Source organism: Solanum stenotomum, chromosome 6 (assembly GCF_019186545.1).
Source record: "Solanum stenotomum isolate F172 chromosome 6, ASM1918654v1, whole genome shotgun sequence".
Classification (NCBI taxonomy): domain Eukaryota; kingdom Viridiplantae; phylum Streptophyta; class Magnoliopsida; order Solanales; family Solanaceae; genus Solanum; species Solanum stenotomum.
The window spans coordinates 46,307,455-46,379,543 of NC_064287.1; the positions used below are offsets into that span (position 1 = coordinate 46,307,455).

The 72,089-nt window shown below is 32.1% G+C and overlaps 7 protein-coding genes across 7 annotated transcripts; 3 read left to right on the forward strand and 4 right to left on the reverse strand.

The window, feature by feature from the left end:
* The first annotated feature begins 5,508 nt into the window (after positions 1-5,508).
* On the forward strand, positions 5,509-7,649 carry LOC125869352 (UDP-glycosyltransferase 74B1-like). Its single transcript, XM_049549931.1, has 2 exons — positions 5,509-6,197; positions 6,856-7,649. Exons 1-2 carry the CDS (start codon positions 5,550-5,552, stop codon positions 7,582-7,584), a joined length of 1,377 nt encoding a protein of 458 aa, XP_049405888.1. The 5' UTR covers positions 5,509-5,549; the 3' UTR covers positions 7,585-7,649.
* Positions 7,650-9,208: 1,559 nt separating this feature from the next.
* LOC125867663 (snakin-2-like) lies at positions 9,209-10,703 on the reverse strand. Its single transcript, XM_049548221.1, has 4 exons — positions 10,546-10,703; positions 10,397-10,435; positions 9,986-10,025; positions 9,209-9,398 (listed from the first exon to the last, which is right to left on the reverse strand). Exons 1-4 carry the CDS (start codon positions 10,600-10,602, stop codon positions 9,214-9,216), a joined length of 321 nt encoding a protein of 106 aa, XP_049404178.1. The 5' UTR covers positions 10,603-10,703; the 3' UTR covers positions 9,209-9,213.
* A 3,742-nt stretch (positions 10,704-14,445) lies between these two features.
* On the reverse strand, positions 14,446-24,440 carry LOC125867753 (uncharacterized). Its single transcript, XM_049548324.1, has 18 exons — positions 24,297-24,440; positions 23,926-24,220; positions 20,128-20,337; positions 19,613-19,671; positions 19,249-19,386; positions 18,961-19,035; positions 18,758-18,841; positions 18,601-18,662; positions 18,325-18,394; positions 17,694-17,769; positions 17,467-17,597; positions 15,746-15,805; positions 15,538-15,612; positions 15,352-15,456; positions 15,183-15,278; positions 15,021-15,101; positions 14,832-14,933; positions 14,446-14,740 (listed from the first exon to the last, which is right to left on the reverse strand). Exons 1-18 carry the CDS (start codon positions 24,336-24,338, stop codon positions 14,672-14,674), a joined length of 1,830 nt encoding a protein of 609 aa, XP_049404281.1. The 5' UTR covers positions 24,339-24,440; the 3' UTR covers positions 14,446-14,671.
* A 7,499-nt stretch (positions 24,441-31,939) lies between these two features.
* Positions 31,940-34,417, reverse strand: LOC125868814 (probable histone acetyltransferase HAC-like 1). Its single transcript, XM_049549366.1, is given in 1 exon segment — positions 31,940-34,417. A coding segment is annotated over 1 exon segment (2,478 nt).
* Positions 34,418-37,098: 2,681 nt separating this feature from the next.
* Positions 37,099-39,426, reverse strand: LOC125867869 (premnaspirodiene oxygenase-like). The gene is made up of 2 exons (XM_049548458.1): positions 38,501-39,426; positions 37,099-37,859 (listed from the first exon to the last, which is right to left on the reverse strand). The coding sequence occupies exons 1-2, from the start codon at positions 39,407-39,409 to the stop codon at positions 37,236-37,238; spliced, it is 1,533 nt and encodes a 510-aa protein (XP_049404415.1). The 5' UTR covers positions 39,410-39,426; the 3' UTR covers positions 37,099-37,235.
* A 15,258-nt stretch (positions 39,427-54,684) lies between these two features.
* Positions 54,685-63,591, forward strand: LOC125868291 (tRNA (guanine(37)-N1)-methyltransferase 2). The gene is made up of 11 exons (XM_049548929.1): positions 54,685-54,866; positions 57,221-57,318; positions 58,656-58,760; positions 59,782-59,842; positions 60,032-60,107; positions 60,607-61,111; positions 61,190-61,309; positions 61,490-61,654; positions 62,443-62,549; positions 63,210-63,284; positions 63,403-63,591. The coding sequence occupies exons 1-11, from the start codon at positions 54,766-54,768 to the stop codon at positions 63,454-63,456; spliced, it is 1,467 nt and encodes a 488-aa protein (XP_049404886.1). The 5' UTR covers positions 54,685-54,765; the 3' UTR covers positions 63,457-63,591.
* Positions 63,592-64,522: 931 nt separating this feature from the next.
* On the forward strand, positions 64,523-67,045 carry LOC125867664 (glucan endo-1,3-beta-glucosidase 5-like). The gene is made up of 2 exons (XM_049548222.1): positions 64,523-65,123; positions 65,849-67,045. Exons 1-2 carry the CDS (start codon positions 64,759-64,761, stop codon positions 66,963-66,965), a joined length of 1,482 nt encoding a protein of 493 aa, XP_049404179.1. The 5' UTR covers positions 64,523-64,758; the 3' UTR covers positions 66,966-67,045.
* Positions 67,046-72,089: the final 5,044 nt, after the last annotated feature.

Below are 72,089 nucleotides of genomic sequence, written 5' to 3' on the forward strand. Positions count from 1 at the left end.
TAAAAAAATAAAAAGTCAAACTGAAATGACTTTTAAGTCAAAAAATAAAAAGTAGGTAGGTCTAATTTTGGTTTTCAACTTTTTAAAGTCATTTTAAACTTATTTTATATTATTTTTAACTTTGCCAAACACTCACCAACTTATTTTAAGTCTTTTTTTTTTTACTTATTTTAAGTTATTTTTATATTTGTCAAACACCTCAGAAAAATAAAAATTGACTTAAAAGTAGATTAAACCAACTTTTAAGCCAATCTAAACACCATCGAAATGAGTCTCAAGTCTCAATTATGTACACAAATATCTAAGAATTATTTTAAATCACAAATTTCAAAAAAAAAAATTCTTAAACTTCGTGTTAAATCAGAGGATACCATATAAAATGAGAGGAGGGAAGTGCTAATTATACTATCAACCACCATCACCAATATAGCCGGCTAACACCACAATCCATCTTAGCTATCGCGGCCACCAAATCACCAAATAATTTTATAAAAAATATATTTTAATATGTTGATAAATTAAATTTACTATTGTATTTGAACTTTGTACTCTACTTAAATAGCAATAAAGATAATTAATTTTTATACATTTAGATGTTGACAAAATAAATTATCTTAAATAATTAATACTCAAATCTCAATATAAATCTTAATATTTAGTTGTATTTTAGTCAAAATATTTTTATTTTAATGTACATTTTAACATTTAAATTGGTATTCAAATCTAAGTGTATTAATCTTAAAGAGGAATAAACACATTACTCCTCTATTTTAAATTGATTGTCCAATTTTGACTAAACAGAAAATTTAACAAAAAAAAAAACTTTAAGTAAATAGAGATTTTTTTTTTCGTATAAAAGGTGTTGATATTTTCTCTCAAATGAAGTACTTCTCTATCCTATATACATTCTAAAAGCTGGTTATAGGGTCCCTCAAATCCTCAATGATTCAATATCATGAGCTATTCAATCATCATTTTTGTTAAAATTTCAGATGCAATTTGCTTCCTCTCTCACATGTCGATAGCCTTACAAATGAATTAGGTAATACTTTCTTCATTTTAATTTATGTGACCTAATTTAATTAGGCACTATGTTTAAAAAATATGAGAAGACTTTATAGTCTTATAATAAATAACTTTTTAAATAAATATTCTAGTCTTTTAAAACTCATTATCAACAATTCATCACTAGCTATACTACCGACAACAATCACCATTATCGCCAGTCAGCACCAAAAGTTATTCTTAGTGCGTCATCGCGACACCTAAATCATCCAATAATTTTCTTAAAAAACATATACTTTAATGTGTTGATATATTAAATTTACTAATATATTTTAATTTATATGAAGTTTATACTCTATTTAATTTTCAATAAAAATAAATATTTTTTATACATTTAGATATTGTAAACTTTTTTATCTTAAATATTTAATATTCATATTTGTATTTTAATTCAAACGTCTTGATCATATGTATTTAGATCTAATATATTAATCTAAAAAGGGAATAAAGCTTAACACGGGATGCCTAGTTGATTACTTTTCAATTGATGCCTAATTGCCTACTTTTAACGCATGAGTTTTGATAATATTTTAAACTTAGTATTTATTTTTTCGCACGTCTATATCAATTTTTAACTCATGCTTATTTTTAATGCTAAGCTATTTTAAATAAATATAAATTTACGTAATTATATGACTTAAGATAACATAATTTCTAAAATATCTTTTCTTTATAATTAATAAGAAAAATCTTTTTTTTTCCTTCTCTCTCTTAATATCTAAATACATCACTTCACATCTATATATAAGATACATTATAACTTTGTTTTTATACAATGTAGTTGGTACAAATGTCATTGTTGATACATTACCCCAATTATTACAATCTAAAATCAATATGAATCTGATAAATAACTTATATACCGTTTGCTATGTATCAGACGAAGGAGCAAGGTATCCGTGAGTTTTGAAAAAATCAAAATTTATTACAATTTAAAAAACTTTCGGAATATGATATAATTAATTAGCGCTCAAATTATTGAGATTTATGTACTTTGTACTGGGTTTAATCTATACTTATTTCAATTCGTACAATTTTTTAGGCCGTACTTATTTTTAATTATGACCAGTACAAGCAATACATGATTGAATGCCGCACGAATGAAATTGAAAAACAATTTTACACGCCATTAAAAAATAAAACAAAAAAATCAAGTGTTCAAATTCAAATTGAATATTATCTGTTTTTTAGAATAATTATACAATTTGTAAGCTGCATATATGCTGTTGTGATTAATTTGAATTTGAATACTTGTATATAAACCAATAGAGACTCAACAGTAATAAAACGACACACACACACACATAAATATATATATCAATTTTTTATTATTATTTTTGCTTAGGATATATATCAACTTATTATTGAGATGAATAGAGACAAAAAAGACGGCAAAATGAGACAAGAATGTGAAATTCTTTCCATAATCTTTATTTTCTTGTTTAACCATTTGGTGATCGGTATTTATTTGGACTCGACTAATTGAAGATCATACTAAATAGTCCTATACTCCTATTTTAGAATATAAAGTGTTTTCTATCAAAGATAAGACCTTTAAGTAAGTTCGTACTTTCATAAATAAGATAAATTTTTACGTAACTAATCAATTGAGCTACTAAAATTTTTCGATCAGTCATATACTCATATTTCCCCATTTAATAAATGTTTTTTCTAGAAAAATAACTTGCGATAGTGAAACCTCGTACTATTAATGAATTGTGTATGTGAACATAATCAAGGAGGAAGAATTTGAGATAGTCAATTTCAATTTTGAGAGTATTTAATTCCCTATTATGCTAGAAATGAAAGTGACGTGAAAATCCCGGTCGGGTTTCTGAATCTTTTTAATGAAACGAAAGTATTTAATTTTCATTTAAATAATGATAAAAAATAAAATTAAAAAAAGATTCTTAATTTTAATCGGATTGAAGTAGGATAAGTACTTGCTGATATATATATATTTGAAAAAAAACATATTTTGATTTATTAAATAATAATAAAAGTATTTTTAGATTAAATTATTAATAATAATAAATATTTGCTACCCTCAATATATTGTAACTTGTAAGGCTATCGACATGGGGACCTCTCGACATGGCCACTGGGGCCCGGAGTAAAGTATACTTTAAGACAGGTGGGCGTCGATAAGGTTCTGGCGAATAAGACGTGAAGTTTTTGAAGATGAGGCGTATACAACACGTTAACTAAATTACAACTTCAAAGAAGAAACAAAATAATTTTATAAAATGCAGGTGGAATGATATGAAAGATCCGTATACTTTGTTTCATTTGTCATTGGATTCTTATACTTATTACTTTGCTAACTAAATTTTTAAACGCATCAGAATATAATATTTTAAACCTCTCAGATCATTGACCCTAATTTATGTGATATTAATGTTGTTGAGTTGGACAAATACATAATTACACATGTTTTAAAGCGAGTTAATACAATATTTTACGTTAAAAAATAATAATAATCAATTTTTAAAAATTATATTAAAAAAAAAGAACTTTCGCAAATAACCACTAAAAAATAGTCTAATTACGCTCCATAGCTATAGTTTGCTAATTACCATTCGTAGTTACATGTTATAGGGAGGAGAGTGACGAGCGAGACTGGGAGAGGGAGGAGAGAGGCAAGTGAGAGAGGGTAGAGAGTGGGAGAGAGGTGAATTGTATATGTATATCGGTTAGATAATTGTATATTACACATACATATGTATTTGTTTATTCTGACGAGCGATAGAGAACAGTAATTTGTATAATTCGCATCTCGTTTGTATGCTTCGCAGGTACGTTTGTGTAATTCGCGTGTTTTTGTATAATTGAGTAATATAAAGTTTGAAATTATACAAATATGATAAACTTCGAAATAACGAATTAATACAAACATAAACATATGAACTTTAAACAATTATACAAAATATATTATACAAATTACATTATATAAATTATATTATACAAAATCCGAAAACTACACGTTTATACAAACTTTAAAAAGTTATACACAAAAAGATTAATTTTTAAATTTTGAATCCGCCTCGATAAAAATCCGCGTCTCGAAATGAACAATTAAGATGTGACATGGATTGGGTTGTGACATGTGCCATGCTCAGTGATTCTATATATAGACAACAACATTAAGCGTGGTACCAGAAATGGAAATATCAACCGAATTTAAGGCACAATTATTAAGTATGCTTTGCTGACGTCACTTCCCCATGTAAGCAATGACGTCACTCTACTAGTACCATATTTTATTAATTTGCTTCAATTGTTTTTATAGTATAGTATGCAGAGATGTCAAAAAGGGCTGGCCTAGCCCCACCCAGCTCAAGCCTCGCAGACCAAGGAATTTGAAAGGCTATGGCAGGCTGGTCCTTCATTCGGAAGGGCATGAAAATGCTCAACCCAACCCAACCCTAGAAGGACCGAGGGCTTGGGCGGACTAGCTCTTTTTTTTTCTCTTTCTTTTCAAACTTATAATTCTATAACATCAAGAAAATGAGAAGATTTTCAAATCAAATATGGCTAACAATGGTGTTGATTTAATAACACTAGCAAGAAGTCTAATGTAATTAACATGTATCTCGCATACCAGATACGCGAGCGAGATAAGAGAGTGCAAACAAGATTAGAGGAAGGCGAGGGCGCGAGATTTGTATATGCATCTTAGATACATGTGAATCTACTTGAATAGAGTGTATCTAGAACAAATTAACCTAATTTTGAGTCCATATATTCCAAGATACATGTATCTGGACGTACCAAAATCTGGTAAGATTCATAATATTATAAAATAATGTGTATTTAAGTAATTAGATTATATACTAGTGAAATTATTGTAAGTTACCCTTAAATAAAAAATTTTGGCCGATGGGCCGACCCCGGCCCGACTTCGATCAAGCCTCAAAGTCCAAGGGTTTATATGAACCGGGCTTATAAGCCCTAGTTTTACATGGACTTAAAAAATTCTATCTCAACCCTACCCAATAACAGGTTGGGTTGGGCCGGCTCCATGGGCTAAGCCCATCTTGACGGCTCTTGTAGCATGATTAGATTTACTTACCTGATTTTAAGTCAAAATACCTTTTAAGTTATACTAAAAATTAGTCAAAGTAAAAAAATCAATACAAATATTATATTTCATTAGTCACCTTTAATTTTTTCAGGATAATCAAGTTAAAAGTCAATACAGACATTAAATCGAGGTAATCTACTAGTACAACATACTATTGTAGTCAATTTACCTTTTAAATAAACTAAAAATTAGTCAAAGTGAAGAATCAATATAAATAGTATATTTCATTAGTCTCCTTTAATTTTTTCAGGATAAAAACAAGTCAAAAGTCAATACAAACATTAAGTCGAGGTAATCTACTGTACAACATACTATTGTAGCCTATAAATAATGCATATCATTCCATTTTCTTTCAAACAAATTATAAAGTGTTTGGTTTTCTTTATTTTATACCAAAAAAATGGCCAAAGTCACAACAATTGAGCCTCATGTTATATTAGTACCATACCCCAGCCAAGGTCACATTAATCCACTTCTCCAATTTGCTAAACGTTTAGCTTCAAAAGGTGTTAAATCAACAATAGCCACAACTAAATACACTGTAAACTCTATAAATTCACCTAACATCTCTGTTGAACCAATTTCTGATGGATTTGACGAAGGTGGTTATACTCAAGCCCAAAATACAGACGTATTCCTCAAATCGTTCAAAGAAAATGGTTCGAGAACTCTATCACAAATACTCACAAATTACGAAAATTCAACACATCCTATAAGTTGCATTGTTTATGATTCCTTCTTTCCATGGGCTCTTGATGTCGCGAAAAAACATGGGATATATGGAGCATCTTTTTTTACGAATTCAGCTATGGTTTGTGCTGTGTTTGCTCATATCCACCATGGAACGTTTTCGTTGCCCGTGAAAATCGAAGAAAATGAGCCATTGTTATTGCCTGGTTTGCCTTGTTTGTACCCAAATGATGTTCCTGGATTTATTAAAGAGCCTGAAAGTTATCCTGCTTATTTAGCTATGAAAATGAGCCAATTTTCTAATGTTGAAAATGCTGATTGGATTTTTGATAATTCTTTTCAAGAGCTTGAAGGAGAGGTATGTTTTTCAATAATTGGTTGGGGCCTCATACATTTGGTTGCATGTTAATAATTGTTCCAGCATCTTTTGTTTATTTATGATTTTTGTGGGACAGGGAGATGATTTTCTAGCCTTTTACAAACAAAAAAAATACTTTACCTCATTTTTTATAATAGATTTTTGTTTTTACGCTACTGTCAGGAGTGGACCTAGAGGTAGTCGAGGGGTTCACCCGAACCTTCTCGATAAAAAATTACATTGTATTAATTATATGGTATTTTTAAGCTTGAATGTAAGATTAGAAGTTGACTTAGTGGTTGGGGATATCAAAACTCACATTGAGGTTTCAAGTTTAAATCTTAGACACTACTTTCTTCAAACTCTCTTAATCGATATCTTGGATCCGCCACTAAGTACGATTTGAACATTTTAAGAACAAAAAAACTTTAGCCCATTATGTTTACCACTTATATTATTCGGATACGCTATGCTAAACTTCGAATATTGAATAGTTGAAGGAAAAAAGATGCCGGATATTGGATTATTCGGATACGCTGTGTTACGCTAAATACTTATATTTATTTTTCTCTTTAGTCAGTTTTAAAAAGAATAATTTTTTTCTTTTTTGGCTATTCTTTATCTAAGACTACAAAATTAAACGACATTTTAATTTCAGATAGCAAAAGGAGTTTCAGAGTTTTGGCCAGCAAAGTTGATAGGACCAATGGTGCCATCATCATATTTGGATGGAAGAATAGAAAATGACAAAGGATATGGAGCAAGTCTATGGAAACCCCTTAGTGAAGAATGTCTCAATTGGCTAAAAACAAAGCCAAAACAATCAGTAATTTACATTTCATTTGGAAGTATGGTATCACTTACACAAAAACAAATGGAAGAAATAGCATATGCTTTAATAGGAAGCAACATGAATTTCCTTTGGGTTGTAAGAGATACTGAAAAATGCAAATTGCCTAAAGGATTTATAGAATCCACAAATGGGAAAGGACTCATTGTGTCATGGTGCAATCAGCTCGAGACGCTAGCAAATCAAGCTATTGGTTGTTTTGTGACTCACTGTGGATGGAATTCGACTCTTGAAGGACTAAGCCTTGGCGTACCAATGGTGGCTATGCCTCAATTTTCTGATCAAATGACGGATGCTAAGTTTATAGATGAGATATGGGAGATTGGTTTGAGGCCTAAGTTGGATGAGATGTTAGGAATTGTTAAAAGAGAAGAGTTGTTATTTTGTTTAAATGAGGTAATGAAAGGGGAAAAGAGTGTTGAGATTAGGAAAAATGCAACAAAATTGAGAGATTTGGCTAAGAAAACAGTTAGTGAAGGAGGTAGCTCTGATAAGGCTATTAATGAATTTGTGGAAAGTCTAAATTTAGTTTGCTAGATGAAGTAGTAGACATTCTTGATTGCTTAGCAATCAAATATGGTTTTATTGTTAGTGTTATTTTCATGGCTTAGCTCATTAGAGAGCAATGAAGATTAGGTTATATGATTTTAAAATTTTCTCATCTTATATGACCTTTTGAAATGGGAAGTTACTTTTAATGTTTTGTGTTAATTGTACATTTATAATTTGGATTAGGATTACTCATGTTCTGTATTAGTTGTTATGTTTTACTTTTCAAAAGTTAATTTGACTATTTTTCAAAGTTACATAAGTTTCTAAAAGTAAAAGACTATCGTTCCTTTTAGGAATGACTTAAAAAATGTCATGTTTGTTTTATTTATTCTAATATTTGGTTCAAATCTTGCAAATTACAAAGAAACATGGTTTGGTGATAAACTTGGTCACTGCCTTTATTGGTCAAGCATGATTTTATGATGGGCTTAATTAGATTATTGGTTATTGGGCCTGTTCCAAACTGGTAGTCCGGCCCACCATCCCTGAGGTCTGCCTATTTTATTGAATATTATATTCATTTTGTTTTGTTTAATGTGTTTTACTTTCCTTTTTATTTTATTGAATATTATATTCATTTTGTTTTGTTTCATGTGTTTTACTTTCCTTTTAGAATGTTTTAAAAAAGTAAAAGTTACTCTTTTCGTTTCATTTTTCTCAGGGCCCTACCCCAAACTAAATGTTTCATTTTACTTATCTGTTTTAGTAAATCAAGAAAGTTTTGTTACTTTTTCCTTCTACAATCTTTTGTATTAAATAACTACATTAAAAACAATATTTAGAGTTATAAAGTATTATTAATAAAATTAATTTACAAAATAAACTACTAATTAAAGGTTTCTTAAAAAGTGTGGCACATCAATAAAAGTCAAGTAATATAAAACCAAGAAACTGTTATTTTGCAATATTTGACCTAAATGGAGTTAATTTGTTAGTAGAATGTTTTGGCGGTATAAAAATATTTACATTGTTCGCATGAACAAACTTAACAAGATAAGTTTAAATTTTAGGTACTCATGATGTAAGAAATATTTATACAGGTACGCCACTTAATAAAAAATAATCATACATAATATTTATGAAAAACATTAATCGACTTCGATAAAATAGCATGTTAACATTCACTTGTTATACCATAACTTGGCTCGTGAATTATAAGCTTTAATTCAACCAGCATAGACTAGTCATCAAAGAATATTAAAACATCTAAATATTATTTGGTAGCTGGATAAGATTCAAATTATTTATGTATTATCTTTGATATAATTTATACGACATTTGATAGGTAGATATAAAATATATTATTCATAATTTCATATATAAAATTACTACGATATTTGATGATAATTTAGAAATCGCATAACTAATACATGTATAAGTTATGAGAGAATTTATACATTATTTTATGCATGATAGAAGGTGAAATAACTAATACATGAATAACTAATCCCTGCATAAGCAATACATACATAAAATAATACATTGATTCATTAATTCTAACCAGCTACCAAACGACACAACTACACTAAATAAGAAAACCACCATCACAACATTACATCAAAATCTCAAAACACATATTCTCATATATTTTTTTCTTATAGTAGCCTTTATAAATTAAGGGCACTTGGTCTTGTTTCCATGAGTAGTCATGTCTGTGTAGCATTTGCCACAAATTTCTCTGTTACCAAAAGTGCCTGGAGGAACACATTTGCACCTCATACAACAAGTCCCACAAGCTCTGCTGCATAAATTTGGTCTTGAGTGCCTGCTACATCTCACTTTGCATAGTCCTCCACAATCTGTTCATTTTTTTTTTCAAAACAATAATAAATCGAACAGACTCATTAAAACTTTAATTTTTGAGTTTTCTTCGGGTGTGTAACTAAGTTTGTAAGCTGGTCAAATTGCGTGTTTTGATTTTATTTTATTACGAAAAAAAAAGAGAAAGTAAACACCAAAAATAGTCAAGTGCTTATTGTCATAAGTTGGTCATTCTTAACTTATGGTTTTCAAAATATCTTACAAAACTACAAACTTTCTCCATTTATGTCTTTCTTCTTTTTATTTAAAAGGAACATATAAATTTACAAAATTTGAAAAAGTTCCAAGGGTACTTTAGTCATTTTAGAAAAAAGAAGAATTTATCTACGTTTTATATACCAAATAAATGATAACTTATTATCAGTTTTGATAATTTATTATTAAAACTGATAATAAGTCATTATTTATTTGATATAAAACATAGATAAATTGTTCGTTTTCTATACAAATAAGTAACGATTTATTTATAAAATCAATTTCAACCCTTAAAATTTATTAACGTCTAATAAAAATAGGCTCTTATTATTTTCTTTTCAATTGAAATAGATTGAGAATTGAAACTTACCCACATAGGGCAAGAGTCTCCTGTTACCTCCTCTCACCACCTAACAAAGATTTGCACAACCAATATGAACAATAAGAAGGTAAGAGAGAAATTATTCTTTGTCCTTACAAATATATCACGTGAAAAATTGATTTTTTTTTTAATCAAAATTAAGGAAAAGACAATTTCTTTTAGAATAAACTAAAAGGAAATTATGACAAACAAATTGAAACAACAGGAGTAGCTCATAAGGCAACGATTGTCCAAACTAGGAGACATCAACTCATTCTCTTGACTAGTGTGAGACACTCTTAACATAATTTGTTTATACTCTTATTTTATTATATATGTTAATTAGGACAAATAATTTCTGTAATGTTTAGTTTAAGTGTCATTTTTTTGTTAAATGATGGAAAAAGAGTAAAGAAATACCTGATTTTGGTGGTCTTCAATGTCAATATCAGAAGAGACCTACAAGCAAAGAACATTAAAATAATTAGACTAGTAATAGCACAAAAAAATAGTTTAACAACAAAATCATATGGTAGTTAGGTGATTAATTAATGGTTCAAAATTTTTACTTGAACAAGTAGGCAGAAGAGGAAGAAAGTGAAAAGAATAAGCAATCTTGAAGACATTTTTTTTTTTTTGAGTTTTTGAATGAAATGTTTTATTTTTGGTATTTTGCCTTTTTTCTTGTAGTTTGTGATGACCACTTTGGTACTCTTTTTTGGGTGCAACAAAGTCAGTGCCCAACAATTTATAGGAATCTTGTGATCTAATTGCCCCTAGTTTTACTTTATATAACAGATCATCAAAGTAGACCAGTCAATCCTGGTATTCCTTTTTTTTTTTTTTTTCATCTTGTGGTTCTATTAATTTTAAGTTAGGTTTAAAGTTTATTTATTTACATAGTATCAGAGCAAGATTCATTTCATTATATATTAGGATTTAGGCTCCCAAATAAAATTGTCCACACTGTAGATGTCCATCCATGAGCATGAGCGGGTTGTTAAATAATGAAAAAGTCTCACATTAATGATTAATGAGATGAAACCTTGTCATAAACTAATTTTTGAAATTGAAGTAGATCTAAAATTTATTTCTTTATATTGAGTTATTTAGATATTTCAAAATATTTTCTAGCCAAAAATGTAATAACAAAAGTTTTTTTTTAAAATCCAAAGTCATCATGAAAGTAAATTTTTAAACCAAAATCATAAGTTTTGAGCCTATTTCAAAGGGAAAATACATAATTACCCCATCAAACTTGTACCATTTTTTGAAGTAGACATCTAAAGTTTGCGGGGGTCCTATTACCCCACCAACCATTTCCAACAATTTTAAGTACACTACTTTTACAATATTTGTAATCTCATGACCAGTGCGTGTGTTTCACCCCATATAAAATAATGTTTTTTTATTTTTCTTACTTCTTTAATAGTGGGTCGGGTAACCCCGACCCACTCACATTTTAACCCTTAAATCTTTTTAGAAAATTCATCGTTCATCTTTCCCAATTCCTTTTCCCAGTTCTTTCGATTTACTTCACTTCAAAAGAAATTTTTTTTCTGAATTTCTTTGTAGATATATATTTATGTAAGTTTTGTTTGTTATTGTTCAATGTTTTTGGTGTTTGATTTCAAATATTTTTCTTCAAAAATTAGTTTAATCTTTTTTAGCTTTGTGGGTATTCCGAAATCAAGACCAACTTTGAGTTCTATAAGTGAATTTCACATTTTTTTGAATTTGTTCAAGTAGATTCTTTGATACTTTTGATCTGGGGAAGCTATATGAACAGAAATGGGTTCAAATTTCTTTGTTGAAAGGTAAATTAGGTGCTAAATTGATCAAGTATTATGTCGTTGTTAAGTAGATTTTTTTCTAATAAAAGGCCTTAAGATGAATTGCTAGAACTTGATGATAGAGTATACAATAAAAAATTCGCTTCACGTAGTAAAGAACCAACTTTTGCTGTTGAGAAAAGCTCTCAACAGCCATTAATGGTGGTTTGGGGAAGAAGAAACGTGGGCCTCTTTTCACTTTGGTTTAACAATGCCATGTGTCAGTTTTCCATTGGATTGGGGCCGCAATTTTACTCTTTCACGTGCTTTTCTAGTGTGAAATTACAATTGCTGTAAAAATGGGTCAAAATGGCGTATTTATTGTAGATTTAAATGGTTTCGTGGGGTGATAGGACCTCCGCAAATTTAAGGTGTCTTCTTCAAAAAAGGGTCTAAGTTTGATGGGGTAATTATGTATTTTCTCTATTTCAAATAATAACTCGAGATATTTTTAACTATTTTCGCCATTTGAAATGGAAGGAACATGTGGTACTGATAATGGGAGATGGACAGGAAAAGAGTAAAGATTCTTAAGCAAACACTAATGAATGAAGTGGAAGAATTAATTAATCTGTCTCTTCTTTAATCTTTAATTATTACTACTACTTTCTCCGTCTTAAAAAATAATAATTTTGTTATATTATCTTTAAAATATATTTAAATTTAATGTATTGAAACTAAAAGTGATAAAATTAGCTCATCTATTATTGAAATATAATATAGTATAGATAAATAAAAATGAACGGAACCGGAGGAAGTATTACTCCTTCCGTTCACTTTTACTTGTCACGTTTGGCTTGATGTACCTATTAAGAAAATAATTAATGATATATGTATTTTATCAAACTATCCACTATTAAATGATGTCTTGAAAAAATTGGAAAATAACTTTTTGTTAATGAGGGTAAAACATGAAAAAAATTATTGTTTTTTCTTGATGTGTCAAAGTGACAAATAAAAATGAAAATTTATTTTAAGAATAAGTAACAAGTAAAAATGAACGGAGGAAGTATATTATAAGAATATTTCTCTATTTTTTGGCAAATTTAGAAGTTTCACTGGGCTCTAAACTCAATGCAATGGTCCTGGAAACAGGCTTGAGGCAGAGAGTAGACAAATAATTGTGGCATGCCAAAACAAAGATTCAATGTAAAGCTGCTCAATTTAAGAAACTTTACCAAGTGGCCATCACATCTTCTCTGTGGGTTGCAATTGGGAATATTTGCTCCACCCCCAAAATAATAATAATAATAATAATTTGAACACAAGGGAATATGAGAGTGTAACATTATTTGACAAGTTTGTTTGATGAATTAGTTATGCAAGAATTTTATGCTATAAAAAATAACATATATAGGGAAAAAATAATGTGTACGTTGTACAATAAAAATGTTATTTTTGATACACTCGATCTGATTAAGAATTTGATAAATAAGAGAAGAAAGAAGAGCAGAACATGGAAATAAAAAGACGACATTTAAAACCGCTTAGTGATGTAATGTTTGAGCTGGAGCTTCCTCAAAATCTGCACTACTTACTACAAAAAAAAAAGAAAAGAAAAAAGGAACAGTACGTACAAGGAGACAAAAATACAAAAATATTACTCATTTTACTTGTATTAATTAGGTATTACTTTTACATTTCAATTTATATGGTGGCAAAATCAATTTTCGTGATAAATTTTTAATTTAAAATCTTGAATTCGATCTCTACGCATATTCATTTGACATGTCATTTAGAGAGGTTAGCCACATTTTATGTTCATCAGCTCTGTCCTGAAAACACTGTGTTCGAAGTAATTTTGAAGAGTTATCCACTGAATTCTTAAAAGATTCTGATAACCCCAGCTGGCCAACTTATCCAGCTAAACTCCATTTTTTTAAAAAAAAAAATTACAAGTTCAATGTATAAGATGGTCTATTAAATAAACAATCAGTTTGTGAATTGTACGTTCAAAGTGAATACTCTTTTCCTCTTCTCTTTTAGATTAGGCAGCTGACAGTGGCAAAAGAGGGCACGGAAGGTGATAAATATAAATTTCCATTCAAAGAATCATGGTCTTGGAACAATGGTATAGGTCACGAATTTAAGCGATGAAAACAATTTAAGTTATTTATGTCACATCTCTTAAGGTGCGACCCTGCATCTAATGCAAGGTATTTTTTGCACCGAACTTCCCTTTTGAACAATCCAAATTGTCTCTCAGTAAAGCAATGCAAGGCAATTATCCCAACAAGAATCTGGATAAATCTTCCCAGCAAAAAGTAATCACAATAAAAATGTTTACGTCAAATCAATAAATGCTATTACACTTAATCAAGGTTATATATCCTCATGTTAATTTTTAACTACTAAAGTGACCTACTGATTTTGATATAAACTTTCTTTATCCTTCTGTTATTTTTTCAAGGGGATGGATAAGCATTAGAGCACAGTACAATTATCAGAATACTTTAGAACAGTTGAATGACAAACTAAAAGTTAGCTAATTCTGTCCTGCAACACCAAAATAAGCTTAAAAGGCCATAGGGAAAGAACAACAACTCAGAAGAGTTTCAAACCAGAGAATGAATCTGAAATGGTGAATAGAAGTAATCTCTATGTACTTGCCACTAACGTTATCAGGCAAAAAAAAAGTTTCAGAAAAGGAACATTTTTTATAATATCAGCGTGCATCTCGATATCAAAATTTCCACTGTTCCCCGCTCAAAATGATTTCAGTCACAAAAGGGAACTAAGGTGGGACTCTTAAGAATATCATGGTAGGCTGCGATTCTATTCCCCCAGAACAGAAAAAAAAAATACTTATCTACCTTGCCCCAAGTAGGGAGGAAAATATATCTGATCTAAGGAATGTAGTATTTTAGAACATAACAGCAAGCTCCTTCTCAGTCATCTCAAACACATGGTCTCTTGCATCTGTGAGAGCTGTCTGAAATTTGGAATCCATCCGGATATTGTAAGGAACTAAAAATCGAGTAAAACAGCTAAAATAAGAGAATAATATTATCATTTGATGTTACCTGTCCTAATTTGGTGAGGAAGTTACTGGCAAGATTTAAAGATGTGAGTCTAACATCTTCATTTGCCTTAAGTGCTTGAGCGATAGCAAAAGCTCCTTCATCCTGTGTGCAACAGAAACTTAAGTTAATACAAGATGATACCTTTATCAAGACAGGTGGTTGTACTTGTACTGGAAAAGAGTTGCATACTCTAATTTCATTGAACCCTAAATTGAGTGTCGTCAAAGATTCATTGACCACTTTTAAACTCCGAGCAAGGCAGATTGCACCCTGAAAAAGGAAATGGTTATGTACTTTGAGGGAAATTAAAGATTGTGGCAGAATAGAAGAACTATAAACTTTGAATGAAACCTCGTCTCTAAGTCCATTGGCTCGCAAGTCTAGAGTTGATATGGTACTATTGTACTTCAACATATCGGCAAAATATTCTGCACCTTTGGCTCCGATCTGGAACAAAATTAAGTGAGCATGCTAAAAGAGATAGTTAAAGAGGGCATATATGAAACAATCCATGCATTACCTGACACCACCCAAGCATGAGATCTTTTACATTTCCATGAAACTTGAGTACCTCTGCTAATGCCATTGCCCCCTCTGGTCCAATGGGGTTGTAACCAAGTTCTAACTGTTCGTGAGAAATTTGAAGTATAATGTATTTAATTTTGTCCAATAAATCAGTAAAAGTTAACATTTTGATGAAACTTACAGAGGTAATGACAGAATTATCTTTCAGAACTTCTGCTATGGCACTAATACCCTTAGCATGTATGTCATTGCCCCCCTGTAAAATTCGCAGAATTCCAGCCATCAGAGCAAATAGAAAATTATGCTCTGATAAGATTAAGAAACTCAACCTCCTCCATGAACAAAACAAGAAATGTTGAATAAAATAGAAAAGAGGAAACAACTCTTACAAGATCAACGTTAGTTATCGAGCGATTCTCCTTCAAAGCTTCTGCAATCTTTTCAGCTCCCTGATGGATATTGATGTAAATGGGGGGGGGAAAAAAAAGAAGTAAACGTCAATGCATATCAAGAGATCGAGTCTGGATCTGCAATGTAAAAACTCAAATGATCCCTTATTTATGGGGACAGGTTACACTTTGTCCTTCAAATATACAACAACAACAACAACAACAACATACCCAGTGAAATCCCACAAAGTGGGGTCTGGGGAGGGTAAAGTGTACGCAAACCTTACCACTACCTCGTGGAGGTAGAGAGGCTGTTTCCGGTGGACCCTCGGCTCAAGTCCTTCAAATATAACTGTGGATAAAATAAATCCTTCGTCTTTGCAAAAAATGGACACCTTTGGTCCTTCCCAAATTTGGCGTCAAATATAACGGTAGTTTCTCAAGTGAAAAGCATGTGATTTGTGTTCTCTTTTAAAACAAAAAGCCTTCGCCTTTAATCTTCAACACCAAGGAAATCGCATACCAACAAAAAGAAACTGGGTTGAATTGAAGAAGTGGGAAACTTGAGGCTACTGATTACATGTGAAGTTTATTGACACAAATGAAGGCAGTAAATTTTTTTGCGAGCTAACTTAGAGAGTTCTTTCCAAGTTCTTGTGCAGGACTTGTTGCTTGTAGACACTGTACTCTGTCAATGTAAACCATAGCCTTAAGTTTCCGGAATGGGTAATCAACATTAGCTAGTTTGGTATAATCTACCAAGGATATGGTTAAATTCAGTTTGACTTTATGTTTCAATCTGATGTTGCCAGCACATGAGCTCTTCTCCAGCAGAAATTTAATTGTGCTTCTGAGCAACTACCCTGTCGAATGCAAACCCACCCCCATAAATTTCTGAAAAAAATCCTTCTTTGCAGCCCAAATCCCTTGAACTCTTCACAACAGATTTAACCTTCTGTTACTGAATCCGTACCAATTTCCTCCAATCATCAATTTTTTATCTTTCTCCTTCGACCACAAAGCTTTCCTTTTGACTCCAATGAACGCAGTTTAATTATGGTGGATGCAGACAGTTCTACTATAATCCAAGAGGAGCACAGTTAGGTTTCTCACTGTTGAAATATTAACGTTAAAGTTGTGCAGGACTGTAAAAGTATTCATTTTTACATAGTTAATATGTCTGTCCATATGCATATGTATTTGAAGGGAAAAAATAAAGCTACCCCTACAGATTTGGGATTATTTTAGTTTTATCTTTCTGAACTGCTGACAAAATTTAAAAAGACCTCAGTTCATCCAACACCATGCAACCCTTCTAATTTTCTTCTGGCAAGAATCCCCAAAGTGATTAAACCTAGTCTCAAAATTATATTCTTTAATGGTAAGTACCATTATAAAATTTCCTAACCATGTGATCTGAACTTATGGTTGGTTTCAAGAACAACTCAGCCATCACCTTCAGCTCTAACCAATCAAATTCTTTTTGTTTTTTCTCGACAATCAATCCTCACCCTCTTACCCAAAAATCTTTTCTATCTTATTTTAGGGGTTTCAACTTGACAAAAACTCAAGCTTTCTTATTCTTTGCTTCTGTTACATAAAATAAAACCATAAAATAGATCAAGAGAGTCTACTGATTGCAGTGAGAAGGACAAGGCTGAGAAGAGTCTTCTACATTACAAAGGAAAAAAACTGTGAAAAGTTCTAAGTGGTTCAATTACCTCATCTTTGATGTCATTCATATAGAGATTCAACCACAGTAAGCTTTTGCTTTTTTTGACGTATTCGGCAACATGAAATGCTCCTCTAGCAGTAATTGAATTGTTGGCAAGGTCAAGTAAGACAAGTTTCCCTGCAGACATATGAGGTGACCTTTCAAAAAAGATGCACAGGAAACAACGCCAAAATATGTTTAAAGAGAATGGTTAATTATATCCAATAAGCAAACCTTTACGCAAAGATAGGCCAGAGATTAATGCCCGTACTCCTTCATCGCCAACAGAGTTCCCCTGCAAATAAAGTTCCTGCACATAAAGAATCTTTTCAAACACATTTGAATATACAGGTGTATGTTGATGATATACAGTAATATGTAAACAGTAGCCCATTTCCATTTTGGGCGGAACAGATCTAGCTTCAACCTCGGATTGTTGGTGAGGAACATTAAGAAACCCCCCGAAGAAGTTTATCTAATAACATTAGTGCATTTAACACTTAATCCCAGTGTCAGCAGTCACAGAGGAAATTGAAGATTTTGAAAAGAAGAGCTCTTCTATACAATCAAATGGAAACATGAGTAACAACAACATACCCAGTGTAATCCCACAAGTGGGGTTGGGGTGGGAGAGTGTACCCAGACCTTACTCATACCTTGTGGAGGTAGAGAGGCTGTTTCCCAAAAAAAAAAAAGGGAAACATGACTGCAGAAGTTAAATACTAAGAAACAGTCCAATGACGCAGAAGCAAGATATCAAGGCTGACAAAAAGCTCAATTATTTGCCAAGTCAAATTACAAGAACAAAAAAAAGAGCAAAAGGCGAAGGGTCTCAGTGGGAGGAAGGAATTGATTAGAAATGTACCCTCAAGGACTTATTGCTCTCCAAGCCTTTAGCCAGTGCTGCAGCCCCTAAAGCACCACCATAATTGCCGCTGAACAGTTAATTAAAGCACATAAATTAAAAGATATAAGGGAAAATAAGAATTGATATGTTTTCCCTCACAAATTAAAATCCACTTCTTTTCCCCCCACCCCCACCCTCCAAACCAATAAAGAAAAATAAAATAATTAACTGCTACATTTGACATACGACAAATGAGGATGGGCGCAGAAAGACAGCAGAATAAATTTTGCTTACTTGATATGCAAGGATTGCAAAGTTTTATTCTCAAGAAGTGATCCAGCAAGACCTGAAAATCCCTATTTCCATATCCAAATCAAACATGTTTTCCTTCAGAAATTGAGATAATTAATAACTAAGAAATACAAATTACAAGTTCTGCTTAATAGCATACAGAATAGTCAATCAGATTATTGTTTAGTTCAAGAACACGCAAGGTTGAATTTTTTTTCAGCATTTCACCGATGGCTTTGGCTCCCTGCAAAATTCAGACAAACCATTGCAGAGAAATTTAGGCAATAATTTACCAGAAAGCAGAAAATACCATTGCAAGTTAGCAACAGCATTTCAATTAAATGCTCAAGGCATGTTCAAGACCTCATCTCCTAAGCCAGTGCTGTTCAGCTGGAGCTTTTGAATACCAGAGTTATTTGCCAGGATATCACATAGACACTGCAAACATAAATTAGCACCAAATAGACGTGATTGATCCTGAAGTGCCAAGGCGGAGATGAGAAATACAATACAAAGCATGACCATAAATACATGTGTTAAATTGGTATAACAGTTAAGTAAGTGCAAAGGGAAAGTTAGGATCTGCTTATTAGTCATCTGTATTCCAAGAACTCACTGCTTTGGATTTCACCTATATCATCTGTGCATTACCTTGGCTCCTTCATCCCCAATAGCATTTCCAGATAGGTTAAGAGTCTTTAGAGCAATATTTGATTGCAATATGCCATCAAAGGCCTTCAATCCATCTGCAGTTAGTCCATTAGCAGCAAAGTTTACTTCCTCGGCTGTCTGGAAATCACATGAAAGGAAATGCAGTGTACATTGGTAAAGGAACCAAACTTGCCCAAAAACATTATTCCAGAAAAAAAGAAGCCAGGATTGTATTGTTACTTGTCTACATTACAGGATTATGGCTTTATCCTCTTGGGTTAACAAGATGGACCATGATAAATAATGACATACTCTACACAGATAAAGGAAGAGGGAGGAGGGTAGAGAGAGCAAAAGACATTACCTGATTATATGCTAAACTCTCTGCTAGGAAAAAGAGCCCCTCATCTCCAAAGTTACGACCTGCCAAAGCCTAAAACATTCAATCCAATACCTCTTGTGACTTGCAATTTTAATCCTTAATCAGTATGCAAAGAATGTAGAATCACAATACAAGGAAGATGCAGCAAAACTTTGGTTTTGGTGTGTCGCGCACTTGGTGGGGGAAGCTTATAAATGAAACAAGATTGGAAAATTTCCTTCAGGCACTATCAGTATGCAGAACATGTTTTTTAATCATAAATCACGGTAAAGCTTTGGTCTTTATATGTTGAACTTTCTAAAGAGGTGGGACTTAAGAATTTACTAAGTCAAGGCAAATATTTTAACATCATGATCACATTTCTGAAAACTACAAATGATAGAAGGTTTTTTATCAAAGGTATAAAAAAGGAAGATATTCACTATGACAGCATTTAGCATAGACGACCACCAGCTTTAATACTGAAGCAGCTGAGCCAGAACTGACTGCAATTTTACCTGACATGTCAACAATGCTGAAAGATCTAAGCTCTTTAGCAAAGTCATTAAGCCTCAGCTTGGATTCTCTTTCAATCTTTGCACCAAAACCAGGCAACAAGTTTGTCCCAGCGGCAATGGACCACTTCAATCCCTGAGCAGACTTGCTTTCTTCTGATGTAGTCTTGGCTGGTTTGGGTAGAAGAACTTTCTCCACTAGCTTCCACAAAACTGTCAACTGAACACATAGATTAGTACGATATAGAGAATCTTCCTTCTACTTAAGATTTCTATTTCGAGTCACAATTCATAAGAGGAAGATCTTCAGTCTAGCAGCCACATTCTCACAAGATTCAACCTCCGTGAGAAAGGATGCCAGGCGAAAGTTGGAAGGATATAACTTGCAACGAGTTCATTGGGAAGGGTGCAGCAATAGAAATGGCCAGGGCCCATAGTCAATGACTGAACCAGAGCAACACTGGTAAAACTAAGACATTTATTCTTTCTGCAGATGCAAGTTAAGTAGCTCCTCAATTTTTTGGGCAGAAAGAGCTCAGAAGTTATTAGTAGAGGTAATTGGCAATGAAAGACGAATTCAATCACATCATATTGAATAGAAGTATGGAGCAACATCTTTGGAGATGGAAATGTAAGAACTTTGAATGTTAAGATAAATTAGATGCAATGATACCAGTGGTTGATTAACTGTTTATTAGAATTTGACATTGTAAAAAAAGAAGAGAGAAATGAGCTCTTGTAATGAAAGGTTTAACCGCATTCAAGGAGCTACTCATATAGAAATTCTGAACCAAATTAAGAAGGAAAGTTTACTAATTCCCGCTCTTCTAACTAATAAAACATAATTATTATGAATAATTTACACAATATTTTTAACGATTCACTTAACGTCAAGCATGCTCCTTCATATTCAAGATGGTCAAATAACTAGAAAAGTAATTAGAACAAGAACAGTCACCTGAATCGTCTAATTAGTAGTGAATGATCATGGGAAAGAAAAGCAGCGTTGAAATTTTTTTCTTCTAAAAGGTTACTGGTAATTGAATAATGAAAGAAAGTGTTTTTCGACACATGTAAAGGAATCTATAATTCAACCACCGGAAGGTATATGCTAAGTTAAATCTCTTGGACATCATCCACATAGCTCGGATTGGTGGTAAAGTGTAACTTAAGAAGTAAAATAGAATTGCAGTGCCACCAGAAGGAAAAAAGAAGTGTGATCAGTAAAACGTAAAAAGGAAAGAGAAGTCCACCCAAAAGTAGTAGCATAATGCCGTGCACTGATAGGCAGAAGTTACTTAAGTCATTAGCAAGATCTATAACATCTGAAAAGGGAATAACAACTTCTTTTTAATTGATACTTACAACCATACAAGAAGACTCCTAAATAGGAGTTTTAGCCTACAATAATAAGGATTATTTCCTAATCTTTTGGATTCTTAGAGCCTGTTTGAATCGACTTAGAAGTTGATCAAACTTTCTTTTAAGTCAGTTTTTGACTTCTAGGAGTGTTTGGCAAATATAAAAATAACTTAAAATAAGTTTAAAATGACTTAAAATAATTAAGAAGTTAAAAGTAGGACCCCCCTGCCTACTTCTATTTCTTAACTTAAAAGTCATTTAAGTTTGACCAAGGATATTACATTTGTACCCTCAATTCATGTAAATAATTCCAAATTTGCCCTTGTGAAATAAAACTCTAAGATCTCCTCTTTCCCTCAACTTTCTTTTGTTGTTGTGGCCCTAGTTTTCTCCAACGTTCTCACCAACATTTTTCTTGTTCCTCTTCAACATTTCAATTTTCTCTTTTTTTCCATGAAAATTTCACGGGATGATCGACACTGAAGTAAGTTAATGAAGGGAGGCTCATGACCTCATCCATATAAGTGCTATTCTATTTCTATCCCCAGCACAAACTATTCTTTCTAGGATATTCCGTTGTTGATTAGGATGCCATTGAAGTGTCCTCAAGCATTTATTACCAATAAACCCTCCTTCTTCGCTTTCAATCACTAATCTTCACACAGAGAAAATCCAACATATATTTAGAATGTTGATGAGCACGGTCTTCAACTCCATTGAAGACCTTCATCTCAAAACCTTTTTTTTATATAATGTTATCAATTTTAAGGGTATTTCAGGACATTTTGGTAAAAAAGTGTTTAACAACACTTATTTGCCAGACACATCAATAAAATTTTTTCAACTGCAGCACTTTTATCCAAACACATAACTACTTATTTCTAAAATAAGTTTCAACACTTTAAAAGGTTACTTTTTTGAAGCCAATCCAAACGAGCTCTTAATCAATATAACATAATCATTAAGAATATTTCTACACAATATTAATAACATTCCATTAACTTTCACCAGTAAAACAACTAAAAAGAACAAGAGCATTCCTCCTAGTAATCCTCTTGATTTTCAAAAGATAGTTAAATGAGGATGCCATAAGTTGCGGAACAAGTCATCATCTTCTCACTAATTTTTTTTTTTTTAAAAAAAAACTACCACACACTACATGTCCGGTGTCCCTTAAGCATAGAACTATATTTGGCAACTAAAAGATGAAAACCAGATTTATGGTTGTGTTGAGCAAGCCGCTTTACAACCAAAGTTGGTTCAAGAGAAGGAATTTGTTAAGTTGCAGAACCTATTTCTCAAAAGCTGTTAGAAAATGGCTCTTAAAGAGGAAATATAATTTTCAATGGCTAATTTATATTAGATAATTGAAGCATATTAAATTAATTACAATGATTGCAACAATTGGGAACCTAAAAAACAGGTCAGTGTCACTCAGTCAAAATGTCAAACAAAATACATTCATACGAGTGCAGGCAGCAGAACATCTAAAATGATATCAAAAGGCTGCAAAATGAAAATGGCAATCCTGTTTGGCTGTAAGGTGCCTTGCACTTCTATGTTTTAAATCTAAGCCTCTAAAATGCTGAAACATTACTGTGTTAACTCATTTTCTTAGTCACGAATAACTCAACAAAAAGAGGGTAATCCGTTGCAGGATGTACAGCTTAAAAGTTCCATATAAAGAGCCTTAAGTTCTTCATTCATGGTTGACTATCAGGTCTCTGTCATACTGCCAAGCACTCCAATAACTTCAAACTTTTCTATTAAGTTGAGAATTTTCACACAAGACCTCATGATTCCTGACCTCTTCCAGTATCCGCCAAAACTGGAAACCCACTTAAGTTAGACCCTTGCCCCAAATACTAAAGCCTTGCCTGCCACTAACTTGGCATTGTGAAAAACACAAGAGCAAGAATGTCAAATTTACCATTTGCAATTTCATATTTTTTGCCACAGTTATAAGGTGCATTGCAATTGAACTTACTAGACGCAAAAGGATGCAAAAACAATTTCAATACAAGGAAAACAGAAAATTAAAACCATTACAGATACATAATGGAAAGCAAACATTGCACACTTCCCTTTTTAATCCGTTCTAATTTATGTGGCACACTTCCTTTTTTAATTTGTCCAAAAGATGTCACTTTTTTATAATTGGAAACAATTTAACTTTATAGGTGCACCAATAATCAAGTACTCTAGTACTTTAGACCATAAATTCAAAAGTCTTCTTTTTCTGTGTCAAGTTAAAAGGTGTAACATATATTGAAAGAAGTCATTTTTAACTCCTTATTTTATTTATTGCTCCAACACTAGTAGTGATAACCGAATGTACTCGAACGCAAAATCCTCCTCAAAAGCTCAATTCAGCATAAGAAATTAAAGCTATCAGCTTATCAGTAGAAAAAGAGATGAAAATAGGCAAAATGTCAATACCAAAAGAGATAACCACAAAGGCACCAGCGGGCACAACAAACGAAACAATTCTGTCAACAGGCAATGCTGGCGTTTGAGCTTGTGATTCCTTGTAAACTCTCCGAGTATTCGTCGATCGTCTCGGACCAGTACTAGACGACGAAGCAGCTCTAACAATTACACGTCTCAATTGCAAGCATTTTCTTCTTCTACTTATACAAATCGGCGAAATATGAATCAAACAATAACTGGATGAACTGCTCAACGATTTCTGCAATCCGTATCCGACTTTTCTACCATTAAATTCAAAATTCACCTAAAAATTACGAAAAAAAGTGAGAATTTAGTCATAAATGTAAGTTCGAGTGAGCTAATAGAGTAGAGGAAAGTACCGTTGGATGAGAGCACAGAGAGAATGTAGAAGATGAGCCCATGGAGAGACTCAATGAGTGAGTTAGACAGTGAGAGGAACGAAGGGAGAGTTCCAGAAGAGGAGATAAAGCGCGGCGTTGCAGTGATGATGATCTGACGGAATGTTTGGGCCTTAGCCGGTTATAAGTCTAGCCCAAAAATTTATTGGACTTTATGGGATGGACCAAATTGGGTAGCTCTGGGTTGAAAACATTTAAAAATGACTATAGTTTGGGCTTAATTAGAGATGTAAGGTAAAATTACAGAAATTCCACATTTTAGTTTACTTATTATCATTATCTCCTATAAATTTTACAAATCTCCAAAATCCCTCATTTTCGCGCATCAGATTAGTGTATCAGCGCTTATATTATTGTATCTCGTGCATCAGATTAATGTATCAGCGCTTATATTATTGTATCTCGCACATCAGATTAATGTATCAGCACTAATATTATCGTATCTCGTGCATGTATCAGCGCTTATATTATTGTATCTCGCGCATCATATTAATGTATCAGCGCTTATATTATTGTATCCGTTTGAGGGATTTTTGCAATTATAAACTTTTAAGGGATAGATTGTAATTATAAACAGAAATCACATACTTTTGAGGCAAAATTACAATTTATCCCTTAAAAGTTTATAATTACAGAAATCCCTCAAACGGATACAATAATATAAGCGTTGATACATTAATCTGATGCGCAAAATACATTAATCGTTAAGTAAGATACATTACATTTTATACATGATACACTAATCTGATGTACATTTTTTACATGATACACTAATCTAATGCGCGAGATACACTAATATGATGTGCGAAAAATAAGGGATTTTGGAGATTTGTAAAACTTATAGGGGATGATGGCAATAAGTAAATTAAAAGGCGGGATTTTTGTAATTTTTCCTAACTTTAATTTGCTTAATTACGAACAATAGTTATATGCTAGGGAAAGGAGAGACGCGAACGAGATCAAGGAGATAGAAGAGGGAGGTTGAATACTTGTTGTATTTGTTGTTTTCAGGTTGTATCATGAATACAATTGATAGAACTGATTTGTATCAAAACGAATACAATTGTATTCATTTTAAGAGGAGAGAGGCAAGCGAGGTCGAGAGAGGGGGAGAGAGGATGAATACATGTTGTATTTTTTGTATCACGAATACAATTGATAGAACTGATTTGTATCAAAATGAATACAATTGTATTCATTTTAAGAGGAGAGAGGCAAGCGAGGTTGAGAGAGGGGGAGAGAGGATGAATACATGTTGTATTTGTTGTATCACGAATACAATTGATACAAAATACAAATACAGTTGATACAAATATAATTGTCTGAATATAATTAATACAATTGATTTGTATCATATATCAAATATAATTGGATCAATTGTATTAACGAACACAATTTGTGTCGACGAATATAATTGGCACATTGACAAAATACAAACTATCATAATACAATTGATACAAAATATGTAAACAATCGATACATAATATAAAATACAATTTATATGGAATACAATTACATTTGATACATAATACAAAATACAATTGTCATATTTATGTGCAATATTTTTTGGGCTGCAACTAGGCAGATGAGAGGGAGGGGGGGGGGGGGGGGGGGGGGGGNGGGGGGGGACAGTGGGAGGAGAGAGACAAGGAAGAGAGAGAGGATGATAGAGAAATTTGCTATGAAACCCTACATATAGCTACAAGTTGTAATAGTTTAAACTATAGTGATTTATCGTAAATACATATTACATGTTTGCCTTGTTGTATAATTTTTCCATTAGTTATTCTCTTTCATCTTGCACCTACTTGGTTTTTCTCCTAAATTCACTCAAACATATCAGTTTTTGAAATTTGAAAGATATCATTTCTCCCTCCTAAATCCTAATCATCCTTCCCCAATTTCAGGTATCTTACATTGGTGGTTTTTAATTGTTTTTTAATTTTATTTTCGTTTATATATTTTTGTTTATTCACTCAAACAATCTTCATCTACCATTTTTAGTTTTTCCATTAAATTAATAGGTACATACAAATCATGGTTGAACAAACTCTATCAAACAGGATTACTCATTGGGTAACAAATGCATGCCCAAATCTCCAAATACACGAGGAAATGGAGAGGAATCAAATTTGTATGTAGCAAGAATTTCTAACTAATATTAGTTGGGATTACAAAAATAGCTGATTGAGTTTACTATTTACTTTTTCTAACTAATATACATGAAAGATATTATATACTATTTATAATTATACATCTGAGGCTACTTTTAATTAATGTGGTTGAGTGGACAGCTATCATGTTAATTCTTCCTATTAATTATAAGTTGCAACAATAATCTTGGTTATTACGTAACTAATATTAGTAGGTTGCACCGACAAAAGTTGTGGTAGAGTGTAAGTTCTTCTTTATCATTAATCAGAGGTCTCGAGTTTAAGTTTTCATGGGTATAGAGTCATCTTTGTTAGGGAAGTTTTACCCTTACGGCGCGAGTAAATTCGAATTTAGTCAAACTTTAATATAAATACTAAACTCCGAATAAAATAATAATAATAATAATAATAATAATAATAAAATAAATAAAATTACAATCCTTTGATATTTAAGACCTTTAATTGAACAAAAATCACCTACTTCTCTCAAATAATACACATTTATACTTTTTTGTATTGACTTATTTATATCCACGTTCTTAGGCATATTAGTTGTGCAGGCATATTATATACCACGACCAAACCACGTTAGGTTTTAGAAACACAGAGAATAAGCAATCAAAACTAGTTCAAGCACTATCATTATCAAGGTTGTTACAAATTTACAATGTATAAAATTAACATCTTGTCGAAAATAATGGTTCAACCTAACTTTTCTTCTATAACTACGGTGTTGAACTGTTCGAAATAGTTTATGCACATCTCAATTAATTTTACAAAAAATTATTACCTCCTATCAGTACGAATATCGGGTGACTTTATCCATCAAAACTTTAACATATAGAAAATATACTGTCTACATTTTTGCCTCCTTGAATACTTTTCTAATTATATATGCATTTACTGATGTAGTTTAAATGTATTAATATAGTTGTTGTGTTTGTAAGACTATTTGATCAAGAATCTAATTAATAGGATAGGATTTCTCTCGTCGTAAAAGCAGATTAGGCTTTATGTCCCACTCCTAATCCTAACTTCGCCTCTTCCCATCAGGGAAAGACTGGGTGAATGAATTTTGGCAAAAAATAAATTTAAAAAATAGACCAACTTATTATATAATAATGTCACCTACTAAGGGAAAGCTAGCTAGTAATGGATTATTATATTAACTTCTCAATATGACTTCTCTATATAAGCAAGCAAGGAGCTTTGTTGGAATCTCAATAGAGTTTCAAAAGGAAATCATCATCACCATTTGTGTGAGTTAAATTAAGCATGGGTTTTAGGGCTTCAGCTACAATTGTTTTATTTTTGGGCATGTTGGTTGCTATTGCAACAGCACAATATGGAGGCTCCTATGATGACTCTAATATTGGCTCCACCAATTCATCTCCAGCACTTATGTTAGCACTTGTTGCATTCATCATTTCTTTCTTTGTTATAATCAAATAAAGGATTTGATGAGTCTATCAAATTCAACTTATTATAAAATGGTTTGATTAATTTCCTCTCATTTTAATCTTTTGTGTTGTAATACTTAAGGTGTGTAATATAATATATCCTTGTATATGTTTTTTTTCTCCCCTCAGATTTCTCTCTATGATTGCTTTGGTTTTAAGGAGTGTGTTTTCACCAGCCAACTTTATTTTATTTATAACTTTACTCATGATTAGTTTAATAATTACCTTGTTTTTAATTAACAAACTTTAATGAAAAATAAATTGTAATAACAAATAAAATATGATGAAATAGAGATTTTATCAATGAATATTTGTGAGTATGATTGTGTTCCTCTATAAGTCGTTAGTAGTGTGTTTCTCGACCTTCTTGCGATGTACTTGATCAGTAGAAACGTCGAATGATGACTTTGACAAAGGTTGTATTTGATGTCTTTATCTCTTTATGAATATCCAATGAGTGATGGGATTTCGAAATGTCTTTCAAAAAAATATATATTACCTTTTATATATATAGATGTGAACTAGAATTTAGAGTAGATCGTACTAGCCTGCAAAAACTAAGCTCGTCTTATAAAGTTCCACAAAATTTTAATGTCTAGCTACCTCATTTTTTGTACTGGGCAGTGAATTGATGTTGTTATTTCCATCAAACAATAAATCGCATTCGTTGAATGCGATTTATGTGTGAGTTTCAGTCTTTTTTTATTTATTGTTGAAATTACGTTATTACTCCTTCCATTTAATTTTATTTGTCCAATATTGTAAAAATGCATTTATTTATATTATTTATTACTTTTATCATATCTAGAATAGATAATTATTTTTTCCATTTTATACTCAATATTAATTGAGCTGAGAAAGAAAGGCATAAAACGCATTCGACGAATGCGATTTATGTGTAAGTTTCAGTATCTTCTCATTTGTTGTTGAACTTACGTTACTACCCCTTTCGTTTAATTTTATTTGTCCAATATTTTTAAAATATATTTATTTATTTTATTTATTACTTTTATCAAATCAGAAAAGATAATTATTATTTTCAATTTATACTCAATATTAATTGAGCTGAGAAAGAAAGACATAGAACGCATTCGGCGAATGCGATTTATGTGTAAGTTTCAATCTCTTATCATTTATTGTTGAAATTATGTTATTACCCCTTCCGTTTAATTTCATTTTTTCACTATTTTTAAAATATATTTATTACTTTTATTTATTACTTTTATCATATCTAGAATAGATAATTATTTTTTCCATTTTATACTCAACATTAATTGTGCTGAGTAAGAATGACATAAAACACATTCAACGAATGCGATTTATGTGTAAGTTTCAGTCTCTTCTCATTTATTGTTGAAATTACGTTACTAACCATTCCGTTTAATTTTATTTTTCTAATATTTTAAAAATATATTTATTTCTTTTATTTGTTACTTATCATATCGAGAAAAGTTAATTATTTTTTTCATTTTATATTCAACATTAATTGAGTTGAGAAAGAAAGACATAAAACGCATTCAATGAATGCGATTTATGTGCAAGTTTTAGTCTCTTCTCATTTATTGTTGAAATTATGTTATTACCCCTTCTATTTAATTTTATTTGTCCAATATTTTAAAATATACTTATTTATTTTATTTATTACTTTTATCATTTCAAGAAAAGATAATTATTTTTTTCATTTTATACCAAGCATTAATTGAGCTGAGAGAAAAAGGCATAAAATGCATTCAACGAATGCGATTTATGTGTAATATTGTCCAATATTACACATTTGTCCATTATTTTTAAAACTTATTTATTTATTTTATCATATTGAGAAAATATAATATTTTTTCCATTTTATACGCAACATTAATTTAGCTGAGAAAGAAAGGCATAAAACGGATTCAATGAATGCGATTTATATGTAAGTTTCAGTCTCTTCTCATTTATTGTTGAAATTACGTTATTACCCCTTTCGTTTAATTTTATTTGTCCAATATTTTTAAAAATCTATGGACTATAGCACACGTAAATCGGTAAATTTGATCTTTCCCGCATTGGGGTTGTTTGGAACTTTAAAATAAGTCTGTTTGAACCTCGAGACCAACTCACGCCATTAATAAGGTCGTAACGGACTCCAAAAAAAAAATTAAGCCAAAAATGAGTCGGGATCACGTATCACCAAAAGTCTATGGACTATAAATCGATAAATTCGGTCTTTCCCGCATTGGGGCTATTTTGAACTATAAAATGCATTTGTTTGCGCCTCGAGATCAACTCACGCCATTAATAAGGTCGTAACGGAATTCCCAAAAAAAATTCGGCCAAAAACAATCGAGATCACGTATCACCAAAAATACTTGGACTATAGCACACGTAAATCGGTAAATTCGATCTTTCCCGCTTTGGGGCTATTTTGAACTTGAAAATGCATTTGTTTGCGCCTCGAGACCACCTCACGTCATTAATAAGGTCGTGACGAACTCCCAAACAAACATTCGGTCAAAAACAAGTCGGAATCACGTATCACCAAAAACCCATGGACTATAGCACACGTAAATCGGTAAATTCAGTCTTTCCCGCATTGGGGCTATTTTGAACTTGAAAATGTATTTGTTTGCGCCTCAAGACCACCTCACGCCATTAATAAGGTCGTGAGTCGTGACGAACTCCCAAAAATTTTGGAGCTTTGTTGGAATCTCAATAGAGTTTCTAAGGGAAATCATCATAATTTGTGTGAGTTAAATTAAGCATGGGTTTTAGGTTTCAGCTACAATTGTTTTATTTTTGGGCATGTTGGTGGCTATTGCAACAGCACAATATGGAGGCTCCTATGATGACTCTAATATTGGCTCCACCAGTTCATCTCCAGCACTTATGTTAGCACCTGTTGCATTCATCATTTCTTTCTTTGTTATAATCAAATAAAGGATTTGATGAGTCTATCAAATTCAACTTATTATAAAGTGGTTTGATTAATTTCCTCTCATTTTAATCTTTTGTGTTGTAAATACTTAAGGTGTGTAATATAATATATCCTTGTATCTGTTTTCTTTTTCTCCCATCAGATTTCTCTCTATGATTGCTTTGGTTTTTAAGGAGTGTGTTTTCATCAGCCAACTTTATTTTATTTATAACTTTACTCGTGATTAGTTTAATTATCTTGTTTGCAACAAATTTTAAAGTGATTTATAATTAAAATACGATTTAATAGAGATTTTATCGATGAATATTTGCGAGTACAGTTGTGTTCCTCTATAAGTTGTTAATTAGTAGCGTGTTTTTCGACCTTCTTGGGATGTATTTGATCACTAGAAACGTCAAACAGTGACTTTGACAAAGATTGTATTTGATGCCTTAATCTTTTTATGAATATTCAATGAGTTTATGGGATTTCGAGATGTCTTTTCAAAAGAATATATATCAACTTTTATATAGGTGTGAATTAGAATTTAGGATAGAGTACTCGCCTGCAAAAACTATAACAAAAACTAAGTTCGTCTTATAAAGTTCCACAAAATTTTAATGTCTACTTACCTCGTTTTTTGTACTAGGCAGTGAATAGATGGTGTTATTTCCGTCAGACAATCAAAAAGAAGTGTAATCTAAAGAAAACACAGTCTAAACATGTATGGTCATTTGGTAGCTGATTATAGTTATATAAGTATTAGTAATATATAAATTAGTTATGAAGAAATTAGTAATACATAAATTAGTTAAAAAAAATACTATAGTAATACATAAATTAGTTACGTATTAGGAAAACAGAAAATAAAAACCATTACAGATACATAATGGAAAGCAAACATTGCACACTTTCCTTTTTAATCTCAATTCAGCATAAGAAATTACAACTATCAGAGATGAAAATAGGCACAACAAATAATGCTGGCGTTTGAGCTTGTGATTCCTTATAAACTCTCCGAGAATTCATCGAACGTCTCGGACCAGTACAAATCGGCGACTTTTGTTTATCATTTTACGTATATGTAGTATAATTTTCCAACTAAGGGTGTCCAATTGGAAACCCTAACCTAAGTGTAGCTACACCATTGCTTCCCACATGCTCTTTTTTTTTTTGTTGTTGGAGCACTTTCTCTCCAATTCTCGTCGCTAACCCCTTTTCACCTCTCTAAAGCAATGAATTCCTTTATGCTACATGCTTTTTAATGTCCTTGCAACGGGGAACTAGGCAACTGATATCTTGACATGTCTGTGAATGCCAATGCAGTAAGGACCAAATTTTGCGACAAAGTGCGCACCCCCCTGCAACTCTAACTCTGCACCGGCTTACATGTTGAAAAAGTTCCCTAATTTTGAGGCATCCTGAGAACGAGCAGGGATTGCTTAGGGTTGCACGGCATTGTGATGCATGCACCAGAACACCCATTAATTTGACCTTCAATGGTCCCTGACCCTCGAATTGCTCCCTTTCGAAGCCAGAGTCAGTTTTGGACAGGTGAATGTGAATGTTATTGTAGAGATGATACAATATCATCATTGAGGAATGCTTGGCGCGACGAAGTGAATCAAATTGATAGTGATTTTTCTCACAGAAGCTTAAAAAAGAATGCCTATTCTCGAAAATATCATTTTCAATAATAGCATTCTGGTCCTCAGTGCTAGCAGGTATATCGCCCTCGTCCATCACAACCTCAGAAAGTAAATGCTCTTCTCCATTACTAGAAGTGTGTGTTTTCTGCAACGTGACACACTTCGCACAAATATGAAAGTTTTTGCATTGCTTACAAGACCATCGACCTTCTGATAGTATTGCTTGTTGGCAGTTTGTGCACACAACATGTAAATTTACAATGATGAATTCTTCTTTCACAGGTAAGATTGTTTGCCCCAACTTTTGCATCACTAGAATATCTTTAGTTGAATCTGCATAAACATTGTCATGTCCAATTGCTTTTAACGTACTCTTTGTCATTAGCTTTTTAACTTTATCACCTCTATTCTCTGTCTCAATGTTCCTAATTATTTCTTCTGCAGCGCCTGACCAATAGTCTCCGTCGAAATATGGCAAATGAGCAGCACTATTCCTTATACTCGGCGCAAAAAAGTGATCATATAAATTAGTATAGTTCACTACAATATCCTCTTCAGATGCTTTCCTTAACATTGACTTGTACCACAACCGGAGCTTCTCTGGTTTCGGTGTTTTCTGAGATTTAGGATGGCAATACAAGATGTAGTCTTCGCCTTTTATAGAGGGGCAAGCCCATAAATAGCAGGTTGTAAAACCTCGTTTCTTGCAGTAATCCATGTATCCAATCAGTATTTCATGGTAAACAAAAGTTCGTAGAGCTTCCCCTTTCACAGTTTGAATATCAGGTTTAAAGTAGTTGATAGAATCGAGATATGATATATAGACGCAACGTCTATTTGGAGGGGCACATTCTGATCCAAACTCTTGGACATACATTCCGAAGAGGCAAATATCTACTCCTCCAATTTTCTGGAATAATAGAATCACCTTTGATTTGTACTGAAACTCCGGAGGATAATCTTCATTGTGAAAAATATCCAAAAATTGTTGATTTACTCTCAAATTTCTGTTAACAGACAATACCACTCTGACAATTAGATCTGATGCACCAGGTACCTCGTTAGCATCATGTCCTGACAATTTTGCTCTCTCGTTTCTTTCTAGCTCGAGGCACGTGAACAGTCTCTGCTCAATGTGATCACTAAGCATAGTTCTCGGAAGATCTTGAGCTCCGATAGAAACTGGTAAAGACACATGCTCTCCTTCTTCGATTTCCTTTAAACGACAAAACGGACATATATACTTTGCTTGTCCTTCTAAATCTTTTTTAGCATTATAGAGAGCACATATTTGATGTTGCCAGCATTCACACTTATCACACTGTACCCACGGTTCTTCATTTCGATCATTATTTTTAGCCTTTTGAAACTTATTTTTGCTAATTGATAGTCCTTGGGATGAGACATTATCATCGACACAACACTTCCTGAAACATTTCGTACAAAAGCAGCGCCGTCCATCCGCTTCATCCACAGCCCAATAATAAATCAAGTTGCGTTTGATACACTTACAACATGATGAACAATATATAGGTGTTGGGACAAAAACAAGCTTATCAATGCCACATAATTGACAGACATTTACATTCTCAGAGACAGAACGTACTGCCGTATTTCCAGTTGATCCCTGATTATATTGACTGAGATTATGTATATGATCCTTCAATTGCTCGATAGAGAAATAGTCCGTCAATGAAATACCCAGCCTCTTTCGATCAGTTAAATCGTTTCTTGCAGATGAAGTGATCTCGTTACTTATCTCTGTTTTATTCTTCTTGCTGCAAACAGGGAGATTTTCCAACCTCTTCCGCTTTGATGGAGGCAAATCAGCTTCATTGATATAAGATCTAAAGCCATTACGTTCCTTATCATTGAGAATCGGTGCCAAATTCCTTTTACACATAAAACTCTTGATTATATTTCCAATCATTCCGTTTCACAGGAACTAATACTAATTTGATGGAAAGTATTTTATTTACAGTTGACGTTTAATTCAACTTTTCTCTATTTCTAGATGGAACTTTCTTTTTCTTATAATTTCGTATGTTGAAAATAACTAGTAACCTTACTATTTATAAAAGAAAGTAAGAAACCAAATTAAACTAGGATTAGAAAACTTATTCCTATAAGAACTAGGACAAATAAATTCTAACTAAACATTAATTAAATATTGGAAGGAAAATATTTTATTTATAATCTCATAAGTTTCATGAATCTTAATTCAACTTCTCTCTATTTCTATATAGATCTTTCTTTTCTGTATATTCGATCTATTTCTATATATTTTTGTATGTTGAAAATAACCAGCAACGTCTTTATTTATAAAATTAGGAAATCAAATTAAACTAGAACTAGATAACATATTCCTATATGAACTAGGACAAACAAATTCTAATTAGACATTAATGAAATAAATATAAAAAATAACAAAACTTAAACAATTTAGGATTTCTACTCCTTGAATTATTATTACAACAAACTCTATCCATAAATAAACTTCCTAGTATTTTTGCCTCCCGAGTACTTTACTTTATATGCATTTACTAATGTAAATTAAATGCATTAGTAGAGTTGTTTTGTTTGTAAAGATCATTTGATCAAGAATCTTAATATAGGATCTCTTTGATGATCAAAGAAAGGATTTGATGAGTCTATCAAATTCCACTTATTATAAAGTGGTTTGATTAATTTGCTTTCATTTTTATCTTTTGTCTTGTACTTTTTGGTTTGTAATATATCCTTGTATATATTTTTTTTTCTCCCCTTAGATTTCTCTCTCTGATTGTTTTGGGTTTTAAGGAATGTATTTTCATTAGACAACTTTATCTTATTTATAACTTTACTCATGATAAGTTCAATTACTTTGTTTTCAACAAATTTTAAAGTGATGAATTATAAATTGTAATAACAAATAAAATGTGATAAAATAGAGATTTTATCGATGAATATTTAAGAGTACAATTTTGTCCCTCTCTAAGGCGTTAGTAGCGTGTTTCTCGACCTCCTTGCGATGTATTTGATAACTAAAAACGTCGTATGGTAACTTTGACAAAGGTTGTATTTGATGTCTTAATCTCTTTATGAATATCCAATGAGTTTATGGGATTTCGAGATTCCTTTTCAAAAGAATATATATTACTACCTTTTATATAGGTGTGAACTGAAATTTACGGTTAGATTACTAGCCTTCAAAAACTATTTCAGAAATTGAGCTCGTCTTATAAAGTTCAACAAAAAAATCAATGTCTATGTACCTCATTTTATACTAGGTTGTGAATTGATGGTGTTATTTCCATCAAACAATTAAAAAGAAGTGTCATCTAAAACTTTTTTTAAAAAAACAATCCAGTCTAAATATGTATTAAGGGGTCGTTTGGTAGTTGGCTATAGTTATGCAAGTATTAGTAATACATATATTAATTATGAGAAAATTTACATATTATTGATCTTATGTGGTGACTATTAATGCACAATTTAGTTATTCATGTATAATTTATTCATTTTTTGGTTAAAAGACCAGACCGGCCTGATTTATTAAATAAATGAGGCTATATACAATGTACTTCACCCAAAGTGCTAAGCCCATAAAAATCAGAAAAAAACTAGAACAAACAAAAGAAACCAAAAGGCAAACAAAGATCAAAAAAGAAATAGGAAAGTGATAAGGATGAAGGTTGTTTTAGCTTATGGTATCATCTTCGCCTTGACCCCTCTTTCTTCAGTGAGCTAATGGAGCTCCAAATCGAGTTTGAGCTCTCAGTTGGGCGTGAAGCTACTTCTCCCACGATTGACACCCCTAACTCAGCATTAGCGGGTGAGAAGGGATCTTTGCAAGCTCGATTCGATGTGTACCTCTAAGTCGATCTATTCTTTTTGATAAGGTTGATGCTGATCTTCCTCCCTTTGCAGGTCTCTAGCTGAACGAAAACTCAAATGAAGGATTCTTCTGTCAACAAGTGTAAGTTATATCTTTTTTCTTAGATCTATTCCCAGTGGGTTGAATCCATAAAGAGATTGGTATCACCACTTGAGCTTAGATCTTTAAAATAAGGTATTGACTTATTAAAGTTGTTTCATATTTGACACAAGAGACATTCATGTAATCAACCTGGCATCTACCTCGAACATGAAACTAATTGATCCAATTCACACCAGTTACACAAACTTTATGATATTTATTTACCTTAAATTGTTTAGTATATAACTCAGTAAAACATAGCCTAGACATATACAAACTAACCTAAATTGTCCTGATCTTATATTATATGTGACACCTCAAGCTCTCACCAGATGCATGATATGTAATCAAAATGAATCTAATTCGGACAAAAATGATAGAAAACCTTAATATGTTAGGAATATTTTAGAAGTTATAGAGAAAATCACACATTGTTAGAACAAAGCATATTAGGCTACCTTATTTCAACTTTTGTCCTACATAAAATAATATATAGATTCTCTCATAAATTATACATGTATTAGTTATATTAATCTCTAAATTGTAAATCAAACATCGTATTAATTTATACATAAATAACTTATCTCCTTATTATCAACTATCAAACATGATATTGATTATACAAGATTTAATACCTACATAACTCATTACAACTCAAAAGATAATAATGACAATCTAAAATAAGAATAACAACTCAAAGATAAGGTTTACAAGTTTGTTGAATCATCACTAAGTACTAAAGTCATGCGTCACGATGTTTAAACTAAATTTCGCTATTTCACGCATAACATCAATATTCTTCATTGATACGATAATTTGTGGCAATTAAATATAAATCTTTCTTTTTTGATGCAGTTAATCCATGTGTTTCAGTTATGTCCAAATCTTTTGAATTAACTCCATTTGGTAGTTCCCATTCAAAGTGGTAGAGTAACTGAGCCAAAGAAAATCCAACACTAGCTAAAGCAAATTGTATTCCTGGACACATCCTTCTTCCTGAACCAAACGGAATAAACTCAAAGTCATTCCCCATAAAGTCAATCGAAGAATTTTCAAATCTCTCTGGTATAAAACTTGTAGGATTTTGCCAATATTTCGGATCTCTCGCAAGTGCCCATACATTGACAAGTACTCTAGTCTTTTGAGGAATGATGTATCCATCTATATTTGTGTTCTCCCTACATTCTCTAGGTCCCATAAGAGGACCTGGAGTATGGAGCCTTAATGTTTCCTTAATCACTAACTTTAGATATGTCAACTTTTCTATGTCATTTTCATCATACTTTTTCTTTCCTTTAAAGACTTGTCTCACTTCACTTTGGGCTTTGGCCATGACACTTGGGTTCCTCATCATTTCTGACAATGCCCAAATAATAGTTGAAGATGAAGTTTCAGTTCCACCAATAAATATATCCTATATCAACAAACAAATAAATCAAATCGATGAATTCGATTGTTCAAGGAGAAACCTTAAAAGGAGTCTAGAACTATATTAACATGGAAAAAATACATTATTAGGCATACTTCACTATCATATATTTTATTTTTACATATACTTTCAAAATATTACGTATCTTACTAACAATTAAGAGTTTCCTATATATCTTACACTTAGATACATGTAATTTTGCTACCAGATATACAAAAATAGGGAGAGAGGCGAGCGAGATTCGTATATATCCTATATATATATATATATATATCTGGAGTGATCCGCAAGTATCTGGGATACCAAATACATGGAAGAGTGGTGAGCGAGATGGGAGAGAAATGAGCGAGATTTGTTATGTATCTCAGACACATGCGAATCCACTTGGATACAATTTATTGGGAACAAATTACACCTAAATTTGACCCCATGTATTCAAGATATAGATATATCTAGACATATATCTGGAGGCACCAAAATTTGGTAAGATACGTAATATTGAAAAATGAAGTTTATCTAAGTAATTAACTCCTAAGCTAATGAGATTTATGTAAGTCCCTTATAAACATCCAACTTTGAAAATATAAAAGCAAGGTGAGAAAAGATAATGATAGGAGCAAACTTACAGAAATTACAGCTTTAATATGGTCATTTGTAATTGGAAATTGAAGTCGAGAGTTCTCCTTAGTTCTTAGTAAAACATCAACCAAATCCTCATCTCCAAACTCACCATTTTTCTTCTTCCCAATTGATTTATTTTCAATATGTTCATTAATAATATTTTCCATAATTGAATCAACTTTTTGATGTGCCTTCATCAATCTAGATTTCACACCACTTATGTTATGAAGTAACTTCCAAGAAGGGAACAAATCAGCCACATCAAATCCTCCAGCAAAGAATAGTACTTCCTTCATAAGTGTTATAAACTCATTTTTACCTTTGCATATTTTTCCAAAAGCTGATCTACAAGTAACAGAGTTTGTAAACCGAACAACTTTTTCTGACATATTAATCAATACTATAGCTCCGCCGCTTGTGGAACGAATAGATGAAATGAGACTTGAAAGCTCATCTTGTCGAATTCCACTAAAGGACTTGACCATCTTCACACTAAGAAGTTCTACCATACAAATCTTACGCATTTGTCTCCAGTAGTCACCATACTGGCTAAATATAATATCTTTATTATTGTACAATATGATATTTGTGGATACAAATTGTGGCCTATCAGCAAATGCAAGATCATGAGTTCTCAAAATCTCTTGTGCAATAGTAGGTGATGATATGATCACAACAGGAATTTCCCCGAGTTGTAAGTACATAATAGGTCCATACCTTCGCGCTAAATTTCTAAAAACACGATGTGGAAGTTGTCCTCCAATGATCAAATGATGTAAACTTCCAATAAAAGGAAGTCTCCATGGACCTGGAGGTAACCTTTGTTTTTTGTTTTTACTCCATTTTCTAACTAGAATAACAAGGGAGGACAAGAAGAGAAGCAAAGAAACTAAGTTAAAAAGAGAATAATACATCTCAATTGAAAATTACACTAAGGTTTTGGTGGATATTTCTTTCAAGTAACATTAGTTACTCTTATAGTGGCACCATATCCAAATTAGTATATTAAATAAATCAATCATTGATTCATATCATTGTATCTTAATATTTCCATTTGATCAGTTATTTTTTTTTAAAAAAATATATCATATCATATCAATATGTCGATTGTTTAATCAAAACTGAATTATTTGATTGTCTCTATCATCTTTATTTTTCTTCGATATTGTTGTGGTTCAGATAATTCTTAATATTTTATTTTAGATTGTTACGTAAGAAATTGTATTGTTATTAGGATGTATTATTTGTCATGTAAGATCAGAGGTGTATCAGGATTTTGAGATGATGGGTGCACTGTTATGAAAAGGTTGATCTATGATATAAATTTGATCGGTCGACATTTAGAGAGAAAATTAAAACAAGATAAATATAAAATTCAAATTTCTAACCTCGCGGAGAGAGGTGCACCCAGTCATAATCGCATTATGTGATACTTCAAGTGTGGGTTCACACATCTATATTTCAATATTTTTTCTAAAATATAACACAACTATATATGATCTCGGGAGGGGACCATGTGTTCACGTGAACCCGGTGACCCCCTAGATACGCCTCTGTGTAAGATGATGAGAAACTTTAATATAACACGTCAAATATAGATTTAGAGTACTATATATACATATTCATAAGGCATTTCTTGTGCACTTAATAGCAATGCATAGCATGGTTTATTTTATCGTTTAATAAAGTCGGTGAAAATTATTGGAGACATATGTCATGATCTGCTAACTTGATATAGTAAAATTATGAGCAAGTTATCAAGTTTCGAAATACGGTGCGCTTAGTTTCAAGATCATTCAATAAAGACGAAAAAAATATTAGATATTTTTTTATATATGTTTAAATTTTTTGAATTTTTGATCAAAGTAAGTCATTATTAAAATTAATTCATCAAAATAATACGTTTTTTTGAAAATTTACAAAACTAGTATAAACGTAGTTCTCAGTAACGTTTTAGGTTATATTTTATTCAAAAAAATTCAATAACAAAAAAGACAAAAATCTGACAGAGTAAACAGATATAAAACGTTATTGTCAGTAAGTTTTATAATTCGTTACTCTAAAGCATGTTTTAGAGTTAAAACGTGACTCACAGTAACGTTTCTCTGAAATGGTGAAAATTGAAATTCAATCTTGTACATGCCTCATTCATTATTCAAACTTCCACTATTAAAATGGATAGATATATTTTGTACATACCTTCATTTGAAATATATATGATTTTCTCTTTTCATACATAGACAATACTTTTTTAAACTAAAGGAAAAAAGAGTGAGGAAGACTTTGCACAAATTGGAGCTTGTCTTGTATCATTTCAATTTCAAAATTTGTAAATAAATCATACGAGAGATCTTCTTCTAGCCTAAGATAGCATCCCTTCCAAATATTAGACCAATCGGTTTCTTATGATTATTAAATATTAGACTATCAATAAAGAAGCTATTGAATTAAAAATTGATGTAATAAGTAAGCAAAACAACTATTTAAAAAAACATAATGACTACATCATAATAGAAGAGACAAAGGAATTAATTGATATTGTAGTAAAGCCCTCCCCACATCTTCTTTTCCTTGCAAAAGTATTATCTATGTATGAAAAGAGAAAATTATATACAAGTAAATATATGTGTAAAATATATATATTCATTTTAATAGTGGAAAGTTTAATAAAGTTGAATGAGGCGGTACAAGATTGAATTTTAATTTTCAGTCATTCCAGAAAAACGCTATTGTGAGTCACGTTTTAGCTGTAAAATGTGCCTCAGAGTAACGAATTATAAAACGTTACTGACAATAACGTTTTATGTCTGTTTACTCTGTCAGATTTTTTGTTATTGAATTTTTTTGAATAAAATATAACGTAAAATGTTACTGAGAACTACGTTTATACTAGTTTTGTAAAATTTCAAAAAAAAATATTATTTTAATGAATTAATTTTAATAATGACTTACTTTGGTCAAACCCTCATAAAAGTGGATTGTACTGATGAAAGTTATCGCGTATCTTATGCGAAATTAGACTCAAAACACCACCATTATATTAAAAAAATTAAGGAATATTTGTAAATCTTATATAACTAACCTTGGTTGTTTACAAATTGTCCACACGCAAAATATTAAATATTACATTTCATTTTTTATGTTGATCATGCAACAGAGACTATACACCTATCCTATAGAAATATAGCTAACTAACACATGGCTAAAAAATTAAGGTAAATTTGTAGAAAAATGTATTGTCCATATGCCATTCAGGTAGTACAATTTATATGATGTTAGCTTCTAATATTGTTGAGATAATATCTGTTAGAATGTGAAATTGGGGAACTTACGGAAATTTCATTACTTTAGGAATTAATTATTTAGATATATTTTAGTTTGTAATATTACAAATCTTACCAAATTTTGATGCGTCCAGATACATGTATCTCGAAATACATGAGGTCAAAATTAGATAAATTACATTCTATAATTTCAATTAACTACTTAAATATTATCTTTGTTAAACAAAAAAATAAAGAATATTATCTTTAATGATTTCATGGACAAAACTTCAAATTATTTGTGTAAATGGATTTGTCATCTATCCCACCAAGACATAATTTGGGAACCATGGACCCTTTTTTAATGGTAGTATTAGATAACGTTGAGACACTATTTGTCTTTAATTTTCATGCACAAATTTTTTTAATTAATAATTAAATTCTAGATATTGGAATCCAGGCAGGCAGGGTCCAATAATTTAGGCCAAAGTAGCAACTATACATATATACTATTAGAAAATGATATAGGTAATAAAACTAATTGGAATTATTTTTCAGAAGCTAAAAAAAAAAATCTTTTATGAAAAGTAATTTTGAGAAAATTGCACTTAGAAGCATTTTGAAAAAGATAGGTCAAATCTAATTGCTGCTCAAAAGTGTTTATAAAATTTATTGATCAAATACAAATTGTTTTTCATCAATAAAGTACTTTAAAAAAAAATCAAAATAAACAGATTTAGAAGTTCAGCGAAACAAGCCATAATCTTGTTCTTCTTTTTCTCCTTCTTATCTATCTTCTTCCTACATGCTTTAGATAATTGAAGACCTATTAGTCATTTGTGGTTATTTTTTTTAATAAATGCTTACAAGGCGTGTTGTAAGCATGACAGAGCTTACTAACGCCCACCAAAGTAATAATGAGCAAGCCATTAACTTCATCAATCGTTAGGAGTTTGAGACTTAACTGCAAAAATTATCTTAGTGAAATTTTTGGGATCGAAATGTGCATCCAAGATATGCATTGTGATCTTCATCATATGTTGCAAAACATAAAACCTAAAACATTTGAAGAATTAGTAACTCATGCTCATGATATGAAATTGAGTATGACGGTTAAAGTTACTTGAAAAATACCATTGCTATATTTTATTGAGCTTGATTATTGAAGAAAATAAAGTGACTATTTATTTTTAAGATTTTGGCTGAATTTATGTAACAACCCATTTGGTCGTTTTGAGTATTAGAGCTTTTATTGTATAAAATACTCTTTCGATAGATTTTAAATGAGTGTTTTGGACTATTCGTAACTACAATTATGAAATTAGTGGGGTAGTTTTTATAATTAAGGTAGTTGATGGTTATAGAAGATAGCATTAAAACAAATAGTGGGCCACTTCTACAACTCCCATAATTAGTCCTAATAATAATTAGGGTTAATAATTAATCTGCAGAAGAAAGGAAAACCAAAAGAGTTGCAAAGATTGGAAAGACGGCTTCAGGTAACTGTTTCACCGAAATTTTTCCAGCATTCTAATTGTATATTATTGGTTAATTATCGTTAGTGGGTCTGTATGATGAATAGTGGAAAAAGATTAAATAATTGAAAGGTGCAAAGTTGAGGAACATAATGATTGGTCAAATTGGGGGTACGATAAAACAAATAATGTTTGAAAGGTTCGGTTGTTGTAATAATTAGGGAAGGTAATTTATATATATATATATGTGGGTGTAATTGGATAATGAATTAGAAGGACGATATGACAACTTGTGTACATGAAAATGGTGGGGATAAATTGTTGTGGGTTTGTCTGGGTAATGACAGTAACATAATTGAGGAATAATTATGGCATAGTATTGGTTATAATATGTGGTGTAGGAAATTGTTATTTGAGAAGAATGGATACTACAATGATTAGATAATATTGGTTGGTTGTTTTTGTTAGTGTTGAGGTACTAAAAATTGTATGGAAAAACGTGGTTAGTCATTCACGTGAGTTCTTGGCATTATTGTACAACTTCTTAATGATCAATTAATGATTGACAATTGAGTTAGTTATTACCATCATATAGTAATAGATTGAAGTTGGCGACATACTCCAGTGAAGTGTAGTTTATACAATTGAATAGGTCAGGTTATTACTTATGGCATAGGTATTAAGAGTTAGCATGGTTCTCACCACTGGTTCATCACCAGTAAGCTTCCATTTTTAATTAATATTATTTTATTATCATAATATAAGGTAAGTTGTAATACATTGATATATGTAATTAAATATTAGGTATATAATATTATTCGAATATCGTTAAAGTTATGCCAAATGGGAGGAATTAAGACTTACCCTTAGGTTGAACTTTAGGAAATTGATTATAGAATTAGGTGAGTTTTTGGGTCTAGGCTTAGACATAAGATAATATAAGTGTTTATAAACTCGTTAACTTACAAATTATGCATATATACTTGATAGATTGGAAAGGTTCGGAGGCATTGAGGAAAGGAAAAGTATTGGAGAAGTAGCTTGCTTGACTTCGGTTCTTCGGTGAAGGTAGGTTATGGTTTATTCTATTTGATAGATAAACTCTTAATAGCGATTGATATGCATTGAATGATATTGTGAAGTTCTCTATGTACTTGACGGTGTGATTATGTGGCTTGGTTGTGTGGTTTGTGATTGGTCTAAAATCCTGAGACCGTGAGATTTATAATCTGAAAAACCTCTCTATTGAAGTTATACCTTGAATAAAGAGGGCTTGATGTAACATTATTAATGAACATGAAAAGTAGTGATAATAAATGATAAATTAATAATATTATTGGATCGGAGTGTCACGTTCCGACACGGTATTTTTGGATCGGAGTGTCACGTTCCGACACGGTATTTTTGGATCGGAGTGTCACGTTCCGACAAGGTATTATTGGATCGGAGTGTCACGTTCCGACACGGTAACCTTAAAGGAAAAATATATTGAATTAACTTAATGTACTCAATCTCAATGAACGCATTTCCCAAACGAGTGTGATGTAGAGGCATGAGTCCTCGTGTGTGTGCTTGATATTGTGATTGATTACGTACTTGTTTCAACTGTTACGGGTTCATGTTGTGGCTTCTTATCACCTGCTAAGTGCTATAGTTGACTATATACTATTATTCATTGTCTATTAGTTTCTATTTTGGGTTGGCCGATGATACCTACTCAATACGTGTTCCTTGTACTGACCCCTACTTGTGCTTTCTTTGTTTTTCTTTTGTGGAGTGCAGCAAGTGTACCATCGACTTCGACTCGCCCTCAGCTCTAGCCAGTCTCCAGCACATTAGATTTCAGGGTGAGCTATTCCTTCTAGCTCGTGCTGGATTCTCTCGGTTATGGCGTGATGTCCTTGAATTTCGGACATGGACCATCGTATTTACTTATTTTGGGTTCTCTAATACTTTTAGACTTGATACGTTAATAACAGATGTCCTTGATGTGATGACTTTCAGATTTTGGGGATAATATGTAATAGACTTTAGAGGTTTATTTGATTGGTTATTTAATAAGTTTTGGAGCTTCCGCGTTATTGTTGTTAGTCGTAGTTAAATTATTGGTATATGTTGGATTTTAGATTCCTTGGTCCGCCCACTTAAGAGGTGAAGTGTGGGTGCCACTCATGACTCAATTTGGGTCGTGACAATTTAACTGTCAGATTTTTTAGAATAAATATTAAATGGTTGGATATTAAATTTTGAATCACTTAGAGTTTATTTTGACTAGTTTGGACTAATTTTGAAACAAAAACATGTTGAACTTTATACATTCACTAAAATCATTAAATTCTGATGACTAATTTCTAGCGATGGTTAGAATTTGTGATAAGGTCATTATATGACAAACTTTATAGAGATCAAAATTTGTGACAAGATAACTTTACTATTTTTATAACGATCGAAATCCATAAACAAGTTTATGGCCAATTTATGGCAGTGAATAATGGTTAGAGTTGTCAAAATGGGCTGGTCCAACCCAACTCAATTCTAACGGGCTAGAGAGAGGACGGGTTGACCCTTTTAATTAAGGAAAAATTACTTGGATGAGTGCCTTTTAATAAATAATTACTGATTTTAGCGATACTTTTTATTTATTACCATTTATAGCAATACATAACAATACTATGTTAAATCTGTAATATGTATTAAAAGTGAATTAAGTATGCAATATATATGTATTATAACTGTTTTTAAAAATATATTATGCTTGTTTGGTAAGAAATTGAAACATTGTAATAAGCGTATTAAAATGTGTGATAAATGTATTACCCATCAATAAAACTTGTATTATATGTGAATAATACATTGTTCTTTGTAATATGTATTAAAACTGTATTATAAATGTATTAAAAGTGATCAAGTGAAAAAAAAAGTTATTGCTATAAATGATAAATATTTTTTATTTATAGTATATTTATGTAACTTTCCCATTAATTAAAGGGCCTATAAAATAGTAACCCAACCCAGCCCTAAGCGGGCCACGGGTTGGAACGGGTCAGTCCTTCAACCAAAAAATGAAAAACATTGGTGTCTTAGAAAAGAGTATCTAAGAGTATCAAACGTTGATGTCTAATGAACACGACATTAATACATACAAAATTTCACTTATGAATTACACACTTCAGTTAATACTTACAAAAATACATGATAGCCAACATAATAGCCAAGATACAACATCGTAAGATTAATCCAAGTTAAAAATATTACATGATCACTTTTTTCATAAATAAGACAACAAAGGGGAAATGGAAAATATAAAAACAAAAGTAGACTTGATTTTAGTGGTCTAATGGCCCTAAAATGTAAAAGATCTGCAAAGGAGTTAGACTTGATTTTATATTTTAAAAATATTTATTGACAAAACATTTACAAATAAAACACTACTAAAATATATATAGAAAAAATGGCACAACATGACATCCCATTTTACTAATTGGCAGCATATAGCCTTCTTTTATTTTTTTGACAAAAAAAAGTTTTTGAAAATTAAATTTTGCAATTAGTAGCCCACGAATTGGGAGGTTCATTTTTAATTAAATTAAATAATTTTAGAAGGTGGGCAGCATGGTGTCCTTTTTTATGGGGAAGTGGTTTTTTTCTTCCTATTTTTTATCTTCTTTTCCATACACACACGATTCTTTTGAATTGTGTTTTTTTTATTAATTCTTTCTTCTTCTTCTTCATTACTTTGAATAAAAGATGATTTACTTTTTGTTTATTAGTTTTACATATTTGAGTTTTATAAAAATATTCGTTCATAGTGTCTATTTTTTCTCTTCCGCTTTTAAATTTTTTATGGTTTGTTGATGTCTACTCGTCAATTTCTCTAACTGTTAGCCTATGTTTGATCCCCCTCTTGTATTGTCATTCAATTTTTTGGGAGTTTTAATTTTTGAAATTTAAGGTATATCTAATTTAGGCAAAAACTTACATAACAATAATTGATTGTAGGTATCAATTGTCATGTTTAAGAAAGTTATCCCTAGGATTATTCATAAAATAAAGGATTCTCATTCTAATTTTGTGGATTCTCCATCCACAACTCTAAATTTTAGCCATGTAAGTTCTTCTCATTATCCGATTCAACTTGTGTGTTTCCTATTGAGCATTTTAAATTTAATGTGCAATCCTCATTTACACACTGAATAAAAAATCTGAAATATATACAAATTTTGAGGGAATGAATACACGAATATGTATACATGAATGCAATGCATATATGAAGTTTTTGATTTTTTAATATGTATACATTGTAAGGGATAACATAGCTATAATTGTATACTAATATACTAAGTGAATGAATACACCATTCTTTTACCTATATACAATCATCAAGTATACAATTGGAATTTTATTTATCAAGTAACGAATAAAAAAACATATGAAAAATACATAATTTACGTTTTTAGGTGGTTACGTATTGTATATATAATTTTTGATGTTTCCGTTATTTTTGTTGTTTAGTGATGATTGGTTATACGAGGAAAACAAAAAAAAACTATTAAAATGTCATTTATTAATTTGGGCCATTTTGTGCTTATTTTTTATTTGTCTATTAAATGCTAATTATTGTTGGGCTATTTATTGCTAATTATAACTATCAGTTGTATATATGTGTCATTTCCTCAAATATATATGATAAATATTTTTAACACTTAATATACCCAACGGGCTAGCCTCTAAGGCTTGTGAATTGGGCCTACGAGGGTAGCGGACCAAATGAGATTGAGCTAAAAAGTCCCGTTCCTATATAAGTCCAAAAAATTAAGCACAACCCCACTTAATTCAATCGCTGACTTAACGGGTCAAACCCATTTTGACAGCTCTAATAATGGTAGTAAGAGATCTTATTTGTGTAAATCACTTGTTTATTGGCTTCTATAGTTTCTATGTGTCGCAATTTCATGGCTCTTGTGTGAAGTTGGCAATTGAGCCTGAGTGAGTTGAACTCAGCCGAGCTTGGTCCGGTCCTGATTAGGCCAAAACTTAACCGAATCTTAAAATTATTGAAATATTTAATTTAGTTATTAACTCTGTAGATTTTGAAATAATTTTATTTCTTCTTAAAATCCTATGGGAAAATGACTATTACAATGTTGAATAACCATTGATTTGTTTTGTTTAATATTTTCATTTCCCAAACAACGTTGAAGCGTTTTTATTCACATCAAAGGACCATACAGTAGATTGACTACTTAGGGACCCTTAAGTTAAAGGGTGTATTTGATACTAAAGAAAATATTTTAGGAAAATAAGTGAGATTTTACTTATCTTTATTTCGGTATATAAGTTAAAATATTATTTAAAAACTTGAAATTAGCTACGAAATTTTTCACTAATTCGTTGCTATTTCACTCGTAGCTAACAGAAAATCATCACTAAATAGGATTAGTGATGTTTTGATATTTAACTACAAAATATGTTTGTCCCTAAATCCAATTTGTTAATAATGAAAACATTATTCTAAACGTATTTATATATATTCTATACAAATATAATAGATAAAAACAATTCAGAGATTTTTTCTTTATGAGTTCAATCTTAGAGATTTTGAGCATTGAAAAAGATATGAGTTACTACATATTAAAGATATGTATTCATGCCCATTCTTAAAGAGTTTTTTTTTTTGGGTAATATATTTATTATTTATGGTGACTTTTCATGATTTTTTACACAATTATTTTCTGTATTGAAAGTACTGAGTTCATATGAATTTGTTATCTTTAAATTGTATCGGTAACCAGAGGCGGATCCAGGATTCTAGGCCTGTGGGTTCTTTTTTGGTTTCCCATTCAGTGTCTGGTACTCATATTGGAGCCCGACTAAATTCGAATTCACGCCCGAAAAGTCTCACATTGGGGGTAGAACGCTCTCTAACAAAGGCGACTATGTACCCAAGGGGACTCGAACCCGAGACCTCTTGGTTAAGAATTAAGGAGTACTTACGTTCTAAATTTTAAAAAGGATAACGATCTTAAAACTCAGAATACACAAATTATGTTAATGAGATCTTAGTCATGTTTGAAAACACTACCTTAAATATTGTTATTGTAAAAACTTAATTTAATAATATGAAGATTTGAGTAATTTAATTTAAAGTTCTAAAATATTGTTAACAAAAGATGAATAATTTTTAAAATATAAATATCAAACATTTTTGTTATAATTTTTAATATTGTCCTAAGTGAGATTAAAATTATTAAATTCGCCATTAATATTTAGACACCTAAAACATATATTTTACTAGTTTCACTATAACCTTGAACCATTACTGCCTTCAAAAGTTAAAACTTCGAAAAGCAAACAATAGTTATTTCAATATAATCAATTATCAATATGTGAGATAACCCTAGGATCAAAGATTAAAAATTAATTTTTGAATAGAAAATTCTACAGTGTAAAAGCAAACAAATAAGAAAAAAATAAAAAAGGAGAGGCGAGAGTACATAGTACATATTGGAGGGTAGAGGTCGGATGATAACAATCAGATCAACAATAAAAGTTAGAACCCTGACTTTTGAAAATAAATTTGGGTTAAAGTTTTTTGAATATGTAGTAATCAATGAAAATATATTTGGGTTAAATTTTTTTGAATGTATGAGTAGAAATCAATAGTTAGATATTGTTATATAGTATGACACAAACAATATTTTTCTGTTTTTTTAATCATATAGCCATTTTTTGTTTTTTCTATTAACAAAAATTAATATAAATTATCATTTACTGACTTTCTGTTTTTTTTTAATAAAAGAAATTCAATGTTTTTATCTGAAATCCAAAAACATAGTGTCGAGAGTGAGTATTTATCATTTGCCCATTTTCTATTTTTTTATAAGACAAAAAACTCAATGTTTTATTTGCCGAGAGTGAGTTTCGAACCCACGACGTGCATGCTGAAGAACTTACTGGGTGCGTGTAGGCTACAGGGCCGCCCATCTCATTATAGTTGTGGGTTCGCAGGAAATTTATCTGTACTTTGTATTTGATATTTTTTTATAGGAATATATGATCTACGGAAAAGCCAGTGGGTTTGTCCGAAACCCCTTTCTATATAGTAGCTTCGCCCCTGTCCGCAACTGACTATGGGAGGTCCAATAGGATCAAAGTGAAGATGAAGTGTTTCGAGGTAAAAAAAACATAAACGACGTGAAACCTTTTTTTTTACATCTATTAGAAAAATCATTTTTCTCATTTAAAGCAACTTATTTTTTGAGAAAAAATATTTTCAATTTTATAAAGAAGACAATAATTTGTTAGTTAATGGATGTCCAGCATAAAATTAACTAATCAGAAAGAGAGCCGATTTGACTATGCCACCCCAATCACCAATTCATGTTGTCATTGTTATAGGCACGTCTTCCAACACGTCTGACTTTCATGAAAAAACAAATGTGTATTGACTCTTTCTTGACACCAAAAATAAAATAACAAAATCTTATCCGTCCGATTTGGTAGTAAATTTCATTTAGATATTCAAATTACGATTTGTTTTAGTTAAGCTTTTAAAGTATTTTTATTAGGCGCTTTTAGTTCAAATTTGAAATTCTGGTGTGTGAATTTTGAAGTACACATAAATAAGTTAATCATTTAAAAAAAAATACGTATTAGTCTTAATAAACCGTAAAATTTTAAGATTATCTCAATTGTCAAGATAATGTATTTATTGTGGTTAACTTAGTTACTTGGAGTAATAGATACTTGAGATTACTTGTAAAAAGAATTTTGAATTAAAAGTGTCTAATAAAAACATTTTATCATATGGTTAATTGAAACAAGTTATTGTTCAAGTGTCTGAATGAAATTTATTGATAAATTTTTAAGAGGTTTTATACGTATAAAGCCATAAAAGTTCATCCTTATTACTTACCATTACCATAGATGTATCAATAATTTTTTGAAAGAGTGTTTTTTATAAGATATAAGGTTTAATTAATAAACTATTAGCTAAATATTAAGAAAATAAAGATGGGGTACTATTTGATTTTCATATGATTGTACTTGTAAATATCCCCTTATATTATGAAAAATGAAAGTTTACATTTTAAGTTGACGATGACAACATATTTAATTATAGTTACACGTATTTAAATTACTTATTTTACTGAGTCTTTAATTTCTTTTCCTTTGTCTAGTTTTACAGAGTCCACTTCTTAATTAGTTTTTCTCAGTTGTTACGGAAATAATTAAACAAATCGATATATTTTAGTTAATCTTCCAATCGTGGAAGCAATAAATTAAGAATTGGACTTAATTAACGTAGTACTATATATTTTAATTTTCTAAGGTTAGAGGGGCAACTGTGACATTTCCCCTGACTTTTAGTTTCATTGTGATAAAAATATATAAACAACTCATTATAATTTTTCCCTAATCCGTTTAATTTTTACTGAGAGTTAATTTAATTAGTTTTTTAGAGCTAAATTGTATCAGATTAATTTAATATTTTAAATTTAAAAGTAGATGTTTGAAGATTATATGAAAATTATTAATAAGTTGTAATTTTTCTCCTTCTTGTATTAATATGATGAAAAAATACATCTTAAAATGTTGGTCAAAGTTCATATAAATTAGCTCTCGATAAATGAAATGTGACAAATAAAAATGAACGGTGAGAATATATACCATTTTCCAATTGATAAAATAATGAGTATATTCCATCTTCCAATTGATAAATGTTGATCAAAATTCATATAAATTAACTCTTGAGAAATAAAATGTGATAAATAAAAGTGAACAGTAACCATACATTCCATTTTCAAATTGATAAAACATCCCATTGTCATTCTCATTCATCATCAAAAGTATGTTCTCCTTTTTTTAAAACAAAAAATCGCTCTCACGTTCTTAACAACCATCAAGACCGAGTTTTTCATTTAATAATCGTGAATCGTGATGTTTGGATCATTTTATGTAATATTTTTACAAGACACCTATCATATCCAATCAATAAATATTAGGTAAGTATGTTTATCAAAGACATGATAGTTGAAAAAAATCACCTACCCTATTTTTATTTTTACTAACTTAATAATTCTCAATTCATTTCATTGACCATTAAGCTAATTATCAAAGCCGAGTCATTTAATTTGGACTTTGTCTAATCCTTACAACTCAATGAGTTTTTTTTATATATAAAAAAATAGTTAAATATTGAGAACTTATTGGTGTCATTGTACAAATGATCATGTACTTGTATTAATTAAAAACCAATTCTTACTAGAAATTGTTGAAATGATCTCCCACCATCCAGCTACTTGCTTTATTTCCACATACAAAAAATAAATACATGGAAAAAAATAAAAATAAAAAGTCAATGAAAGAATGATAATACGAATTTGTCAATTATGAAAAGTCGTACCACCTTAAAAACATATAGTATATATAAGTATAGTATTTGCAAAGAACTCCCAACACAATCCATTTTTATCCTAAAAAAAAAAAATCGTACTCTCAACCAAACAAGTTGAACGTAACATACGAAAAAATAATGACTTTCAAAGTTTCAAGTGTTGCATTCAACTTTGTTGCTTGTGTTATATTCATGGTATCTGTTGTTGTAGCTCATGAGGGCCACCACCATGCCCCCGCCCCGGCTCCATCGCAATCCTCCAGTGCCATAATCACTTCATTGCCTTCAATGGTGGCTGGATTTTTCGGTTTGGTTATTTCTTTCCTTGTTATTAAGGAGAGGGTTTAAAGTTTAAATGTTTATGGTATTTGTACCTATGTATGCGATTTATTATGGTACGTTTGTGAATTTCTTGTACTTTTTTTTTGTATTGTTTTTTGATGTGTTTAATTAATTGTTGTATCATGGCAAGTTGTTTGTACTCTTTTCTCAATATTGTGGTAAAGCTTATGAAATTGTGTCAAATAAATATTTTATGTGTTGAGTTGAGTTATTAATATCTTTTCATGTTTATTATGTCTTAAAATTAAATGCATTATGATGTTAGGATTTGGGAGATCATAATAATTTGGATCGCAATGATCATTTTGTATATTATAGATTCACCCCATTTCTTTCAATACGTTCGAAGTTAAAAAATACTCTTCTTTCACCTATTAGACCAAAAGTTCCCTCAATAATTTTTTTTATTGACTAGGTGAGACTTTACAAAAACCACTGCGGTATTGTATGATTGATTCAATTTTAATAATATATGTATAAGAATTTGAACTCTATATTTTTGAAAAATAAAATAAAATAGAGAGAAAAGAACGTTTTGAAAACATTATAATGTTCTTAGTGGCTTTTATGTATTGATTTTATATTTATAATATAGAGAAAAAAAGTGAAGACATACAATATTAAACCAAAGACACTCCCCCCCCCCCCCCCCCCCCCCCCCCCCCCAAATTCTTGACTACACAATATCATTAAATATAAAGAGTTTGATTTAGATATTTGTATCGAATTGTGGGCGTGAAATATAATGGATAATATATTTTCTTTTAACGTATGTATAGGATAATTTAATTCACATTATATTAAATTTGAATCAATGCTATGCGACTTTAATTAGTTTAGAAATACTTTACAGTCAAATAATAACCTTGATAGGATATTTTGATCCAATAATTAAAAGAAGGTATTATTTTTAGCCAAATTTAATAAGTTAGGAATATTTTTTGCCCTTATCCGTATGGAAAGACTTATCAATTTTGAGTAGATTTTTTTTTAAAAAAAATTACTTTGTGAATAAATCCTCTACAATGGACAAGTATGAGATCAATCCTTTTTTAAAGGAACATCGTAATGTGATTATAATATCGTAAAAAATTATGTCTTAAAATGTGCACTTTAGTTAAAGATTTTGCTACCCAAATTCATAATATTCAACAACGATGGATTCACGAGGTTCCTAGCTGTTTGTCATAATTTCATATCGAATATTTTTAACAAGAAAATTTTTGAATAAAAAATGGAGCACAATAGGTGCTGCTCCTTTTAATTTTGCTAAAGATAGCATCGCAAAAATACAAGACGATTTTGTTCAATATAATACAAATTATGTGGAGCAATATAGTTGCGAGGCAAGTACGCTTATATAAACTCATAAATGCATTTCTAAACATGCATCTATTTGCTTTTGTTTTGATTTTTAGGTAAAAATAAAATTTTAGAAAAAAAAAACTTCTTTAAACTCACATAGATCTGTAACTCACTCTATCCCATGTACAGTCAATTTAATTTTTAATTTCAACCCGCTTCGTACAACCCGACTCGTCCCGTTAGCGGACGCCGTCAAAAACATCACGGTTTATGGTTGGGTGTACTAAATATGCTATTTTTTCCAAACTTAAGAGACCATTAATGTTCCGTTCAATTTATAAAGGATCATTTTAAGTCTAAACTTAAAATAAAGGGACTTCTTTTTTTTCTTCTTCCCAAATTGAGAAGAAAAACCCTAAACCCACTGTGCAATTTGAAATCTTCCATTAATTGAAGTTTAGCACTTGAGCTTTCTCAATCCTGTAAAAATGGTGGAACTGGACGAGAGCAAGTTTGATATGCACTTGAAATTATGGGCGCTTCGAATTCCACGAGAACATTGTAAGGCTGCCATGAAAATACTCGACGGGTACTTCTTCCTTACCTCTATAATTACATTAATTTGCTTTATTGCTGTAGTACTGCTCGCATAACCAGTAATAGACATTGAAATCAAATATTAAATTGAGCATTTTCTTCAACAACAACAACATACCAAGTTTTATGCTCAAGGACGAGCAAAACAAAGTAGTCGGCTAAAAAAAATATTAAAAGTAAGTTAGAAGCCATGACAAACTACTATATAAACCAGGATAAAGCAATTTAAAGAAAAGGAACAATAACTACCACAAAACATACCCAACAGTTTATTTATCTTCAAAAATTAAACTTTTTTTGATAAGGTTAAAGATTATTATTGAAATGGTATTAGGAAGATGCCACATTACAAAAAGTGTGACCAGTTAGCTCCAATAACCAAAAAGATGATTGCTGGGATATCCTCTAGACTTCCTTGATGGCTTTGTCAACTCTCCAAGAGATCCAGCTGATGTTTGACTCCTTGATTGACCTGGGCATACTCCAGGAAAGGGCATATAGAGAGAAGAAAAAGTTTTAAATATCAGTTGTGATGGGGCAGTGCAAAAATAGGTGGCTAACACTCTCAAGTTTCTGTTTGCATAATAACGTCTGTTTACTAGAGTAATTTTCCTTCTGCAAAGATTATCTAGTGTCACGCAAGCATTATTGAGAGCTGTTCAGGTCAAGCATGTAACTTTGAGTGGTAGCCTGATCTTCCAACATGCTTCCAAGGCCAATCCTCCAGAATTCCATTAGATCATAACTTTCCTTGACTGTGTATTCCTCCCTTTTAGATGTACCACAAATGATTTTGTCTGCTTGATGCACACTAATGTTGAAATATTCTAGGGGTTGCAAGTAGAGCAATCACGCCATTGATTTCCCAGTCCCGTGTGTTCCTTCTGAAGGAGGGGCTCCATATGTTGTTGTCTCTGTTTCGGGCAATACTGGAACTCTTGTTTCTGGCAAATTGGTGAAGCCTTGGGTAGGTCTTTTAGAGCAGTGTTCCCGAGCCATTTTTTAGAGGAAAATTTCCATGTTTCAAGGTGGGTCAAATAATTTCTGATTTTCTTCTGTTGGAGATCTTTATGGTCTGTCTACTGTCATTGGGTTCTGGTTTGTGATGGTAAATCAGTGAAAATATTGAACATCTGCATCTGAGAAGAGGAGTGACTCAAGCTAGCAAGCCTATCTGCTATTTGGTTACTTTCTTGGATTCTTGGAACACATGCTCCACAATGAAGCCAAAGTGCTCCTTTCCCTTTTAATCTCCTCCACCTCCTTTAGAATCCTCCAGGGAATCAAATTTGATCCATTGACACAGCTGGTAGCTTGGAGTCACTCTCAGCTACAACGTACTGAAAGTTATTCTCTAAGAACATATTGATGCCAAACTGGAGCAGCTGCCTCTGCCCAATGCCCCAATCACAAGTACCTTATCCAAGGGGAAGCACATATGCATTAATCAGTCTTCCTTCAGTATCTCTGATAATCCCTCCTTCTCCACAAGGACCATTCCTAAACTACCATCTGAATTTAGCTTTACAAACATGGCATTTTTAGGGGAATTTTAGTAGTTCAATTGGTTGGCTACCTTTCACCTTGTTGGTGAGGGTTCGATTCCCACTTTGTAATCTCCTCCACCATTTCCCCTTCCCCTACCCCAAACAAGCAAACAAACATGGTTTTTGATCATGTGTATTATTGAGCTGTATAAATTTATTCTACTTCACAGTACTTGCTAGGAGTTGAATGGTTTTGCTTGACAAATAATCCTGTAAACATTGTTTTCCTTGTCAAAATAGAAAAAAGAATTTTTGGGGTGCTGACACTTTAGTTACAATGTTCTGATCTTGATAAAATAAAGTGTATGTATGATCTCTTACATGAACAGTCATCCTTGATAATTGTGTATGGGTTTTATGATATTCCTTTTTACATTTGCTGTCAAGTTAATGAGAAATTCAACCTAGAGGCATGCCGTATATACCTGTTTTCTTTTTTCAAAAATAATTACCTCCTACCACACTTGATTCTTCTGAGTAAAACATAGTTTGAGCACTTAATGTTCTCTATAATTCCTACCATCTGTTGGTGAATTCTCCTTTGACTTACAGTACAATGTCTTGTGAAAATACCTGTCAGAGACACATCTGAAACTCAATATTAGATGTTGTTTAAAGGACACACTTTTCCTCTCACCTATTTTTATTGTTGAATTTTCTGATTTAGAGCACACACCTTCTGGAACAACTAAACACTTTAACTTTCAATTATTTAGTGGTGTCTCCTTTGCTGAAGGTCTCATTTACATTTTTAACCTTTTTTTTGGTGCTGTTGGTGACAAAAGATCATTTCTTGTAGGCATTTATTTGACAGGCCACGCGTAAAGCCTATCACTGAGGACCCAACAAATGAAAAAACCCGTTACATGATTTTCTCAGAAAAAGTAAAAACCCCAGGTACATGATGTTAAACATCTTGTTTTTATGTTACTTATGACAGATGGTCTAGGCAAATGTCCCCCAAATATCTGCTGTGAATTGAAATTTCTTTTCCATGAAGATTGAGAGTTTTAACATCCTTCCATTAAGATTGAGAGTCTTAACATCTTTCATGCATGGAAGTAGCTTCTTGTTATTTCTCCAATCAAAACATCAGCATGAGCATACTCATATGTGGCAACCATAATTCGTGACTTGGAAAACATAAACTGCTATGGGGACACCAAATGGTGCTCTTCCACGCCTTTTGATAAAAAAGAAATGAGAAACAACTAAAGAATTTACTAACATAAAACAAAGAATCAGTAATATCTTGTCTCTGATGAAAATTTGGAATCTTATTCGCTGACCAGATTGCTGTTGGCTAACATTATGCTTAAAATTTTATCATGTTCATTGCCAGCTTAGGCAAGACAATGAGAGATTACAGTTCATGTCATGCCTTGATTTAGATAAACCATGCAGGAAACTCATGTTTGCCTCATCCCATTCTTGATCAGATTGCTTTTTTTTTTTTTGAGACAATGATCAGATGTGTTCTTTTGAATCGTACCTTTCTTGCCTTTCTTGTTCATTTCCGGCTTCATGAAAAATGATCCGAAAACACAAAGCTCTTGGGATAAGGGTTATTGTCTATATATTTATGTTTAGCAGTTTTTATCTTCCGTTTTTTAAGATCATTGTTGGTATTATCTTGCTTTAAGGAACATATACTTTTGCTTTTGTTCCTGACATCCCATTCAGACAATTCTAGATACGTCATGGGTTCTAACTATAGGACTTCTGATAAATGGTGTATTACTTCAGCATGCAACTCTCTGCTTGGTATAGGCCTCCCTCCTTTCCAAACTAAAACAAGGCTGTGTGGGGATATTGTCTGTGTCACATTGCTCTCAACCAATTATTGGTTGTAGGAAATTTTATCTAACAAATTGTTCTTAAGTAACTTTGTTAATCACTCTACTCATTATGAAGATTCATCATCCATTTCTGTTACTTGTGGGTTCTGTTCATTCCTGTGTTGTCTCTCATCATGTTCTCATTCAAGTGTCGTACCCTGGGAATCACTGTTACTAACTCGGATATCTACAACAACAACAACCCAGTGCAGTCCCACAAGTTGGGTCTGGGAGGGTTAGGATGTATGCAAACCTTACCCGTACCTTTTGTGAGATAGAGGCTGTTTTCTTTAGATGTCTGAGATGTAAATCTATTTTGAATGTTGGTACATTCTGACTACTGTCACCTACAACTTCTTGCTAACTTGCCTACTTTTTTGGCCAATTATTTGACAGACTTGTCTGATATTCCTGCTCAAAAGCTTGCTGAACTGAAAGGCCTGTGTCAGTTTGAAGTTGCTCCCTATTCACTGTCACTTGGCTATTCTTATTGGAGTGCAGGTCAGCAACGATTCTTTCAGAATAAGTTGAAATATAAGGCCTATTATCTCTTTGCAGTTCCTGATATTGTATGTCTTTGTCTTGCAATACTGCAATCCTTTCTACTTGAATAGCCCGGAGGCTAGTTCCCAATGTATGTCTCCGCTTTTCTCTCTTATTCAGCTCTGTATACTTTTTGTTGAAATCATGTGAACTCTTCTTAAGTGATACTCAGTTGAACCAAATTATAGTGGATACCCATTATCAACAGTTTCAGCAGAACAGGAACGATTTCTAAGCTCAGTTTGGTAGCATGTTGCATTTTGAGATACTATTACAAATGCTGCTCGCCTGAAATAAAAGTGTGGGAAATATAGGAAGAGAATTATGGTGCCATGAGTCATGATGTGCGAAACTACAGTATAATTTCTCTTTTTCAGAAGACATGATGTGCGAACTACCATATAATTTCTCTTTTTCAGTAGACATGATGTGCGAAATTATGAATAAAGATGATGAAAGTAGACATGATGTGCGAACTACTAAACCTGCTATGGTGCCATGAGTCATTGCTCAAGCTCAAACCCAACTGTGTGTGAACTGCTAAAATTGCTATGGTGCCCTGAGTCTTTGCTCAAGCTCATCCGTTTTATATCCAAATTTCTTCTTTTGCTCTAAATCATGTCTTACATAACATTCATATTAAGCATAAAGTGCTCAGGTTCAAACATAAACACAAGTAAAGCATTCAAAATAGGAGGCAAAATGTAGCTTTCAGCATATGTTTCTAGCCAAAAGCAGATAGTTATTTTGTTTGTTGTTGTATGTATCTCAAATATCTTAGAAGCTAATCTTCGCAGGCTTTGCCTTCCTGTATAGCGTATAGCACTTCAGCCGTGCAATATTATTAAAAGCAGTGCTCCTTGAGTTCATACGTATACTATGTGTGTATTTTAGTACTTCTCAAATCCAATAATTGAGATTGATATTACTAGTTGGCTTACATTCCACCAATTGCTTTATAACTGGAACTTCATTGCAGATCATATATTAAAGCAGATCCTGCCCCCTGGCCTTGAAGTACCATCATCATTTGAGACAATAGTTAAGTATTTTAATCCAACATTTTTCTCTCTTTTATCTTTTCTATGCGCTGAATAGGTTTAGAGAATCTTGTGTTGTGTGTCTCTTTTCCTTGACTAAATTTCTATGCTTCTTTAATTCAAAGTCAGAATTTTCAACACTCTGACCTTCCAACCGAGTTCCCTAACGAATTGACTTGGTATATGTGCAGGTCACATTGCTCATTTGAATATAACTGATGATCTTCTTCCTTACAAGGATGTGATTGCCAAAGTTATTTATGATGTATGCCTTCTAATTTATGGCCTCAACCTGTGCATCTTCCATTTAGCTATTTCCATTAAAAAAAGAAGTAGTCAAAAGTACAGTTGGTTTTCTTTCAAAATTCATCTTATAAATGAATCTCTGCTATAGTGCAATGTAAATGTTTTCATTTGTAAGTTGTTTAGCATCACATTTAACTTCTTCACCTCAAGTATTTTTGGACTAATCCATGAGAATGAGATATGTCAATTTTCTTTTCCTAAACTAGGGTTCTTTCTTTCTGAATGAAATTGCTTTTCCTTAACATTATTTTTGGTGCCAGAAACTTGATTTTACCTCATTTGCATTAGAGCTAGACTGCCTCCTTCCATCTCCTTCACTTTATGTCCAGGCATCCATGTGATGATATTTCTATCAATTTTTCACTTACTTTTAGTGAGAGGATGCTACCCTGTTTCTTCCTTTCCCAAGTCACCAGTCTTCTTAATTTGAATATGGTATTCATTCTTAATCCGTGCAGAAAAACTATCCCAGGATCCAGACAGTTGTAAATAAAGTTGGAACCATTACCAATGAATTTCGTGTGCCAAAATTTGAGATACTGGCTGGGAAAGATGATATGGTCACAGAAGTGAAGCAATATGGAGCAACTTTCAAGCTTGATTATAGCTTGGTGTATTGGAATTCTAGACTGGAACATGAGCATATAAGGCTGGTCTCAAAGTTCCAGGCAGGGGAGACCGTATGTGATATGTTTGCTGGCATTGGTCCTTTTGCTATTCCCGCTGCACAGAAAGGATGTGCGGTTTATGCAAACGATTTGAATCCAGATAGCATTCGTTATCTCAAAACTAATGCTGAAATCAGCAAGGTTGATCATCTAGTTTTCCCATACAATATGGATGCAAGGAAATTTATTTCTCAACTCATTGCTGTACCCTGCAATGGAAGCAATGCAGAAGCTGAGATTGACTGCTCTGACAAATTCAGTGGTGAAGCACATAGGGAGAAACTATCTGAAGACTGTATGTGAACTATTCAGTTTTATACTGGTTATCGTACCCAGAAAGCATCTCATCAATTAATCTGAACCACCCTTGCAGATGAGGTCAAAGAAGTACCTGACGGAACGTCATGCAACACTGCTGGACTTGGAGACTCATCTGTGATAGAAGATATGAATGTGACTTCTGTGAAAAGACACGCGGAGAGTTCTCAAGAAGGTGGGGATGTTTAAGAAATGATACACGCTCTAGTGTGCTTAGTTGTAATTGGTGATGAATATAATTTAGAAATAGTTCTGTCTATTTGCGTCCAAATGCTGAATTCAATGTTTTTGTGAATATCATGCTTTTGGGACACTTGGAACACAAGTAACTGAATTTGTTCATTTGGTGAATTAGAGGGAGAAGGGAGATCTGCAGTCAATGATGGTGTTTGTGTTGCTGGTAGAAGAAAAAGAGGTCCAAATAAGAGATTGAAGGGTTCTGAGTCATTGAACACAAAGCCCTCGGAGCATGTGGACCATGTGATCATGAACCTACCAGCTTCTGCTCTGGAGTTTCTTGGTAAATCTACTATGACCATATCTCCCTCTCAACATCATATCTTTGAACTGAGGTCAACATTATATACTTGTCAGCTGTCTTTAGCCAAGTTTATTGGACGTCTCTTTCTAATACTATATGTAGATCATAGTGCAAGAATCCAATACAATTTTAAGTTACCTTTATCAAAAAAAAGAATCCAATACAATTCTGACAGGGTTTTAAGCATAAGTGGTAATATTTTGACCTTGTGTCTTAATATTAGAATCCAACCAATTTTGCAAACTGCCATAAGAGTGAAATGTAGAAGTTTGCCCACGGCTTCTAACAGCACCAACTTTAGGTCAAAGGCTTGCAAAATGTTCACTTTTTGGAGATAGGTCATAGAACTGGTGCTCAAATGTCAGAACCAATCTTGATCTCTGTAACTAAAAGGGGAAGTAAAAAGTATTTCAAACTATATACATTTGCTGTTCATCAGTTCATGCCGTGATGCATTTACCAAGTTAATGAAGGTACTATAGTTTGTGATGCAAACTGTCAGTCAAATCCATTTGTTGTACTTAGCATGCTCTATTTCAACTAAGTTACATACTCTTATAAAAATAGAACTGATATTACTCTAAACCCTATATCAGGTTATAGCTGTGTTTTATGGGTGAATTTTCTTGTTTAGTACCTCGTGTTTTCTGGAGTTCGTGATTCTTTTAAAGCCTGTTAAACAGAACTTCTTGTCTTTTCGTCAGGCACTGATATTTGCTAACGTATTATAATACTAAGGCAATTGATAGTTTCTTTTCTTTCCCTAGATGCCTTTAGAGGCCTTATTAGAAGGAGATACTGGAAGGGATCTCTACCCTGGATTCACTGCTATTGCTTCATACGTGCAAGTGAAACAGAAGACTACATAATCTCGGTAATACCTCGTCCAACAGCTAATTTGTTCTATTTCGATTTTCCATATCAGATTGACAGTGAGACTGGGTTATTTCTCATGCTTGAAAACAGCATCTGAAATTCAGAATTGGTGGTGTGTCTCTCTCTCTCTTAATTTTCAGTCAGGAAAATAAATGAAGTGAAGTGACCATCATCATCATTAAACCAAAACCTTCTCAACTTTGGGGCGGATAAAAGCCATTCGCTTACATTTTCAATTGCTGACCACAGGATTATTTGAAATTTACTTAGTATCGTTGATAATATAATGGAACAAGTGCATGACATAAACAATGATTTCCAATTTTAGTAGCAAAACCGAAATAGCCAAGTTCCCGGGGCATGTCAATGGGTTAGTAAATTACAGGTGTAGTTAATATAATACGTGGTTGTTGATGATTTATGCACTTGGTTTTAATGTTTACCATGTCCTTGAATAACTAGATTAGCTAAATCCGTGAAGCATGCTGTAGCTTGCATAGTATTCAATATCTGGGCATAGTATATCACAGGTCAAGTTGATTATTAATGCTCTCAGTTATTACTTTACTAGGCCATCTGGTCCTACTAGTGTTACTAAATCTACCTTCCCAATGTACTCATTTCGGCTAGTCTACATTCTCAATTTGTTGACTTGCAGGTGGCCGAGTCTGCCCTGGGAGCCAAAGTCCAAAACCCTGTATTTCACAGGGTTAGAGATGTTGCTCCAAATAAGGTACACGTTCAATAGAGGATTGAACTTTTTTGGAGCGTCAGCATTCATTTTATTGACTTTGCCGGTATATTCTTGTACGTTTATTGCCCTGAACTGTTCTTTTTCTTATCTTATGCAGGCTATGTTTTGTTTAAGCTTCAGATTACCGGAAGAAACATGCTCTGATGATTAGGGTAAACAATGATACTCTTCAGGGCGAGAATCATGAAACTTAAATGAATCTTCGTAGCTGGATTCCTGTAAACTGGATTATTTTTTTTGTAAAATGCTTAACCTTTAATTTAAGAAATACTACTTTTTAAAGTGATATCCTATGAAATCCATCTTTTATACTTCTTGCAATAGGAGTCTGTGTGAACACAGCCCATCACTCCCACAACTTATGACGTTGGCATCGCAACTTGAGCTGACGTTATAGGTACTCTACTCTATATGTGCAAGGGAAGTCACCAACCTCCATGATAGTTATCGTTTATGGACAACACAGTCAGTACTTGTGGATGTTGACGGAGGAATTATATCTTTTGCAAGATGTATATCTGCTTGAATAGGAATTGCACCAGACTCTTGAGCCAACTTTTTCTGAATATCAAAAGCTACAAAAAGCTTGTAACTTTTGATGAAAAAGCAGTGTAAAAAACAATGAGAAAGGTTGCATAAGCTTTGAAACACGTAGATTTTGGTTGGAAAGTAGGGCACTGCCGATGATTCTTTTCAATATCCTTACAGAAAAGAGTCAATTACCTCTTCAACTTTTCTGGGGTCGTATCTTTTCTCTAACTTTATTTTATTTTGCCCCACTAAGTCACACATTTGTCATCATTTTATGTTAAAAAATACTAGGTGATTGATTCTTCTTATCTGTCCTAGTCTTGGTGGATAGAGGTATTTGATAATTGTTGCTGGTGGGAGGTGACATGTATCTCGTGGAATGAAATTAGTTGAGGTTTGCAAAAGCTGGCTTTAGAAAAAAAATAATGGAAGTGATAACATAGTTATTTTTATTTATTAATATAAGTCTAGACTTTTATTGCTAGTCCTTAGTGTTAACACTTGCTTATGGCTCAAGTATGCTAAATTCCACTTTGATTGTTAAGGAAATAATACATTATACAGAGCCATATAAAACTAAACAAAACACATAAGCACAGACTAACAAACTAAAGTTTTGAGTGATATAATCTTCATTGATATAAAGTGTAGATTCTTATCAAATTCTTCTCTTTCCCCTCCATTGTCCCTCCAAAAAAGGAAAAAAGTAATATAAAATACTACTATTAAAAGAAAAAGATATATATATTTCAATCTTATAACTTTTGAAAGTGCAAGATGGCTTTTTCCCCAGGCTACTAATTTAGATATGGATTTTCTCTCATGACATCTTGTCATTCTCTTTTCTTGCTTCTATCTGCTCTTGTTTGTTCATCTTCATCTTCATCTTCAACGTCTGTATGCGTATATTCCTCAGAAGTAAATGATGATGATGATGATGAGTGGTGTAAGTTGTAGGCATATTTTGATTCTTGGAATTGTAGCCTTAGTGTTCATAACAATGGTGTGGAGATGTTCGAGTGTTGGAGTGAACTGGGGTACTATGGCATCTCATCAGTTGGCAGCAGAGAGTGTAGTGAGGATGCTTAAAGAAAATGGATTTGACAAAGTAAAATTATTTGAAGCAGATGACAAGATTTTGAGTGCTTTAATAGGTAGTGATATTGAAGTGATGCTTGCAATTCCTAATTATATGTTACAAGATATGAGCACTAACCCTGGAATGGCAGCTTCTTGGATTGATGCCAATGTTTCTGCTTATGCTTACACTCATGGAGTCAAAATCAGGTTAATTTAAGTCCAACATGTTTCACTTCTTGCATGGATATAGTCAATTTTTTTACTTTCTTTAGAGGCCATGGTTCACGTGAACCCATGGTCCCCTCTCAAGACTTGTCCTCTTCTTAGTTGTTTTCATCACGTGAACTTAAAAGTACAAAAATATGTAACTAATATTGTTTACTTAAAGAACAATTAATATTAAGGGTAAAATGGCGTTTGGCCGGTTATTCTGAAAAAACTTTATGATGATAATTGTATGAGTTGGGAGAACATTACGTATAATTTCACCATTTTATTGTGGCATATATTTACATTTAGGAGCTAGTTTATATGAATTAGGCGATTTTTTTGTTTTTTCATGTGTGTTAGCCCATGGATATTGAGGCCTTATGGCGCCTGGCCAGTTGTTTTGAAAAAACTTTATGTCGAGTGAAATAGTAATATGAATGATGATTTACTTTTGTAACCGTAAAAAATTATATAATCAAATTAAACATCTATCTTAAAGGTAGTGGTGATTTCCATCCTTTTAAATTCTAGATACGCCTATGCGTCCCCTCCCCTTCCACACACACTAGGTGTTCATGATTTGGTTAAAAATTGATCCAAACCAAAAACCGAAATCTAACATTTATCTTAAAGATAATGGTACATCCATTTAAATTCTAGATATGCCCCCGCCAACCAACTAAGCTACTGAGATTCCTCACGAATTATTCTTAATAATGCAGGTATGTAGCAGTAGGAAATGAGCCTTTTCTTCAAACATACAATGGAACTTATCTACATTCCACTTTTCCAGCTCTGCGAAATGTTCAAGAAGCCATCAACCATGCTGGATTAGGGCCAGAGGTGAAAGCAGTTGTTCCTTTAAACGCGGACATTTACTACTCCCCTGACTCGAATCCTGTCCCTTCAGCAGGCGATTTCAGGCCAGAAATACGCGATTTAGCCATTCAAATTGTTCAATATCTCGACACAAATGATGCACCGTTTGTGGTTAACATTTACCCTTTCCTCAGTCTCTATGCAAACAATTACTTCCCATTTGAGTATGCCTTCTTTAATGGATCAAACAAGCCTATGAAAGATGGTGATAATCTTTATACTAACGTGTTTGATGCCAATTTCGATACTCTTGCTTGGTCTTTGAAGAAAGCTGGCTTTCCCAACATGAAAATCATAGTCGGAGAAGTAGGATGGCCTACAGATGGAAACAAACACGCGAATATTGAAAATGCAAAGAGATTTAACCAAGGGTTGGTTCAACATGCTTTAAGTGGAGAAGGAACCCCTGCAAGGAAGGGGAAAATCGACGTTTACTTGTTCAGCCTGATTGATGAGAATACTAAAAGCATTGCTCCTGGTAACTTTGAGAGGCATTGGGGAATATTCGAGTTTGATGGTCAGCCCAAATATGAGCTAGATTTATCTGAAAAGCCACTCGCTGCAGTAGAAGGCGTAACTTATATGCATAAAAAGTGGTGTGTACTAAAGCCACACTTACCAAAAGATGCACAAATTTACTTGGCAAACAGTGTTGACTACGCGTGTAGTCGTTCTGATTGTACTGCATTGGGCTATGGTTCTTCTTGTAATCATCTGAGTGAACGAGGAAATACATCGTATGCTTTCAATATGTATTATCAATTCAATAACCAGAACAGTTTGGACTGTGATTTTCAAGGCTTGGCTATGGTAACTCATAACGATCCATCTGACGACAAGTGCCATTTCCCTCTCATGATTGCTGATGGTCGTAAAGTTATGTTGTTGCACAAGAACTTAGTGTATATTATACTGGCTGTTCTACAAGGATTTCTAGTAGTTTTGCTGCTTGTTTCTTAGACAGGTCATGATGATTTTGATGTAATTAACTAGTAGCACAATACAGGTATTTTTTACAGCATTCATATTCTAAGCATTCGTATTTCTAACATGACCCTTATCTTACGTCAGCTAACAATTACGTTAGTACTTCTTTTTGCATTTAGAGTAGACATTCCATGAGAGCTTGGAGTACCAAAAAAATTACTACAAAGGTGAAATAATTTGTTTTCTCCCTCAACTGTGACTCAAATCTAATTAATGTATATCCTTATATTATCTAAGTGAGCAAAAAACATCCTTATACTATACAAAAAATAACAAGAATCATCCTTCAATCTATTTTTGTTAAGAAACTGATTGAACCAATAATTTTTTTTTAATTTGGTCATGTCTTTCCACGACGAGAAGATCAAAGTTACCTAAAAAGAATAAGGATATGGATAGGAAATGAATCTTTCATTCTCGGAATTTAATTTTTGCGTGTTGTCAGTTTATATGCTTTTTGCATCATCAAGTAAATTGACTTGCAACAACACATAAGTTTTGAAATATTTATACAGTAGGTTCCGATGGTTAGAAAGATTATGTAAAAAAATTATTTTAAAAGTATTACGTCGAACTATTTAGGGATTTTCTTTGATAAAATATTTAGGGCGCATGTACTATATATACAATGCAATTCGCATTTTATTCAATGTACATAAATATTAGAAATTTAGTGAAATTACGTGGGCGTTTAGTTATGAAAATAAAATAAATAATTATTGTATTCGAAAAATTTGAAGTTGGAGTAGTATTTGCCCATATTTTTACAAGAATATTTAGAATTTGAATATATTTTGTCTGGATATGATTTAAATCCTCAATTTCTAAAAAAAAATAAAAATCACTTGACTAGCTTAACCATATGTACATATATTCATTCGACTTGACATATTTAATTTTTTGTTGGTGGCGTGAGTGTTTTAAAAAATATACAGAAGGATGAACCTTGCAACTTTTTGGATAGTTTAAGGATTTTTTTGTTCACTTACATAACAGAAGGATGTACTTTAAGTTTAGCTCATACTTATTTTAGCCAAAAACTCGACAATTGTATATCACACTCTATTAATAGCTACAACAAGAGTTCTTGTTATGACATATCGCACACCAAATAAATAGTCGAAATGAGACATATGTACTAAGAATATCGTCTATAAGGAAAAATCAGGTAACAGACTCGACTCGAGTATATAAATAACTCATCTACTAACTACCACTACATGCCAATTGGCTAACAGACTAACTAACTCTATAAAATAAGAAGTAGACTTAGTTAGAAAAACGAATTTCAAAGTTGGAATCCACCATTTCCTTGTTTTCGCGCCAAAGTCCTAGAAATTGGGGATTCGTTCAATCAGAGAAAAAAAATGGAACTGGAGCTTTTCGATGTTCCTATTAGTGTCTCAGACTCAAGGCTAAGTTTGAATTGTGATTGCAGACAAAGAAGAATCAATGAAGTTACAATTATGGATTTGCCGGCTGCGATTATGGTGGAAATACTCACAAAATTGCCAATCAAGATGATTTTCCGATGTAAGTTTGTTTGCAAACGTTGGTATAAGCTCATAACTTCTGATCCTTTATTTGTCAACATGTATGACGCCAGACCGCGTAAATTTCCTTGCATTTTCCTTTCAAAAAATTATTCTGTCCGTTATCTGCTTGAACTTGGAGCAGATTATGACTATACTTCTCCAGTGGCGGCTCAAGCTAATTAGTGGCCTAAAGCCAAAAATAAATTGGAGGCCTAAATTTTAATTATTTTTTTAGATTTGAGATTCAAGTTATTTCTTTCTTTTTAATGAAAAAAGTTTTATTTTTTATGATCTTAAACTAAAGATATATATTTATATATACCAAAATAATTTTTAATCTTGTGATCTTAAACATATCACGTGGAAGTTAAATTTAAAAATTGATTTATAAAAAAGAAACATATATATTAGTGGTAAATCATTCGGTTTGCATTAGCAACCCTCTTTTGGGTGAGTATTTCAAGGTTAAATTGCCTGAATGGGAGAAAAGAATTCGTCATATTCATTATGGATTTTGCTTGCTTTAGTGAGGCCTCTGGACAGTATAAAGTATTGAGATTAGTAACTAGGAAGTTTAGGGGTCGTCCAGACGTAACTGAATTGGAGGTTTATACTCTTGGAGTTGATGAGAGAAATTGGAGGAATGTGGGCAAAGCTCCAAAACCTGTACGGGGAAAGCTTAACAATGCTACTGTCAATGGTACTACTCATTGGCTGGATGGTGAAAATCTTCAAAATAGGGCCAGTATTTACTCCTTTAATATCGCGACAGAAGAAGTGAAGTCTCTGCCAGCTCCATCTGGTTTAAATCTCCATCCTTGTACTCGATGCTAGCGGTCACGGAGTTGGGGAATTGTCTATGTTTGTCTGTTAGTAGATCTTTTCATTATATGGATATATGGTGGATGAAAGAGTATGGGATAGCTGGATCTTGGACTAGAGATCACATTTCAGTTACTCTGCCTGGTATCGCTGGTCGTCACATATTAATACCAATCATAATTTGGAAAGATGGGGAAATCTTGATGCAAAGCGAACTTATCTGCAACTAGTTTCTTACAACCCAAAAGAGCAGATATTTAGGAACGTGGTCAATGTGTATGGTAGTGGCACTGAAGCGGCTAGATACATTCCAAGCTTTTACTCGCTCAAGACTGTCATGGGGGACAACTTTCAAATCTCAAATGCTTATCGGAGGACTTAGATAGTTTAGAGTATTTCTTTTGTCTTACTCCATCCGGGATATGATGTTTTGCTTCTGTGTTTCTGATACAATTCAGTTTAAACCCCGTTAGCTTTACTATTTTCGTGGATGCTTTTGAATTCTAGTAGACAACACCTCTGTTTCTTTAACTATATGTTGTCCATTTTGACATCTCAAAGTTACTTGCATTGCTAAGTCTCCAAAGATGCATCAATATTTTAGGAAGAGAGAGTTAGCTACTTTTTAAATCGCTCCATAACATGATGAATGGAGTAAAGACCCCTATGGTTATTTTGATTAGATCATTTTCTATGTTAGGCTACACCTCTTTGTGCTATCAATTTAAGATCTACTTGTTTTTACTGATTCTTGCAAGTTCATTCTCTCGTACTTCCATTATGTCTTTTTCTAGGTTGTTTTTTGTCTTGAGTCGAGGGTCTATCGAAAATAGGCTTTTGCATATGCTCTACCCTTTCGAGATGTCATTGTGTGGGACTACATTGTGTATGTTGTTGTTGCAAGTTGGAGCTGATTTTTATGTTACCCACTAGGATATTGCCTAGTGGTATATAAGCTTAAAAAAATCCATTATTTTTGGCCAAAACATCTATTTGGCTAAAAATATGGAAGTTTTTTTTTCCAGAATAAACATCAATTGCATCTAAAGAAGAAACTAAAAGCAGTCACTATACTCAATCTACTAACTACCATTACATGCCAATTGGCTAACAGACTAACTCTCTAACTAATTAGTTAACAGTTACAATTAACTCAAACAATTAATTGTATACATGAGTAACATGATTAGTGTGGTGGGGTAGGGGTTGGAAATAAAGTTGGATTCTAGATCCTAATATAGTTTATGATATTTCGATAATATTGAGGGTAAACTTGCTTCTGATGGTTTTATTGGGGAATAATACGTATTCATCTTTATTACTGGTTTAATGTGTACATTTAGTAGTAGAATTTAATTTTAGTTCTTATTTTGATGTGATCTCATTTTAGGTATAACACGCATACACGATTTCTATTGATAAAATAATTGGAAGATGATAAAACATATAATTACCTTCCTGAATTTGTATCGATCTTATTATCAAGAAAATAATTATTTAACTTTGCAGATGTCTTGTTTTCCCCCTAAATAACTATGAACTAGTATTAATATTTGCCTTTTCAGCCACCTACCATAGTCCCGACAAAGTTAAAGTATCTTCTTGAAACTTAAGGTATATAAGTTTAGGAGGATACTTTTATATAATATATATATATATCTAGCTATAACATATATGTTCTATTATGATTCACAAAAAGTCATTTTCTTAATTGGGCTTCAAAAATCTTAGTTTAGCTTTATTAAAATCACGGGTTAAGTCCATATTGACACTCTACTTTAATTTGGCTTTGACAGACATTTATATCTTTCAATTTTTGATGTGTATAAGTAGACACTTAAACTTGTATAAAATTGAACAAATAGACACAAGCGTCTTATACAATATTTTATATGACAATTCACATCTTACATGACATTCTATGTGGCAATTCCAGATGAATGTGTTTATGGAGCCAACTTAAATCTAGAGAAGGTGTCTAGATGGTAAGGCCAACTTTTCAAAATTTATATATATAAAAAAGAGTAAATTTTTGATTTAGCAAAGATGCAAATCATATTTGTATGATATAGCTATAGTTTGCATAATTGTGCTCCATAACAAATTTTATGTTTGATATGTCTATTAATATGTATATTTCGGTATACTTATACAAAAGAATCAATTGTATAAGTATATATTTGAAATCTGTATACAAATAAGAAAGTATTTTTTTTTGTATAATCTGTGTTTGTATAAAGCGAAGAAGAGAGAAGGCAAAAGAGAACTGAGCAGGAAAAGATCTGTATTGTATAATTATAAGTGTATAGGACGAAAAATAAGTATTTGTATATACAATTTTCTCTCGCTTTATACAAACACGAACACAGTTTATACATTTGTGTTTGTATAAAGTGAGAGAGGTGAGAGAGAGAGAATGGCGAGCGAGATATCTGGGGAGAGAGGCGAACGAAAAGATATGTATATATATACAATTTTCTATCGCTTTATACAAACACAAATATATTTTATACATTTGTGTTTGTATAAAGTGAGAGAGGCGGGAGAGAGAGAATGGCGAGCGAGATATCTGGGGAGAGAGGTGAACGAAAAGATATGTATATATACAATTTTCTCTCGCTTTATACAAACACAAACATATTTTATACATTTGTGTTTGTATGAAGTGAGAGAGGAGAGAGAGAGAGAGAGTGGCGAGCGAGATCAGGAGAGTGGCGAGCGAGAAATCAGGGGAGAGAGG

Bases quoted from the DNA above. Each gene is read 5' to 3' on its own strand.
- LOC125867664 (XM_049548222.1), top strand. From the start codon at position 64,759: ATGATGATGATGATGATGAGTGGTGTAAGTTGTAGGCATATTTTGATT. The intron at 65,124-65,848 runs GTTAATTTAAGT...TTAATAATGCAG, and splicing joins ACTCATGGAGTCAAAATCAG to GTATGTAGCAGTAGGAAATG.
- LOC125867869 (XM_049548458.1), bottom strand. From the start codon at position 39,409: ATGTATTATTCTCTTTTTAACTTAGTTTCTTTGCTTCTCTTCTTGTCC. The intron at 37,860-38,500 runs GTAAGTTTGCTC...TTGTTGATATAG, and splicing joins ATATTAAAGCTGTAATTTCT to GATATATTTATTGGTGGAAC.
- LOC125869352 (XM_049549931.1), top strand. From the start codon at position 5,550: ATGGCCAAAGTCACAACAATTGAGCCTCATGTTATATTAGTACCATAC. The intron at 6,198-6,855 runs GTATGTTTTTCA...TTTTAATTTCAG, and splicing joins TTCAAGAGCTTGAAGGAGAG to ATAGCAAAAGGAGTTTCAGA.
- LOC125867753 (XM_049548324.1), bottom strand. From the start codon at position 24,338: ATGGGCTCATCTTCTACATTCTCTCTGTGCTCTCATCCAACG. The intron at 15,806-17,466 runs GTAATTGAACCA...AATATCCATCAG, and splicing joins TGAATGACATCAAAGATGAG to GGAGCTGAAAAGATTGCAGA. The intron at 14,934-15,020 runs GTATGCAACTCT...TGTTGCACACAG, and splicing joins TAGGGTTCAATGAAATTAGA to GATGAAGGAGCTTTTGCTAT.
- LOC125868291 (XM_049548929.1), top strand. From the start codon at position 54,766: ATGGTGGAACTGGACGAGAGCAAGTTTGATATGCACTTGAAATTATGG. The intron at 58,761-59,781 runs GTCAGCAACGAT...ACTTCATTGCAG, and splicing joins CTATTCTTATTGGAGTGCAG to ATCATATATTAAAGCAGATC. The intron at 60,108-60,606 runs GTATGCCTTCTA...TAATCCGTGCAG, and splicing joins TTGCCAAAGTTATTTATGAT to AAAAACTATCCCAGGATCCA.
- LOC125867663 (XM_049548221.1), bottom strand. From the start codon at position 10,602: ATGTCTTCAAGATTGCTTATTCTTTTCACTTTCTTCCTCTTCTGCCTA. The intron at 10,436-10,545 runs GTAAAAATTTTG...CTTTGCTTGTAG, and splicing joins TCTTCTGCCTACTTGTTCAA to GTCTCTTCTGATATTGACAT. The intron at 10,026-10,396 runs GTATTTCTTTAC...AATCTTTGTTAG, and splicing joins TTGAAGACCACCAAAATCAG to GTGGTGAGAGGAGGTAACAG.